We start from the raw sequence: 71652 nt of genomic DNA, 5'->3' as shown, positions 1-71652 counted from the left end.
AGTCAGGCTATGAGGCGATCATGGTGAGACTTGATGAAGCAGACAAGGCTCGCAAGATACTTGAGGATGAAGTTGCAGACCTTAAGCGACAATCTTCAGGGCTTGGAAATGCATCTCAGGTAATAATGTGTTAATTTAATTATGTCTAGACTAAGAATATGAACATCGCATATGTCCCTTATTAAGTTAGGAGGAAGTGGATGGGTTTCACCAAGTTCTCTCGCATTGATTATGTTAGATGGAAGGCAGAGAACAGGATTGTGCCTGGTGTCAATGCCAAGCTTCTTGGATGCCAAGAGCCATGATATTTTTACTTAGGCACTTTATCTGTTTTGGAGTTAACAAACCCAATATCAGGACATGAGCTTGAACATAGTTTATTTAGTCATGATTCTAATTCTCTTGTTTTGGTCTATTTAGTCGAAGGAATACTTATAACATAGGTCTATATGGCCTGAGCTTGAACATAGTTTATTATGATTTAGGACTAACTTAAGAAAATAAACTTAGCTTTAACGCAGCAAAACTTGGCTGTTTGAACTCAATCAATACCATCTCTTAATGCATAGAGATTTCTTTCTGCTCTAACATGAAGAACTGGTTGTCTGCATGCACCAAACTTTACTTTCTTTGTACCGTGTTCCCTTTCTTTGCTTTAGCCGTTCATTCTTTGCTCGAGAGCGTACTGTCCCCAACTCTTTGCTCACAAAAGAAGCAACATACATCTTATTTGACTAAAGTGATTTTGACTAAAGAGAAATGGCCATAGAAAGGGTATCTTAAAAGAGCTACTGTAGTACTATTAAGAGATCACTCTTAGGAATAGAAATGCTTCCACACCCTTTCGATTGGCTTAGAAGTGGATTTCCCTTGGGCAACTAGTTGCTAGTCATGTTCCTATTTTGAGTGTCGGGCATTGAGTCTATTCGAAAGCCCAAATTCGAAAGCTGACATTGAATTCAGAAAAAAGCAAGCTAAGCTACTCTGATTTGAAATATGCATTTGCTTAACACATCGATATTAACTCTCTAAGTATACCATTACGTACTCCTACTATTTTATGCCTAAGAGTGAATAACCTAAGTCAAGTACAATAGAATTAGGAAAGCCGAAGGTCAAGAACTCATGTATATTTCCGAAAGTTAAAACACATTGGTTCCTTTCGGTCCACGACCTCTCAATGTATTCCTTCCTTCGCCTTTTTGGGGATATGGAAGGAATACTTGGAGTCAGTTCCCTCATTCGCTAGAATCGATGTGTCAATGCTCCCCGTTCTGTACCCTTTTTGAAGGGTACCTCACTAGATTAAGCAAGGTCAAGTAATTTCGTATAAGATGAAAACAGTTTATCATTGAGGAGAAAAAGCAGCATGTCATTGCCCCACAAGGGCGAGTCTAGACGCTTGCTAGATAGCAACAGATGCTTCTTTCTCTAAAATAGGCTAGTGTTGGAGGTTTTCCTAACTAGATGTGCTTCTGGTGCTTTTGTTCCCTTCTTCTTTTCCTCCTTTTGCCAAGTTCTTGGTTCGTGCGCGCCTTGGCAGTGACTAATTTTGAAAATAGCATTCCTCTTGAGAATGATCTCAAGTAGTTGTTTTTATATTTTGTCCCTTCATTCCAAATATAATCTATTCCGTATCTGACCTACTATTCGGACTTTGCTCAGAAAGAAAGAATCTTTTGGATCACTATTCTTGCAGCTTTTCTTGCTTTGGTGGGAGCAGCATGGTCTTTGGATTTGCCTGACATTCTTTGTTTTAACCTTTTTGGTGCTCTTTATTGGTTATTCATTTATCTATCTATCTATTTAGAGATTAGGTGGGGGGTATATGATAGAACGAAAGAATGGATTAAGAAAACATGGCTTTATTGGTTATTCATTTTTAGGCCATTTACCCTTTGAATGATGATTGTAGCTCAAGGAGGAAAAGTAGGGAACAAATATGACATCAGCCTCACTTGAGTTGAGGACTCTTACGACACTAGAACCACTATTGCGGTCACTTAAAACTTCAAGAGAGAAAATCCAATGTGAGCCAATATTCAATACTGTGCTGCAAATTTAGTCCCCCGGGGTAATCAGGGATCTTTTTTTTTTATATTAGGCCACACACTGTCTCCTTGAGCTTTCCAGTCTAGGAGCGCAAAATGGAACTCGAGAGGCATATCATACATAAACACTTTCAAAGACACCATACTCGATTTACATATCACCCCCTGTTTTGAAAACTTTCCGGATAACTTTTTTAGATAACCATGAATGGTTGTTTGAATCACAAAGACATCTTAAGCATTTGCAGTCTTTTATTAAGTAGATTGGTCTCTATGAAATGATATCAATTACAAAGAGAAGCGATTCGATCAATTGCTTGTTCACCAAAGTAGTTTTATGATGCGGATCTTTCATATGTTTGGAAGAGGCTCATGGGCAACTGGTTAGAAACTTAGAATGGAGTTTTTCGTTTATCGAAGTAGCTTTCACATAGGCAGTTCTTGGGCTTGTCTTTCTTCTTTTTGTCTCTTTGCTTGTGTTGCTAGGTGATCCTCTAGTGTGGAGTTATTGTGCACCTAATACTTTGTGTCCTCTCCGGTTTCAATGGTTGGTTGTAAATTGTAGTTGCCTATCCAATTTCCATAAAGTTGGGTTTGAGTTTAAATTTGTTGCGATCTTTGATGCGAGTGTATATACTACTATCGTATTATTTTCAAGAAGTATAATTTCAGAGAAGCAACTCTTGGAGCTATCAATTTTTTTCTCTTTGCATTTGTGAAAATTTTTTTTTGCCACCTAAGACCTCTCAATTTCCCACACTGCTGCGAGTGAATGTTTCTCAATGCAATAATAATGCAGAACTATGTGAAAATGCACGTCTTCTGGTTGAATAGAAGTTTTAGGCTGTGTTTAGCATGAGAAGTAACTCGGTGGAATCGATCTAGCAGTTATCTTCTACAGTTGTACTTTAATATTCAAGATCTCTTCTATCTAGATGAGAGGAGGAATCGATCTAGCAGTTCAAACTGGATGAGAGTTCCCATGGTTTGATGTTTTTGTTGTGACAGTGAAGTTGTTAACTAGTTTCTGTCTCAATTCCTTGTGCCAGAAGGTAATACAAAGAAGTTATCTGATAAATCCTTTTCCTAAACAAAGACTGAAAATAATCTGTCCGTCAAAATTGATGAGATGAAGTTAGTTTTGGTTAGGGAAGGATGGAAAATATCCTAACGATACATGCGCATGTACTAGTATATTTTAAAGGTAGATGTTACCAATATGATACTATCTTTGCTGAGGCTTATACTAGCCTTTACTCATTGGAAATCGCATTTATGGATTTAATGGATGGATTGGTCAAAATCCTAAATGACTTCTATGATTGTATTAGTTTCTGTTCCTTTTTACTTTTAACAATATTTCTTTGTTGAACTAGCTATACTGTAGTTCTTTTGCATCTAAATTGTCAGATGTGTTCGTTACAGGTTCCTAATGTTTAGCCATTTAATCACTTCACCGATACAGCTATATTTGTTGAGTTTTCTCACATGCTTCGTAAGTCTAATTACTCAATTGAGACGTCCTAGTGTCCTACCAAATTACCAAGTATGTAATTTGTAATGTCGGTGAGAGATTTCCACTAGGAAAGTAGAGACATTGGCAATTTTTTTGAATTTCCATAGTTATTAACTGCCAACAGCTCAATCCTAACTGTTATATTCCTGATAACATTTCTTGCCATGTATTATAGTGAACATTAAGTGACAAACTTTTGGAAATGCATACTGAAGATCATTTCATCAATGATTGAACTCTTGGGTGCTTTTGGTTCTTGTGTTCAATAAGCTATTTAAAGTTTCTAACGCTACATTAATTTCCTTGTTTTTTTTTTAGGAAATACAACAATCACCAGTTCAGGATGATTCCCACAATATCCGACCTCAATCTACAACTTGTCACTTGAAGAGTTTCATAACAAAGACTGTGGTTGCACTTGGAGAAGTTTGCACCTATTTAACGACACTTCCAAGTTCGTATAATGTCCGAATCGATGAGATACTTGATGATTTTGCACCGTTCTATGAAGGAGATGGAAGACTTGGAGATATCGTGCTTGGTGACGTGATTACTTGGACAAAAAATTACGTGGTTTTTCATTGATCGATGAAGCTTTTAGATCGACAAAAACTTATCTTCTTTTGCCGTGCTTTGTAAATCCAACTACATAGTTGTTTTTTGGTCTTTGGATAGTGTTTCTAGCTAGTTATTGAATACTTGAGCAACAAGATTGAGTTCAAATATTTTGGTATTTTGTCAAACTTCAAGTTTTATAGTATATGGTATTACAATGTAAACATTTTGGATGGAATGATAAATATAAAGATGTTTTGGTACTTAAGTTTGATTATGGTTTCTTAATTATAGTGTAGTTTGAATTTAAATTATTTGGGTAGCCAATCATATTGAAGCAGCAGGTGCATCCAATAAATTAGATTTTCAAATACTCTACTATCATTAGCCGTTTGCAATAAGGGATTGAAACTATTCGATCGATCGCGGCAGACCTTGACTCTAGACAAAGCGGTCTTGAAGGCTGTTGTTTTAAACCCAAAACCACGGCCATTAGCCATCCACAAAACTCATTTCTCGACGGCCACTAGCTGTCTTTGTAGTTCAAATAATGGACAGCCACTAACCGTCAAGAATAAATACCACAGCATTTTTAACAACGGCTTATGAGACAGTCAGTAGCCGTCGAGATTGACCAATCTCGACAGATCTAAGCCGTCCTAAATCAGCTGTTTTGACATAGTTATATACGAGTAATCCTGGCAGAGATCATTGGACTGCCATACTGAGAGTTTTGGGATACTTAAAGTATACTCAGAATTTTGGTCTGCACTATACAAGATATCCAGCCGTTCTAGAAGGGTACTGCGATGCTAATTAGAATGGTACTCAAAGTCCACAAGTGGATATGTCTTTACACTTTGAGGTGCAGCTGTTTCTTGGAAATCCTCAAAACAAACGTATATAGCGAGGTCCACTATGAAATCATAATTCATTGCATTAGACAAGGCTGGAGAAGAAGTAGGGTGGCTTCAAAATTTCTTAGAGGATATTCCAAACTGGGCTAAACTTGTGCCAGCAGTGTGTATACACTGTGACAGCCAATTTGCTATTGGTAGAGCACATAGTAGCATGTATAACGGGAAATCTCGACACATACGTCGTAGACATAACACCGTTAGACAATTTGTCACACCCCGAATTTCGACAGAATTCGGAAAAAACATTATTTGTTCCCGACTCTTCGATCTCCGAGGTGTGACGTACTCTCCACTTCCAAAAACCCATAAATAGTTTAAATATGCGGATAATTAAAAACCAATAAAAATTTTAACTTAAACAAAAGTCATCTTCATTACAAAAATTAACAAATGAAAATGCAAATAACCTTATCTCAACTGAAAATCTATATCACCTCAAAGGAAAACAAAGCCTATCTTGAAATGCGATGCTAACGCAAACCACAAGCCAGCAACCAATCTTCTTCAACACTAAACCTGTCAAGACTTATCAACTATGTTCATTTAATGAACACACCCGATAAGCAAACATGCAAATCGGGTCAGCATTATAAAAATGCTGTTGTGAGTAGCTCTAAAATATAACATATAATTATACATATATATACACAATCCATACGGCAGTTAGTTCCTCTACCGAGGCGCCTTAACTTTCAACGACTAATACAACATCCTTAAGTACAATAATTAAGGCAGGTAGTTCCTCCACTAAAGCGCCTGAACTTCCCACTAACCACACAACAAACTATACGCATAATAAATAAGGCATGTAGTTCTTCCATCGATGCGCCTTAGGTTCTAACTAAACAAATAACCAACCAAGCAAATTATATACATACCGCATTTCATGCTCAATCACAGAGTGGGTCGTCTCTGCCCAAGTAATTAGTTTGACCCACCCTTCAGCAAAGCCATATACAATCATATATCTAAAGATATATCATTAACCAACATATTACCATAATTATATTAATTAAGGCTTTCTTTGTGTGTCCCTAAAATTCACGTCGTATCTATGTCTTACCTAGTTTCCCTGGCTACCACAATCGCTTCCCAACGCCGAACATGTACATCCACATGCCTCCCCTTACATAATGAACCACTCCGTGCGTAACTACCCTGAGCGAGATGCCGCACACCAGGTAACCCTCACACGAAAACCATTATGTAAGTACTGCCACTATTCGGCATAAAATATCGCGCGTCTCGTTCTATTTTGCGAACGGAATAATCAAGCCACTATTCGGCTACGCCAGAAGGGCCAATCACATTACTTACGCCCAAAGTCCATTCAGATTCACTGAAACGCCAGAAGGGCCAATCAAATTGCACACGCCCACACAGGGCAAATCACATGAGTTGTGGTAGCTAGGTTCTAGGATTTTCGTTACGTAATTTATTCAAATGTCATACATTTATGACTCATAATAATTCCACCATATCACGTGCAGGTCAAATACATTATTGCACTAAGCCATATATATGTAGAATTATTTTAATATATCTCATAACAGCTTTCATTCTTTCACGTGCCAATATATTATTGCACTAAGCCACAATCCCGTGGGAAAATATCCACACATACTATACTACCTCATAGTAGCATCTCACATATATAATAATGGAGCGTTTATATCCATTTATTTCTCCAAAAATTGCATTTAATATATGTATATATCCCAACATATTATATAGTGTCACAATATCAACGTCAAATCTTAATTAGATAATGACAACCAAATTTATACAAGCTTCCACAACATTTTAGCCTTTGATTTGTCCATACAATTTACAATATAAAACATAGCACAATTAAATAGTCCACAGTCCACAATCAAATCCCAAGAAAATCTAAAGTCTATGAATCTAAGTCCGTATATAACTTAATACTCATAAAAACATATATATCAAATTCTTATTATCATAATTCCCCTCTAGTTATGTGCCAATACTATATTGCACTACTCACGTCAAAACTTAATTAGATAATGACAAACAAGGTTATACAATATCGACAATATTTTATTACTACATTTGTCCATATTCTTAAATATGTGAAAAACTGGAAAAGTCAACATTCCACAGTCAACGGTCAAAGGTCAAAGGTCAAAGTCAACACATCATGGTCAAAGTCAAACTGTCATTGTCAAAGTCAAACTGTCGTTTCCATGTTCGACATGTTCAGGGTCATAACCATGGTTCATGGCTAAGGTCAATGTACATGGCTCATGGGCTCATGACTAAGGTAATGGTTCGGACCCAACTGGCCAAACCCAAACCTTAGAACCCAAAAGTCTAAATGTTGAAAGACCCATTTGGATCTCTATTAAGTCCTATGGACTGGCCCCAAGCAATATTAGAAACTGGCCCAAAAACTAATTGGAAAAGGCCCAAACAAAACAAACTAAAATTGGGCCCAAAAACCAACTAAGGCCCAAGACCAAAACTAAAACATTTCGGCCCAACAACTAAACAAGCTAAGGCCCAAGCCTCAAGCCCAAGCCCCAGGCCCAGCCGGTCAACAGTTCTTCTTCCTCCAAGCTTCTTCCTCCACCACCAGCCCAAAATCGACCACCACAAAATTCCAATCGCCACCCAAAAACAACCAACCGAAATGGGTTAGGGTGAAAAACCCCAAAACATTAATTAACCAAGAACTCCCAATTTCCAGTTTCGAAATCACTCCCCAAATAATGGATCCGACCGCCATTGATGGTTTCTTGGAGCTTTCAATAGCATTCTCACACCCTACACTAGCTACCCATCATCCACAATCCATTCCAACCCAAACGACAACATTTCACCTAATCAAATCTAAAGGGCGATTTCTCTGGCCGCCATTAACGATTTTTATAGAGCTTCAGCCTAACTAGAACAGCCCCACTCCTCAATCCCGACGTCCATTCTCTAAACTCCCGACCTCAACCAAAACAAAACAACAATAACACAACAAAACAAAACAACATAATATAAGTGGCGATTAAGATTCATGGTCGGCGCCTCCATCCATGCCTTTGTTCATAGCTTCCAACAAATCCACCCAAATTCCATCCCGACGTCCAACCAACACACCACATACAAAACATAAGAACAGTTATACTAGAATACAGAGATGACTTCTCTGTCTCGCGCCGCCATTGGCGACTTCTTCCGAGTTCCAGTAATACGGACAGTTCCAATAATAACTAAAACAATATACTAATAACTATCCAGTTTAATAAATAACACGACATGACGAATAATGATGAACAGTAAAACTGTTACTGTATACCGGTGAAGTAGAAAACTAACTACTCACCTGTATTAAAACCCGACGAATCCTTCTAGTCCGAATCGTCGCACTCCACCCTCTAGCAAACGAGTTTCTAGCTTTGCCTCCATTTTTATTATTTTTTTATTCTCTTAAAACCCTATTCTCTAGAACAATGTGATTATATACTTGGGTTTGAAACCCAAGCCCAACACAGACTCGGGCCCAGAAACCAGGCCCACATATCCCAAATCCAATCCAACAGATTTTTAAATAAATAAATTAATTAATAAATTAATAACTAAATACATATTTTAAATACAGGCGTTACACAATTTCTCTCAAATGAAGTTATCTCAATCGACTATGTAAGGTCAAAAGATAACATTGCGGATCTGCTTACAAAAAGTTTAACAAGAGAGCAAGTGGAAAGATTATCAAGGGGAATGGGCTTAAAGCCTTTGAGATAATCAACCAAGAGTCTTCATAATGGAAAAACCAACCTAGTTGACTGGAGATCCCAAGATCTAGGTTCAATGGGCCAACTGAATTATGTTTGCTACTCAGTTAGCACTGGAGAGTAATATTATACTTTAACTCATTCCTATATAAGACAGTGCATATCTGCCGCGAGAACCAGGATAAGTCAAGTTTTTAATGATTTACTATATCTTGAAAAGTTATGTTATCCAAGTGGAGTATTGCAAGATACTCTTTATAGAAATCACCTATGTGAGTATGAAGTGGGGCCGCTTTTATGAGAATTTTAAGGCAAATATCTCAAAAGCACTCTCTGAAACCAAGAAGTGTTCAAGGCCAAAATGAGCACAAACGTAAGAACCAACAGTATTCGAGAAGGTACTGCGTGAAGATGATTGTCTAGGTTTATACAAACGGCTGACAGTTCAAGGACATTAATTGAAGTCTACTGATTGTCCAATTAAATCCGATCGTCTTTCATTAAGGCAAGTTCAAGGCCTCCCATGCTACTTGACCTGATGCGGTATCTTTTCATTTGTAAAAGAACAGAAATCCGATGTTTATGATAGAAGAAACCAAATTTTCATTCATGTGGGGGATTGTTAGAAAAATAGATTTGTGATATGAATGAGTAATTTGTCTCCCAAGTTACCCCACTTGAGATGAAATGAGTTTTTCTTGAAATAGTACGTAAAGTGAGGAAAACCTTTTTCAAAAGGATGCACTTGTTCGAAATAATGCATTATGCCAAAAAGGTACGACCTTTCGAAATGTGCACTGGTTCGAAACAATGCATCATGTCGAAAAGGTGTGACCTTTCGAAATAGGCACTGGTTCGAAACAATGATTTATGCCGAAATGGTGTGTCTTTTCGAAACATGTGACTTTTCAAAGAGTTGCTTACTTTTTCCTAATAGTCACTGTGTTGTTTCGAAAAGGCACCACTCACCTATAAAATAGTGGATGAATTTGGAGAGAAAGACAAACCAGATCACACAAAGTTCTGATCTTTCTCTTCTCCCTCTGTTCTTAGTCAAATAGTATGTTGTGTTCGTTGATTCTATAGAATTGAAGTGCTAGCTTTCTATAGAAGGAAATTCGTTCTATCTTGGGAGACAGTTTCCCATCAACCTTCAAGCACCGTGAGGGGGAAAATCTATCTTAAGGATATAGTGTATCTACACTAGGCTCGGATTTAATTAAGAAGTACAAGACACTTACAAGACAAAAGGTTTGTACAGTTTGGTAATTGGTAAAGAGTAAGTACAATTAAGTTGTATATTTCTAAAATCTAGTTCGAAGGAGTGGTGAACAAAAATATGTCAAAATTAGTTTTACAATGAAGAAAGAAGAAAATTGGGAATATAACATGTGTGTTAATCTATTGCTCATCTCTAATCTCGTTTATAAGATGAAACTGGAAACTCTAAGAAATACTTGAAAGAATGACCAACAATAGTAAATTGGACGTCTTCGGCACTATAACTTGATTGGTCGACTTTTACTGCATAGAAGCAAGTTTGATACTGTTGAGGAGGCAGCAAAGAATTGAGTAATAGAAGGTACATGTACATGTAACAAAGGAAAAATGCTTCAATAATATAAGATAATTGGAAATGAACAAACAACCTCATGAGAGCCACCTATTCTTCCCATATCAACAACCTTGTAACCTGATGAATGTTATCTATCCGAACCTGAACCATATTTACAATAACAATATTCATGTGGAGCTTAGAAAACACATCATACAAAAGTAATAAATCATCATCATACCATCTACCAACTACTTACATACAGTAAAGTCCAATGAAAGAAGACACATAAACGTTGTTTACATGCTAACCATCCCTAGGAAAGTGTTCAACCATAGAAGTAGAAATCCAGTACATAATACCATGACCTTACATATTTGGTTTTACAACGGATGTGAAAAAAAGAAGAAGAATATAATTTCTTAATGCAAATACAATGTTGGACCAATATACTATAGAATTAGCACTAAAGGAATTGAATACAATATTGATTTGGTTTTGTAGCAACGAACAAAACCAATACACTTTCCTCTAATTCAACCAGACATGCAAGTTTCTCTTCATTTTTTTTCTAGTGTTATCCCAATATCTTCGGATTGAAAAATTATGCTAAAAATCAAATTTGATAATTCTACATATGCAATTAATTAGTACAATCAAATTGAATTGAATTCAGCCGTGTAATGATCCATGCCCAAAACTAATTCAATATATGGGAGTATGTCAAGAAAGCAGTTCCCCCGACAAGCATATGGATGAAAGAAAATGTAGCGGCTCCTGCAATTAAAAAAGTACCATATTCACCTGAATAAGTCCAGATGACTATCCACTTGTCATATACACTGGCACATGTATATGAAGTTTGATTATTTTCTTATTTTCCACCAATAGCATCTGTGGCCTTGCTGAGAAGTTGAGAAGTGAGAACATATAAAAAAGCCTTCATATCGAGGATCTAATTTTGGGTCCACTATGTTTGATGTTGTTTCACTCAGTTTTAATAAAGACACCATTCTTAAACTTTGAAATAATTAAATTTTGTATGAGATGATAATTTCTACTGCCTAATGGATGAAAATAAGTTTAAATACAACTATAAATTTCTATTCCCTGCAATATAACACATATAAGCATTACAATTGTATGAGAAGGTAAATAATTGTCGAATATAGAGATAGGTCATTCCAAACTAACTAATAAGAAAGAGAGATACCTTTAGCTCCTCAGCCATAATCTTGTTGTTTGTATTTTGAATTCCATGCTCGACAACAATCTTTGCAACTATGGTGGGTATTCTGACTAGTCCTTTCACATTCAGAGTTCCAGTCTTTGCACCAGTCATAAGATTATCACACATTTTCTCGAGATTCTTGACATTCTTACAAGAAAGAGTAATCCTCATACGATGTTCATCAGGTACCTTCTCCAATCAACACCCCAAAAAGCAATGTAGAAAAAAAATCTGAGAATTTACATAAAATAAGCATCAAATGAAACAACAAATCAGAAGAACTGGTACTACATGAGGAAAAAGTCAGGATTTTTTTTTGAAAAAACCACTTTTAGATTCTACAGGAGGAAGTATCTTATCTTCTGAAATCGAGATTTTTTTTTTTTTTTTTTTTTTGCTTTAATCGGTAGTAGAGATACAATTAGGGATATATGTTTTTGTTTTTTCACTTTTAGCTTTGTAACACCCCGAGACCCATCACGCCTCCCGAGGACGTGGAGATGAATCTCGAGGCGGTCGCTATCCCAATTCTATTGAAATTTCGGCGGAGTTTCCTTTGTTTAATCGACGTTTCGTATACGAAAACCTGTCATAAAACCTGGACATCGCATAATACCCTTCCAACAACCATATATATGTAAAATCTTAACTTTATACACAACAGTGATATCCATATACATATCCAAAAATGTTTAAGATTAACTACACTCCAATACATCGGTTATTACATCCAAAATGAGCTAGCTCTCATTATATACAACCAAAGAATGAACTAGACTTTATACAACCCAAAATGAACTTGACCCTGCCCCTCGTCAAGTATAGGGGAAACCATCCAAATCCCTATAACCATCCTCACTAGTGGTAGGGAAAGCCTCCTCCGCATTTGGCTCGGCTGAAATGTTAATGTAGGATGAGCAAACAACTATGCCTAGTAGAAACGCACATAACCAATAAATAGACTACTTATAGCAAAACATTTAAAACATGCATGTTTCCATAATAATATCCAAATATCGTGACTATATAATACATCACTAACTAGCAGAAATCATTTCGACATGCCTCGTTAATATTCAAAATATAGTTTTCACAAACATCATACAACTATTGTAGCTGCTGCATCCTATTAGAATGGTGAGGGTACGACTGGTACTCAGCCTCAGTCACAGGCATATCTTAGTTCAGTACTTCCCAGTGTGAACCATGCACCGTTGTTTTCCTGATTTTACCGGCAGGGAGCTGAAATGTCGTTGTTGTGTTCATACACACAAAATCCCCAAAGCTTTTAGGGCTCAGGTGGGCCCTGTGACCATGACCCCCATACGGGCTGTCACCTAACTTACGGTGGTCAACCGTTCAACGACTGCATACTGCTTAGGATCCTGACACACATCCAGGAGTGGACTAAACTCTCACTCCTCGCATTTAAACCTTATCGAGGTAACATGTAACCTCACACAAGCTAAGCACCATACAACGTGACACGTACAAACATGGTTATCTAGAAAAGTAGAAAAGGAATTCCCGGACTACATCTAGTGATGCATCCCATTAAAGGTGGCCCACCACCTCGAAAGGTGTACACCACAGTTGGAATCCTAGAGCAAACTGCCGTCTCTGGAAATACGACAACAGTTCCTTCTTTATAGGAATTCACAATTTCTTTTCTAAATCCCCTCGTGATAAGCATAATAATATGTATATATATATATATACTCTTATTACTGGTTATTTCCAAATACTATAGATACATATTTAGTTTTTCTTTTAAAACTGTTGGTTCTGTATGTGTGAGTTCCTGGATTCCCAACCGTCGATTCAATACAACCTATGACTCCCAAACGGGCCAGTCATAGTAAATGACAACCGATGATTCCCAAACGGCGAATCATCGTAAATAACAACGAACTATCCATGGAACAATCAAGAACCTCACACATAGTTACAAACAACCGGGTAATCCTTACCCACATTACAAAATCCATCTCTCTGTCTCCTTGCTGAGATAAGAGACGAGAACCCTTTCCAAAACCAGTTTTTTTTTTTCTCTTTTAACGAAAGAAAACAATCCCAGCTACCCAGATTTCACAAAAATTCATTTCACATGAAAGCTATCCATATATCTAGTTTATATCGGGGAAAATACAATGCAAAACATGAATATCACATATACATGCATGGTTGATATGCAAACTATCTCTTATCAATTTAAACAAATCAAATCATGCATGAAAATAAGCAGGCTATATATTGGTATGTAGGTTCCTACCTTAGCAAGCTCCGTTCTTCTCAAGCCCACTTAACCGAATCAAGCCCACTTCACCGAATCCACTCTTATTTAACTCCTATAACATCATATACTTATACGGCGGTTATTAGAATTTATCGAACGAACGAGAACTTCTTATCTAACGTAAGTCGAAAAGAATCTCGACGCTAAGAATTTGGTTTCAGGAAATTTTTCCTCTAACTACAGTTAGCAGAGCTACAGGCCATTTCTAGCACTGTACCTAACGTCAACACCAATCCTATCCATTCCAAATTCCAACTATAACAAATTCCACCCCCTTCAATTTACATTAATTCTAGCAATATTTATTGTTGTATTCCTTATCAATCGTTCATTACTCAATCTACTCTTAAACTATTATAAACCGACATGAACTGCTCAAAAATGGAGTGGATAATCAAAATTCTTACCAAATCAGTAAGAATCGCTCCTTTAGCTTTTTTCTCCACAAATTCGCTAAGCCATATCCCTCCAATTAGCTACCGCCGACATTAAAAACCACCCCATTTCAATTATCTTTCATCAATACAACCAACTCCATCGAAATCGAGTTTAAACTATTTACTGGAGGCGAAATTAAACTCACCTTTCACTTGATTTCACTTTGGTACGCTGGAAATTTGAACTCCCACACTTGAGTTTAAGGTTTCTAAGGATTGGGTGTGAGAAATTTGGGTTTGAATCGATGAAATTGGGAAAATTGATTCTCTCTCTCTTAGGGTTTAAGTGTTGGGCGAAATTGGGGAAATTGGGTGCGATAGATTTTTGGGCGATTTTTGGTTTGTGCGATTTTGTTCTATTTTTGTCTTTACCTATTTAGTTAGTTAAGACCCAAGCCCAAAATGTCTAAATTAGGCCTGAAGTTATAATTAAACTCCCAACCGCTAACTAATTTGACTTAGTGTCGTAAATATTTTTTTCGGTCCATCCAGTTTAATTTAATTTCCTACATTCTATCCCACCGCATAACGATAACCCACTCATGCATATAAACTGTTAACTCGTGCTAGCATCTAACGCAGAAAAGCCGCTAACCGACATTTTGTCTAATTTTCGCATATGAGTTGCTTACCTCACGTGGCTTATGAGTCGGAGTTAGGTTTCATTAAGTTATGTAAGTTTGAAATGTAAACCCGACCGACCAAATACCTAATTGTCCCTAGGTTTGATATGTAATTTATGAAAATACCCTTAATGAGAGTTTGAGTCTTTACAAGTTTTTTTTAAAAGAGAGAGAGCGAATGATGAGAGATTTGAGAGAGAGAAATGGGCGCATAAGAAAAAGAGAAAGACGTCTGGTTTCAAAGCATTTAAATTCGATATAAATGGTAATAAATTCGACATTAATTTAAAGGCGTTAGTCGCGAACATTTGAATAGTGGCGTGTAGTTGATTTCCGACTTGAATTTACACATACATCCTTAAGGGTAATATATCATATTAAGGGTATAAATGGTAGTAAATTTTGAAATAACAAAGTAGTCCTTCTTAAAGGTATTGAATAATTTGTTTTAATATTTTATCAAAGGTATTTAGTGGTAAAAAAAAGGCTGGTCCAATTTAAATGTTCATGTCAATTATGGTGTACTCTACTAATTGAGATTATTGTTATTATTACTTTTTTGGGCTTAAAAAAAAAAAAAAAAAAAAAAAAAAAAAAAAAAAAAACAAAAAACATAAATTACCTTTTCACCTTTTTCACCTGACGAAGTGTCGAATCCGATACATCCAATATGTTGTAAAACTTAATATCTTTTGTAGCCTAAATAAAAACAAATTCATATACTTTGCATTTTATTTTCCTCACCAACAAACATTTTGCTACGAAGTGTTTGCATTTAGGTGTTAATGTAATGCTAAGTTAATTATACTGCATGTGGGAAAATATTATAATGCACACGTGTACTAAAACTGAAACCTAATTAATGGTTTTTAAGATCACATAAGCATATAAAAAAACGCAACAAAAATGAAACCGGAACTACCAAAAACCGTTCGCACCCCAAATTCTAAACACAAAATAACAATCTAAAAGGTATAAAGTAATAATACTATTTCCGCTAATAGTTTTAAGTCTTGTGAGCAGAATTCAGAGAGGTCTAATTTTTCAGAAACATCAATGTTCTAAAAGATAACAAACACAATATGTCAAGAGAAAACAAACAAAATATGTCAAGAGATATACAGGACATTTAAAATTGAAATATAACCATAAAGATCTTCTCGTCTATCTTTCGTGGATGATCAGAATTACGAATGAGGTGAACAAGCAAACATATTGGAAGAGATGTGATGCACAATTCTTTAATGTTTTTATCACTAAAGAATTGTTCATCACGTCTTTTCCAATATGTTGCTTGTTCACCTCGTCCAAGCTATGCAAGTGGATTAATTCCTAATCATGGGACCATACAACAGCAGTAAGACAATCCCAAAATCATCACTTTGACAAAGTTGGGTGAACATTCCAATGTCTTCACGTAATATTTGCTCTCTGAACACCTCCACTTTCATGCATTTCCCTATAAAAAAAAATGTTTGTTACAAATGAAAAATAACCCAATCCACAACTCCTACTTAGAAGCTTACAACTTACTGACATTAATATCAACAAAAACAAATCTATCTATAACAGTGGGTATGTATACTAACTAAAATACCATTAAATCAGATTTGTAAGTGATTATGAATTTCAGTGTGTTAATAATCTATATGCCAAAACCTTTTATCAAAGAGTGTAGGACCTACCAAAGTATAGTTTCAAATACATAAAATAAGTACTAGCATCCACTAGATCCTCGTGAGTCAAGGCACCAACCAATTCGTGTACCTTCAAAAAAGAAAAAAAAATATGATCAACCACTAAAACCCACATACTAGTATCTCACTAATCCTCTATCAGATGGGTATCAAAAATCGAAAACCTGGCTTGAAACTGAAATTGCGATAAGTTTTAGAAAATGTAAACAAATTGGGTCTATTAGACCGATAATGGTTTCAAAGGCTTCAAACAAATTGGGAATAAGACCAAATACATCCAAGATATTGTAAAACTTAAAATCTTTTGTAGAATAAACAAAAACAAATTTATATACTTTGCATTTTATTTTTCTCACCAACAAACATTTTGCTACGTAGTGTTTGCATTTGGGTATTAATGTAACGCTAAGTTAATTATACTGCACGTGGGAAAATATTATAATGTACACGTGTACTAAAATTGCAAACGTATACTAAAATTGGAACCTAATAGTTTTTACAATCACATTAGCATATAAAAAAAAACGCAACAAAAATGAAACCGGAACTGCTAAAAACCGTTCACACTCTAATTCTGACCACAAAATAACAATCCAAAAGGTATAAAGCAATAATACCATTTTTGCTGATAGTTTTAGGTCTTGTGAGTAGAATTCAGAGAGGTCCAATTTTTCAGAAACATCAATGTTCTGGAAGGTAACAAATAAAATATGTTAAGAGTACTTGTTAGTATAGAGTAGTTGGTTAATTTAGAGCTTCAAGTCTAGGTTTTTCTCTATTTAGAAATAAGGAGAGTTAACCTAGACTAGAAAATAATGAGTTTGCCATGAGAATGAGAACAAATTTTCTCTCATGCTAATTAGTTTTGACTAGAGATATCATAAGTGATTAGGGACCATTTAAGGTCTAGTATTTATATATGTTTGCACCTTGTATGAAAATATAAAGACTAGGGTTTTCTCAACAACTCTATAATGACATGTTAGGAGAACATCAAGATGGATTTCGAACTCTCTCTTTCTTCTCCATATTCAAATAGTTTATATATATATATATATATATATATATATATATATATATATATATATATATATATATATATATATATATATATATATATATTTTTTTTTTTTTTTTTTTTTGTTTTTTGTTTTTTGTTTTTTGTTTTTTTTTTCAAATAGTTTATATTTACTTGTTTTAGTTTAATTTAGTATAAGTTAAAACCAAATATCATCATATTAGTTAAATTTACCATCATTACTCTCACCGTGTTTCCTTGTTTTTCATTCGTTGAATTCGCTGATGTTCTTGAACAAGTAAGAGTGGAACGAATCTGTACTCTCTTTACTCTTGTTTATATTGCAATATCATATAGATAGTCTTGCATATTATTAGCGTTCATAGCATTAATAGTAGTAAACTACTGTTTTTATAATTATCACTTGCCTCCAAACCAAAATCAAAACATTTGTTGGTCAGAGCGTCGATCTTTCTTCTCTTGGGTCAGTGAGAAAGTTGACAAGTATAGGGGCTTTTTTCTTCACCGGTACTCTGCTCGCCAAATAACATACCGGTACTCCTGCTCGCCAAATAACATGATCACATAGAATGTCTCGTACATGTTGGTACTTAAATCCCGGAAATTACTTACATTATTGTGGCAACATGGTCTCCAAAGGCATCCAAGCTTTTCTTCTTGCACACTGGGCATATGGTCCCATTAGCAAATAACGGAATCATAAGGAAGTAGCAGAGAACAACTCCATACTGAATTGGAGACATAATACTGTACAAGTCCCGATAGCAATGAGGAAATCTTTTTTATTTTTCATTTATTTTCGGACGAGATGTTTCTTTCCCGATACAAGAGTAGGCTTAACTGATATATTTATTATTATTAGATAATCAAGTGAGCGGAGCGAACGATCTTGGGCCGGGTGGGGATAGGTGGCCCAAAACGTTGCTTGGTTGGTTTCTGTCTGTCCTCAACTTCTCTCTCATTTCGCATTTCTACGCCATAACACTCCTCTCTATTCTTCCTCCCCCACTCAATCAATCGCGATAATTCTCCCTAATGACGTCTCTCCATAATTCCGACCAAATAAACTGAACACCACATGGGTGTGTGGAAAGAAGAAGTTGGAGAAGAACAAAATCATGACTGATTCTTGAATCCCATCTCAAATTTATCTAATACCCATTGAGCTCAAAGACAGCTTACCATTTTCCACTCTTTGTAGACGAAAACGTGTTTGGTCGAACTAAAGGTACAAATTAAAGTCTATTTGACCAAGCTTTTAGCAAGTGTTTACCATTCATTTTTTGCATTGAATTCATTTTGAAAATATGTTGTTAGTGTACTTCTTTGAAACTGAATGTGAGTTTTATGATGCATTCAGTTTTATGTTCCAATGTCGGTTGAGTTGGACAAATGAAGCTTCATTTGAAATGGTGTCGTCCGAATATATAATTTTGTTGTTTTTTAATCAGTAACAATGGAATGGTGGACACATTTATGGCTCAATGAGGGGTTTGCAACTTGGGTATTCTTCAGGCAATCTATCTTTATGTAATTTTAGTAGCCCATTTAGTTTACGCTGAACTTGAAGCTTTAGATAGAATAGTGACTGTTGAAAGCTTCCTATGAGCTTTAACGAGGGAACTGAGATATTTATTTATTTTTGAGTTTTACAAAGTTTTGAGTCATGTCGCAGTTGCAGTACTTCAACATATGATTGTCATTAGTCTCCAAGTGGGAGATTTTGTAATGCCCTGGACTTGTTATTCATCGCTTTAAGATTATATGTTTTGTTTTAGCTTTTATTTTATCTGGTTTTGTACTGTCCATCTTAGGAGGCTAGTGCAAAAGTGTTATGAAGTGATCAAGAATTGGGATTGTATGATAAGTGGTCTGCCATTTTTACTCGTATTATACATTACTGAATTTGAAAATGAAATAATTGGTTGTTTCCCAAAGATGTACTATACTGGTGAAACAATGACTAGAATGTACAAATTAAAGTCTATTTGACCAAGCTTTTAGCAAGTGTTTACCATTCATTTTTTGCATTGAATTCATTTTGAAAATATGTTGTTAGTGTATGTACTTCTTTGAAACTGAATGTGAGTTTTATGATGCATTCAGAGGTCGTTGGCTTCATATATAAAACAATATGCTTGCTCAAATGCAAATACAGAATATTTATGGGCTGTTCTGGAAAAGGAATCTGGTGAACCTGTAAATAAGCTGATGAATTCATGGACAAAACAAAAAGGATATCCAGTAGTCAGTGTCAGTGTCAAAGGCAATAAGCTGGAGTCTGGTCAGAGTACATCAAACTGTTCTTGATCAATCTTTTTCAGAATTATGGAGAGTAAGTCTAATATTCTTGTCCCATTAGTAGCTAAATGATATTATATGTTTTTTTTCCTGAAAAACTGATATAAGTCTAAACCAAACCTTTCCCCAAAAAGAATGTACATCTATTGAATATTCTTTACTATTCGTGTTCTATACATGAACCTCTCTCTGCCTCAAACTTTCCAAGATGCCGAAACAATGGCCTGCTTGCTCATCCTACTTAAGTGTCTCCACAACTGGGACAAGATGGGCTCCAAAGATGGGGATATCTCTTCCTCAACTAACTTTATACATTCCCTTCGTTTTGGCTAAGTGAATTGTTTTCTGTTTTCTAATAATGGGCCAAAGTAAAGTAAAGAAAGACTAGAACAAATATTGAAGGATAAATGTCATTCCAACTAGCTTGTTATAATAAGTTGTAAACTTCATATCTAGTAACTTGATTGTTTTAGAACTTGCTTGAAACAGAAATGGTTGTGTTACAATTTCCTTCACTAAATTATCTTATGTTGGAGACTCTCTTCATAAAATTAGGCTGGGAGCCAAAGGAAAGTGAGAGCCACTTGGATGCAATGTTGAGAGGCGAAATTTTAACTGCCCTTGCTGTTTTTGGGCATGATATAACACAAAAAGAAGCAATATAACGGTTTCGTGCTTTCCTGAATGATAGAAATACTCCACTTCTACCTCCTGACACGAGAAGGGTCAGTGCATTCAGTTATCTGATAGGTCTATATTGTTGATTTTTTTGTTCAATTCAATCTAGCGGTCCATTGATCTCTTCGAAATCAAAATATTTGCAGGTTGCATATGTTCTTTGTGATGCAACCGTCAACAAATCCAACAGATGGGGTTATGAATCTCTACTAAAAATCTATAGGAGACTGATCTAAGCCGGAGAAAACCCGTATTCTAGGTACTGCTAGTTCATAGACGAAAGTTTCATTTTTGTTTGCTTGGTAATTGTATGCATTAAAAGTATCTCTTTTATTGTAATACTATAGAAAACTTTTCCTTTAAATTTTGTTTTTACATGTTTTGTCCCACTGACTTCTTGTCCAGATTCTGACATTGTTCGTAAAGCTTTGAACTTTTTGTTGTCTTCTGAGGTACATTTTCTTTTTTGGTACATCTCTAAGCATTTTATTTTTTATTTTTTATTTTTTTTATATTAGTCCTAACTTATTTTTTATTCTTACATAGGTGCGAAGTCAAGATGCCATTTATGAACTTGGAGTAAGCAGGGAAGACCGTGAAACTGCCTGGAGATGGCTGAAGGTACCTTTCTCTCAGTATTGTATATTTGTATGTAATGTGGAAACATATGCATGCGTGCACTCAAGTTCGCACTCAGGCACACTTATATGCGTTATAGTAACGATGCGTAGAAGTTATTGTACGGTTTGATTGGACCTTTTACAACTTATAAATTTGTCAACATTATATTGATGGGTATAGGATTTTCAAGCACTGGCTTTTTGTGCGTTATGGGATCTTCTTCACAAGAAATCAACCAAATTTGAAATTTTAATGTGTCGGACGCCCATGAGTAAATTTTTCACAGCGAACATAATTTTAAAAGAAAACCATTTTACGGATCAAAGTATAGTACGATTGCATTTCAGAAGTTAACGGATCTTGAATGTATAAACTCATCACCTATGATAATAACCTGCCTTAGGTATGGGAACAATAATATATTAATACCAATGCTGCTTCTTGATTCTGATGCAGGACAATTGGGATCACCTTCTGAAGACATATGGTTCTGGGTTTCTAATAACTTGTTTTATCAGCGCTGTTGTCCCAAAGGTCTATCACCCCCACTTGAAGTTCTTTATTTTTGTGCTTGTTAATGCTGGCCGTTTTTAATTTGAAAACACTTGGATAACATTCACATAGATGACCCTCGTTTCCTTTGTTTCAGTTCTCTACATCTGAGAAGGCACTTGAGGTTGAGGAGTTCTTTGCTAGCCGCAACCACCCTGCGATAACAAGGACTTTAAAGCAGAGCCTTGAACGCGTCCACATAAATGCAAAGTGTATTAAAAGCGTTCAAGAGGAGAAGTCTCTTGCAGATGTGGTCAAAGAGTTAGCATACAGAAACTACTAGAGAGCTAGGTCCTTGATCTTCTAACATGGAAGTTAGTAGGCATGAAACTCTTTGCCCGACCTCTCAAGTTCTTAAGAAAAATTGTGCAAAATAAGATTTGATAGAACCATGCAGGACATGGGATTCCATAGCAAACATTTTGTTCGTTGAAATGAGATGGTACAATAACCAATATGCTTTTACGTATTCTTTCTGATGACCACATTTTTTTTTCTCTTTTTTTTATTAACTGTAATGAGCAATGCAACGAATGATTATGGTAACCCTCGTATATAATTCAGATCAGACTGGGTTGAAGTGTTTTCCAGGAGGGTCCTGTAAATCGAACAAGTGATTTATCTCCTAATTATCCTTCTTATTTGTTCATAATAACTAGTAAGTATCCTTGAACTATTGACCAAATTGAGTTGAGTTGGCTTAAAGTGATTAGCGAAAATAAAAAAAATAGTTAGAGCTGAACTGAACTTCAAAGCGATTGTTTCAAAACCGTTATAAAGTCAGGTTCTAATAACTCAGGATGGTTATAAATTTTTTTTAGAAGAAAATTTATAATTAAATAATAATTAATTTAACGGGTGAGATTTTTATAATTAATTAAATTAAAAAATATAATTTATAATCCGTGAGCGTAGCGAACTCTTGAGGTCGCTTTTCTCAAATCACCCAAAAAACCACTTGCTACGTGTCACTCTCCCGTGGTAATCCGTCCGTGCCCAAATAACCCTTCGTTTGTGTCTGACCATATCCCCCCCCCTATTTTCTCATTTTCCTTTGTCTTCGCCTCCAATCTCCCAATCTCTCCTCCATCAAGCCTGTTCTCACAATCTATCTTGAAAAAACGCTCCAGAATTCAAGTGGGTTTTCCTTCAAACCGAACCAATTGAAATCTTTTAAACGACACATACTATATTTTCTTAAGATATTTCTCGCTCTCGGATTATTATATTTCTCTCTCTCGGATTCGCCACTTCAAAGTACAAATACAATAGATTCATTTCATCAGGAAATGAAGCATTGGAAGATTTCAAAACATTGGTTACAGTTGATTATGATAGAAGAGTGATTATTTCATGTCGTAGGTCATCACTTGCGTTTTTAGGTGAAACTTTGCTTTGGGGTTTTGTAATTGTTATTGTTTTTAGAGCTTTAGTGAAATTAGGGTATTGGGTTTTTGGTCTTGGTGGTGGTGGTTATGGAAGTGGGGTTTTTGTTTCGAGGAGGGATGGGAGTCTTGCTGGAAGAGAAGTGGTGGTTGAGAAAAGGAGGTTTAAGGAGAGGGAAGGGAAGAAGAAGGGGTTTAATTTTAAGGTTCCAATTAATCCCCTTTCGCCTTCTAGAGATGTGGTGAAGTTGGGAAGTGAGGCGGCTTTGCGGAGACCGCAAAAGCATGCGTTGGAAGGGGAGAAACTTCCTAAATGGTGGCCTGATTTTGTTCCGGCTTCTTTAGTTGTTTCTGGCAATGACAACCAGGAGTTACAGAAAGAAGCCAATAGAGTAATTCGAGGTTTGCTGATTTTTCTTTGTAATTTTTGTTGTTGAGGCAGTAATACACATTCGTTACATGATATATTATTTTCTGATATAGGTTATGAAATAAAATTGTATTTAGCAATTAGCAAATGTTTAAAGCAGCATTTGGTATTGTGAAATCATCATGACCTGTTTTTGTCATAAAATTCATAGCTCAAGCCAAGTTGAACAATGCCCATTACGTATCTCGACATGTAATTTGAAGCCCACAAAAGTGATTATTGGAAGCTTGGATTGTTGTTTCTTCTAATCACTTCTTAGACATTGGTTCCTTCTATCGTTCATCAATTGACTTTGTTCTCAATTACTGCAGCAGGTGTGCATTGTCATTCAACACAAATATATTCTTGTTTCAGTCACTACTTCATAAATAAAAAATCTATTATAACTTTATTGTGCTCCTCATATGTGATGCATTTCAAGCAAGCGACTCTACCTTTGCACAAATTGATGGGGAGGATGCACGCCAATTTGTTCTTTGGTCTTGCTTGATAGCATAGGACTTCAAAACGTTAAGCCAAAGAACCATTGTGTTGCAGCGATTTGCAAAGACGGACACATTCATGTTTTCTGCAGTGGAGGTTTTTTTTTTTTTTTTTTTTTTTCCCTCAGGCTATATCTGACTATATGTATATATGTTGAACATATCCACGTAACATGCAAAACTATCAGAAATTGAATCTATCTCTAGATTTGTTCTAGCGTCCTAGTAATCCTCATTAGGTGGATAGTAAAATATCAGAAAAAGATCAAAAAGAAATTCGGAGATATTTTTAGTTTGTTTCTTTTTTCTGGGTTTTATGTCAGGAAACTTAAAATAGTCAGCAATACATTATATCCCAACTCCCGTGGTGTTTCGCAGGATGTTTTTGTTAAGATTAAACTTCATAAATCAATAACTAGCAAGTTTATAAGTCACCAATTATTTTATTTTGGTTTAATCTGTGTTTTTTGCAGATATTAAACTGCATCTAACATTCTAGTCTCTCTCTCTCTTTTTGGTATCTAAACATACAACACTTTCCCCTTGCGGATTTATTTATTTATTTTTTATTAATTAAAATGGTGTATTCTGATTGCAGGCATTTGAAATGCAAGGAAAGCGCACTGAGGCTCGGATGGAACTTTTAAAGATATGTATCATTCTTCAGATATTTCCTCCCCAAGAATCATCGGTAAGTACTTCATTACATGCATAGAAAGAGGAGCTTACATGCTTTTTTCATGCTCCCATAGTTTTCTCTGTAAAATTTGTGTCTTTTAATTTATGATTTCACCCTCCTGGAGTTTGGAATGTCTCTTTTATTGTAAAATTATTGTAACTTCAAGTTTTATACATAATATGAAATACTCAGACTTATATAGTTCTTTATTCTTGATCTAAAAGTTCAGATTTGTATACTAATTGATCTCATTGATTATTATCACAGCCTGAAATGGAGATGGTGGCGCGAGGGCTCAAGACACATCTAAGAGTAGAGCAAAGAGAATTGATGTTGAATCTTCTAACAGGTATATGCGGTCCTGCAAGTAAAAGTGGTGTAGAAGCTCTTGGTTTGATAAACAGACCTTTAGTTGAGGATGATATGTGGCATCTAACTTCGTAAAGTCATACAAATGAAGAAAATAAAGCTATAGAAGACAGAAAATACATGTTATTCTTTTATGGTCAGAAAATGTAGATTCTTCACGAACGAATATGAACTGTACATTACAAACATTTTATCAAGACTCGTTTTTTCTTTCAAAGACATCTTAATCCATTATAGCGAACGAATACTTTAGTTTTCTGATGGTGTTGTATATATGTATTTTTGGTTCTTCAAATAACGAAAGATAAAACATGTTTCTTGGGAATGACAGATTTTGTGATTTAATGTTGAAGATTAGAGAAGATTTTGCCGAAAATTACGTTCTTATCCATTTGGAGAATGTAATATTGTTTTAAAGTTAAATATATGTTGATAGGATATTATGTGACTTAGCTCCAAACATAAAAGGGCTCCATTGCCCATAGAGTTGGGGTGCCCATCGTAATGCATGACTACTTAGTGGGGGAGTAATGCATGACTACTTAACGGGGAAAATTTCCGCAAATACTAGCTTCTTTCATTATTGTTGGGATAATGGTCTATTTTTTCACATTTACTGCATACGTAGTTATTGATAGATAGAAAATCATAAGAATCATAGTATATATTTCTGTGTACGTGCAAAAGTGTTACACATGTTAATACACGACTGATGGTTCAAGTACGCAATAAAATAACCGTAGCAAAAAGATTCAATCAATATTGTTATAGTTGATAAACTAGACAATGATATAGTCTATTTTCCTTAGTTTATCTGTCTAATTATCAAAAAAATAATAATAAAATAGTCAAATAAATAATATGCTACTATGCTCACGCCCCACTGCAATGCAGTATACTAGTTAACGAAAGGCTATGCTCTGCTGACCCCCCACTGCAATGCAGTATACTAATATATATCGTATCCGTAGACTGACATTTTCCGATATTTCAACAAGTCCGGTATATATTGGCAGAGTCTTTATTCGAGTCTACTACTGATATGAGATCCAAGCAAGAAATGGAAGTAAGCCTGCGATGCACAATCCTATTTCTCACAATCCTAACAATTTTCTCCCAATCATCATTTTCCACTCCTTCAAATGACCTTCACATCCTCAATGCTGAACGTCGTGTAAGTCTCCCCCCTTATCAATTAAAATTCAGTCTTTTTAGTCTCACTAATTATGTTACATTTTTGCAGGTTGACTTAAGTTCTCACATTGTAAAAGTCTTCTTAACATTAAAGGTACCCATCTTGTTAATCATCGTAATTTTACACAAGCATTTATCATTTATTGATGGATTTCTTTTATAGGTAGAAAATACTGGGACATCTCCTATATGGGAGGTTTATCTTTCATTCCCACCTACGCAAGTTGAGAATTTAGCGCTGGTTAAAGCGGCATTGGTTGTGGGTAAACGGAAAAAGAAAACTTATGTGCCACTTGATGTTAATCTATCCGAGTTACGTGATGGACTGAATGGAGCTCAGTTTTACTCTATATTTTTACATGATGAACTAAAGTCTGGGGAAATTGTAACATTAGAAGTGCTTTATATATTAACTCGTTCTTTAGAGCCATTCCCTGCAGAGATAAGTCAAGGAGATTCTCAGTTGGTTTATTATCGTGATAGTGCGATTATATTGTCACCGTATAATGTTAAAGAACAGATGACGTATGTTAAGACACCGAGTGCTAAGGTTGAATCTTATACTGTTTTGGAGCCTACTAAACGTGTGTCCACAGAATTGCAGTATGGGAAATATATTGACCAGGCACCTTATTCGTATTCTCCTATTATTGTTCATTTCGAGAATAATAGTCCTTTTGCTGTTGTTGAAGAGCTTCTACGAGAAGTTGAAATATCTCACTGGGGTAGCGTTCAGGTTACAGAGCATTATAAACTTGTTCACGCTGGTGCTCGACACAAAGGCATCTTTTCCAGGTAAGGCTTCATACATTACTAAAATTATCTCTTATATTAAGAAAAGGCAGTTCCCCTTAATTGTTGCTTCGTAAACTTATTAGGACGAGGTAAGCCAAGTTATGAGGATGCCAACATTATACATCGTGTTAATTTTCTTGTCTTTTGTGACAACAAAGTCTTTAGAGTCCCATTACCCGAGCAAAAACTCTACCACGGTAATACTTTCACCTTCCGTTCACTGTTGAAATACATACCCATGATCTATAGTTGATTTGCATGCATGGAGAGAAAATAGACCAGATATATCTATTACAAAACCTAACATATCTCAACTTATGTTTCTCATATCTGGAGAGCTACTGTGTGACAGACATAAGTTCCATTCATAAAGTGTGAGCTTAAGAGAGTTATTGCTGGAGCGATCATGCATTGAGTGAATCCGATATAGTGGACAAGAGTGAACAAACTTCTTATAACAACACTCCTTATACATATAAGAAAAGAGTAGTTAAATTTCTAAAAAATGCTTGCAAGATGCCGTTCGTTTGCCAAGAAAAAGGATTTAGAGGTGTGACGGATTATCTCTTCATCTCCCTCACTCTTTGTTTGCTATACATTCCAAACCAAAATTTTATCTAATATATAAGCTCCATTTGTAAGAATATTCCATGTCACACTGTTTAAGACCCATATCAACATGTTATAATGGAATTAATATTTGGTTTATAGAAGTTGGTCTGTGACACTAAGTGCACTACTAACCACCCTGCTAATTTATTCTTTCTTATTGTATTTAACCTGTCATATTTTCTTATCTTCTGAAACTACCGTCTGGCAGGGTTGAATATCAATCAAGACCATCTATTAGTGGCATATCTTCATTTAAACATCTTCTTGTCCAACTGCCCCCACGGGTTCACTCTGTGTACTATCGGGATGGAATAGGAAACATCTCGACATCTCGTCTACGTGTTGGTGCAAAAAAGGTACTTACAATTTAATAAATGTTTTTTTTTCGAGGGGTCTATAATAGTTATCAAAGGGCATTCTATAGTATACTATTTGTTGTATTGTGTGCAAGATATAAAAAGGGCTCAAGGTGTTGTAGGGGGATTCTGCCCCCAAGGAGTAAGGTTTAAAACTCACAGTATAGGAGAAATAAGCTTCATACTTGTATATATATATTAAAGTGTTAAGAAATAGTAAATAGATATCTTATTAAAGCCTTTTAATAAGAGAATAAAATAAAAGGCACCGCTTAATAACTCCTTTTGCTTAGCAATTTACCTCAGCAAGGTACTTATAAAGATGAGGAGCTAAGGTTGATTTTATTAGTTACTTAGTTGAATAGAGTAAGAATTATAATTGCAAGCAGTCTTAACCTAGTGCTCTATTCTGTTGTGCGGTATCTGAGAGTCAGTGTGTCAGAACCTAGACAGCAATATGCATGTCGGTGAAGGCCGTTTCATAGTTAGATCATGTTGCTTGGGTGTACTCCATTCATCTCACAACCAACCACATAATTCATCCCACCTCAATTATCCCTTGAGATAGGGGAGTCAAGGTTCTGTCTAGGGTGTCATTTGTTTTTTTAATGAATATAAGGGGTTAACTTTCATCTTCCAGAAGTGTTTCTCCTTAATCTGTTGGGACCAAATCCATTTAGACCATAGAGAGTTTTCCTTGGCTACAATTTTGAATATCAGCCCCATGTGAGCTGCTTTGTTCCAAAGCTTCATGTTTGTAATACCTAATCCACCCTCCTCTTTTGTGAGCATGATTGTTTTTCTGCTAGCATGATGCATCTTTTTGACTAGATCAGGGCCACTCCATAAAAAGTTAGCACAAATCTTCTCAATTTTCTCTAGCACAGTGTTGGGGATAATGAAAGTTCTTGCCCAATAAATATGCAGAGAATTCAAGACTGATTGAATCAGTTGTATTCTTCCAGCGAGTGAGAGAAATCTAGTCTTCCAATTAAAGATCTTGGCAGTAAAGGACTCTATTAGATAATAACAATCTCTTATACTGATCCTTGTGGAAACAAGAGGCAACCCAATGTATTTCACAGGGGGTTGGATCACCGCCCGACCCATAAGGCCATAACAGCTTCCAAAGCTAAAGCATCATCATCGCTAACTCCACCAGTCATAAGAGTGCTTTTTGAGGCATTAAAGTGTAGTCCTGTGGCATTCGAGAACATAGAGACAATATCTGCTATTGCTAACATAGATGAATAGTCACCTCTGAAGAACAGTAAGATGTCATCAGCAAAACACATGTGAGAAATGTGTATTTCCTTGCACTTTGGATGCACATTGAATTTCTTGTGCCTTAGACCTTGCTCAAGAAGTCTGCTCAAGTGCTCATGATGTCTGTAATCAAAACAAAGAGAAATGGAGATAAGGGGTCTCCTTGTCTGAGGCCCCTCTTCCCCGGAATAATACCTTGTGAAGCACCATTAATAAGCACAGAATAATATGATGACATGAAACACATTTTATCCAGCTAAGGAATTTTGGGGGAAAGTTATAGACAAAGAGCTGATTTTCTATAGAGAACCAACTAACAGTGTCAAAAGCTTTTTTAATGTCAAGTTTTAGTGAACATCTAGGGGAGATGTGTTTTGTGTATAACCTCTAAGGAGTTCATGGGATAAAAGGGTATTATCCTGGATAGATCTTCTGGGGATAAAGGCGAATTGGGATAAAGAGGTGATTTTAGGCATTATATGTTGGAGTCTGGTTGTAAGGATTTTGGAGACACATTTATAAATAGTATTGCAACAGGCTATTGGTCTACAATCTTCAGGCTTAGATGGGTTAGGAATTTTGGGAACAAGATAAATAAAAGTAGCATTAATACCCTTATTTAAAATACCTGAGGAGAAGATGAAATGAATTGCTCTAGAAAAATCAGCTCCCACCACAGTCCAGCATGATTTGAAGAAAAATGAGTTATAGCCGTCAGGCCAGGGGACTTGTTGTCATTCATGGAGAATAGGCTAGCCTTAATCTCCTCGTCACTGATATCTGATTCTAGAAGGGTAGCATCAACAGTTGTTATTGTGTTATACAAGAAAAGATCATTTCTGTGTTGTTCTTCACTGGTTGGAGCAGCTTCATGTCCCATTAATGACTTGAATTAATCAACAAAAACCCCTGAGAGTGCTTAATAGTTATCATGTTCTTGTCCATTTTGGTCAGTCATGGACCCAATTTTCCTTGCTGTTTTCTTCTCTCTAATCATATCATGGAAATAGGTATTGTTTCTATCCCCATATTTTAACAATAGACAGTCAGTTCTGTGCTTCAGATCTTCTTCCTCCATTCTTGCTAGCAGATTGTAATTGGTTCTAGCCTCCTTCTCCTTATGATATATTGCTAAATCATTGGGAGAGTTGTGGAGAGTAGTTTGTAGATCAGCTCACTCTTAGCTTGTTCCACTTGAGCATGTAGATTTGAAAAATGCCTTCTTGAGCACTGCTTAAGTGAACTCTTAAGCAACTTCAGTTTAGAGACCAGAATAGAGAGAGGATTGCCATAGACATGTAAGGACCCTGCTTGTATAAGACGCATTAAAATCTGGATGCAGCTTCCAGGCATTAGAAAATCTGAATGGGAAAGTGTTTTTTGTTTTCTCCTTCCAACTAAGAATAATGAGAGAGTGGTCGGATACCAGTGGTGGTGCAAAACAGACAACAGTGTCTGGGTGGTCTAAAGACTAATTGTTGTTGATAAGAAGTTTGTCGAGCTTTGAGCATTTCCTAAATAAGCCATAAGCATTGTTGCTCCATGTAAAGTAGAAACAGAATAGGAATGATCAAACAAGCCTCCTTGATTCAGACACTGAGAAAGTTCAGTCAACTCCCTAGGGTGAGGGCGGTCATAGCTGACCATTTCTCCCAAGAACAAAATATTATTAAAGTCCGCAACTACACAACAAGGGGAGTTAGAAGGGTAGAAGTGCAGTAAATCCATCCATAACTTTTGTCTTAAACTGAATTCATTTGAGGCATATACCACAGTACACAAAAATTGCTTCTTCGAGCTTAGCATTTCCACATTACAATGTAGAAACTGATCTGATTCAAAGAGCTTAGTGACATTGAGTAAGCAGGGGTCCCAGAGAATCCATATTCTTCCACTATTGTCACTTGGATAATTATTCAAAAAGTTCCAGCCAGGAGCACAAAGGTTTTTAATGTAATCAACCTTGTCTGCCTTCACCTTAGTTTCTAGCAGACTAAAAAGCTTGAGCTTTTTTTTCTTATCTTGTTTTGTTTATTTCCCGAGCTTTACGGGAGTCATTAAGGCCCCTCACATTTCCAAATCCCATCCTCATGATTACTTGTTAGGGAATTATTACCTGACACTCTGACACCTTAGGCCTACCAACCCCCTTAGGAGGACCTGAGTTTTTCTTATTAGGGCCATTGTTCTGAGAACCCTTGGGAGGAGCCTTGTTTTGAGGACCCTTATACGGATCTGTTTTGACACTTGTTAGGGCCCTTTTTTTTAGTGCCAGGAGTACCACCAGTAGGTTTAGCACGTGGAGTTGCTGCTTGTTCCTTGCGTTTGGCTCTTGTAGTAATGGGAGAGGTAATAAGACCTCCTGCGTTAACATCTTGGTCATCTATCTCATGGTCAGAGAAAACTTCTATCTCCTCTTCATTATCATCATCAGGACCCAGCAGTGCTAGGTACGGATTCCCTTCTTGAATAAAGTCCTCTAATCTAATTTGTTTATTTATTAAGAGTTCAATTCTCTTGACAATAGAATCAGCTTCTTGCACAAAAGGCACTATATCATTTACTTCATCACTCACTGTATCGCAAGCAATTATAGGAGCTGCAATGGGATCAGGTACAATGACAATTTTAGTATTAACAGGACATATAGACATATAGTAGGTAGAGGCTGGGCATCTTGAGGCACTTCATCAGCATTTCTAACACAACTAGACTGTCCGATTTCAGCTCCAGGAGAAGTTATGAGCATTTCGAGTGGTCAACTTCCCTTTAGTGGTACTTTTTTGCGGGCATGTAGTCTCCTTATGGCCAAATTGTTTGCATTCAGAACAAGCAAGAAGTCTCCATGGATAGTTCAAGTCAAGAACAGCCACTCTAGTCCCAATATTTAGGTATCTGGAAAAGTAAAAGATACAGGTATATCTACACATACCTTAGCAAATTCCAGTCTTTTCTTCTTTGCAGTAGCATCATCAGTGCATTTAGGTTCACCAATCAAGCTAGCAATACATCCTATCCCGTTAACTGTCCACAGCTCTTTTGGGATTTTTGAGACTTTAACCACCCAAATGGGTAAAGTTTGCATCTTGTTTTTCTGGTCTTCAACTTCCCTCAACCTTCTTTTAACCGCAAATAATCTGCCTGCGATGTAGATCGGACCATGCTCAGGAGCAATTTGACGATCTTCAGAGTTGTGGAATTTCATAAAGAAGATGTCGTTATCCGTAGTTAGAGAAACACTTCCTTGAATCTTCCAAGTCTTTTGTAACACATCTCTCACAAAAGGAAAGAGAAGTTTTTTGTCGATAAAGTAACCAACATGATAGGCAGCCCATTCATCAATACCCTCTTTGACCAGTTCGTGGGGTGCTTCAGCAACTCCATCCACTAAAATGGGTGTGAATTTTGGCAGGGATGTAACCGGGGAATTTTCGCTTCTGTGGAAAAGGGAGTTCCAAGTTGTTGTTTTGTTTTGGGGCGGTTGTCATTCGGTTGAGTGGCAAGAGGAGGGGTGGGGGTGCAAGCAGCCATGGCAGTTTTTCCGGGACTCTCTGTACTTGGTTAATTCTTCTTGCTGTTAAAACGGACAGTGTCATTTGTTGCTTGGTATTCAGTTTTAGGCATGATCTTGACCATAGACAATCTTCGCCAACAAGAAAAAGTTTGACATAAACTTTTGTTACTTGTTTTATGCATTTATGGAGTAGGTTAGCACATTTGATTCACTGCATGTACTCACATTCGACATGATGCGACTTCAATACTTAATCCTCTCGGTGTCCATTCTTGGGTGTCTTTGGGTTTTTAATGGGATCTCCTGTTGATATGTTCCAAACTATCTCTCCCCCCCCCCCCCTCGGGACTACGAAGAAGCTATGTGGCATAAGTCATCTCGATGATACGATGTGACTTATGGCCGGATGGGAACCAGACACTTTGAGGCGCGCGATCATGTTTTTTTTTCCTGAGGATTCTTGGTACCTGCCCTTTGGTGTATAAGGTGGAAAGAGTTCAAGGGCAACCTCTTTGAGTCTTTAATTTTGTCTTGGGCATCGATTGTTTGTGAGTCTTTGTCGTTAGTAGGATACCACATCCTACATTTTGCTCATCTTTTACCTTTATATGTATACATATGAAATCGACCGTTTAACTCATTCAAAATTAGTAAAAATAAAAGAAAAAACATTGCGCACCAAGACCTATGCAAGCGCTTTTGTTCCATAAAGAAGTCATAGACCCCCCCTAGCTGCCAGGATATTTCATTATACACTTCACTTATACTGGTAAAATATTAGATTCAAGTACGTTGCAGTTTTTGGTGTCTGTTTCATTGGCGTGAAAAAGATAACATGTGGTGCAATCCAGGCAATTTATTATATCCAGTAATTGCATGACTGTAGTCACTGTTGTGGAAAGCATATGGAATTATCTTCTTAAATTGTGTGAAAAAGATCTTTATAGACTTATACTGCTGTGGAAAATATGTGATCTTTACAGTTATCATGTAAAGGTATGCAGAGTTCTGTTTGAATTGTTTGAAAGACATTAACCCTTATAAAACTTGTTCTGATTGATTCTTGCAGTCAGAACTTCAAATTGAGCCACGGTATCCGTTGTTTGGAGGTTGGAAAGCTACCTTTGTCATCGGTTATGGCCTACCATTGCAAGATTTCCTCTTTGAGTCATCTGATGGCAGGCGTTATCTAAATTTCAGTTTTGGATGCCCTCTTGTTGACACAGTGGTCGAGAAGTTGATTCTTAAAGTATTTCTTGATCTCCTCACATAATTCATTATTCTATTATTGTATCATTTCAGAGATTCTGAGCAAGATGGATTCAAACTACTTTTGCTTAAATGTTAATATGTTTCAGGTGGTGCTTCCTGAGGGATCAAAAAACGCCTCTGCTGTAGTTCCTTTTGCAGTTGAGCAACATCTGGAGGTAATACTTTCTTCTATACTCCCTTATGGGGTATGCTCATGGTGACTGCAATTAGGTTTTGAAATTGTAAACTTACTCAGGGATTTATGATCATCAAAAGTATTGTGGAACTTTTTACTTCCATTGGTTAAAGACATTGATAAAATCAATACCCTTGAAGTTCTACTATGTGATATTATAGTTGCTTTGAGGAGTATTCCGTTAGTTAATTCCCTATTAGAACTGGCTGCATTAAGTTTGTCCAAAAATTTGCATTTGATCCAAAATCATCCTAAGTAATCATTTTCACATTGAACATCTGCAGACGAGTTACTCATACCTTGATGTCGTTGGAAGGAATGTGGTGGTTCTTGAGAAAAAAAATGTAGTTCCTGAGCACAACACTCCTTTCCAGGTATGTTTTGAACCCATCAATGGTGAACACATGTACTGCAAAAGTTTGGTCCTCTCGATCTGTTTGTTTATTTTTGACGACGCAAGTTTCTTTTGGTATGAGATCATTGTTGCAACCTGACTGGTGGCTCAGCTATGCTAAGCACCCTTCTGCATTTATTACTTTTATGTTTACGCTTTAAATTTAAAGGGTATTCACCTGCACTGTTTTTGAATACTTGAACATGCGTCTCAAGTTTTAGTAGGGCCAAAAAGGTTTGAACAACTTAGATACAAACTCTACCCATGTGTTTTGATATGTCGGGCATCTCCAATTTGTTGGTACTCAGTGTTTTTATTATATACTTATATAGTATCAGACATCCCTGATGGATGATGCTGTTGATAGATTTAGGGCTGTCCTATGCAGGCACCCTACTGAATTGTGATTTTGCATGTCCATCAGTAGTCTAAAATCATGAGTACAATATTCCACACATATCATAGTCTCTATATTAGTCCTACATGGTTTGCATATGTTTTTTTAGCTGTAGAATTTTCATCTCTGGGTTGTGTAGTGGTTATAAATGTTATATATACTTCACTATGAGAAGAATAAAGTTACAACTTCAAACATTTACATTGTATCAGAGTCTTAGAACTTAAAGGGTACCCTAGTAATTGTCCCTCCACAAGCCGTCCCGCTGTCTTATTTCCTTCCCTCAGAAGCATTGTTGCCTATTCACATAATTTTGTCAATTCTTCCTCTATAAAAAAACAGCCACCTGCTGCACACCCATTGCAACAGTTCAGCCATCATTCATCTGCCATTCCAACCATCTACAACCACCACCATCATATCCTATCACCGGTGCTGTTTCTTTTTCTTGTATCTCTGGGTCTTTTTCTTGATCCCTTCCCTTCACAATCCCCCTTTCTGGATTGTAATCTTCAAACAATCTCTCAACTCAACGAAATCTCTTTTTGGGCATTACATTTTGAACCAGTACAGCACTTCACTGTTTCAGACCTCCAGTAGAGCCCCAAAAGGAAAAAGTTCTACCATTTTTAATTAAGCGCCAACATCAATGGTGGTTTTTTTTTTGCTTGGTAAAGTTGAAATCTCATTAAAAGTGAGAAGAAAGTAGGCCGAGAAAGCCTACTATTATAAAGAAACAAAATAAAACCTAGGTTACATTGACACAGGCACGTGTGTCGGTGTCCGACACGGATACGGGGTGTCAGACACAGTGAGCAATAAGAGATCGACACAGGGACACGGATAGGAATAATTAATTATTTTTTTTAATAATTATAAATTAGAAATTTTTTCAGAAAAACAATAATAAATAAGGGAGAAAAGTCTTATCTTACATACGAAACAAATATTAAAAATATTAAACTGATGATATAGAAATACAAAATGAGCTTACAAAGTTCAGGAAATTACATAGTTACAAAGTGGACTGTTTTATTGGCCCAATTTGTTTTTGAAATGTCTGTCCATAATATAAGGCACACTAAAGTCTTTTTAAACATTAAGTTACATGCCCAATTTAAGGCCCACTAGGGCTTACAAAGAAACCAATCTCTCTCTCTCCCATCTCCTTCTGCTGGCGGCTGCTCTCTCTCCCATCTCTACTTGGCAACAATCAGGTACGACTCTCTCTCTCTCTCTCTCTCCCATCTACAGCCGTATCTGAACGTTTTTAGCCGTGTCGACACGCGTATCCGTGTCAACACACATTTTTTCCAGAAATTGCCGTGCCCATGTTACCTAGAATAAAACTAAAAACATAGCCACAAGAGGCTAACCTGAGAACTACAAATTATTCTACTTCTAAATACAAAAGCCTATCCCATCTCACCACAAAATACTCAAAAGAGATATTTCTAAACTCTTTAAAAATCTTAGACCATTGAAATAATAAAGCCTTAATAGATATGATAAACTCTTGTTTAGATACGGAAACGCCTTCAAAGTGTCGACGATTTCACTCAATCCAAATACCCCACAGAATAGCAAATGGTAACAAACTCCAAAGACGATTGCTTGAGAGGTAAAGGGACCATGACCCCAACCCTTCAACAAATACACCACTCGCCTAGGACTCATCCAATAAAAATAAGACTCTAAATGGAAAGAAGACCAAATGTTTCAAGAAAAAGGACACCCCAACAAAACATGATTTACAAATTCACCATCTTTCCTACACAATTGACAATGGTTAACAATAATTTTTTTACGCTTCCGAAGATTATCAATGGTAAGAATACGCTCTAAATTGACTGTCCAAGCAAAAAAAGAAATCTTGGTGGGGACTTTAGTTCCCCATATGACTACTAGACTGAGAAAAGAGGAATAGGAGCACAATGATTATGAGAGTTTGATCAAGTAGGAATGCTAAAATAAAAAGACTTAACAGAGAAAGTACCTTTCTTGCAGGGGTACCACACTCTATTATCACAGTTTTGAGTCACAGAAGGTAGCGTATCAAGCCTAGCCATAAGGGAGGCTAACACATCAATCTCCCAGTCATTCAGAGCTCTATGAAGACCTAGATTCCACGATATACCAACCTCAGTTCTAACCATGCAATCAGTAACCAGTTTACCTTTGAAGCTAGGCAAGCCAAACAACAAGGGATCACTTTTGGCAAGTGAACCTCCCTCTAACCAACTATCCTCCCAAAAAAGAATCTTGTCACCAAGCCCCTAGCTTATACCGGACACCAACTATCCTCCCAATATCAATAGTTGCATGCTCTTTTTATCATAAATTCTAATAATGTAATTTCCTATAAGACAAGTATTCTTATCTTCAAGCATTATTAGCTCGTCCTCTTCGGCCAATTCTCGTGATGCCTTTTCCATGTGATAGCGATTCTCGGTTCCCCATGTCTCCCACTGTTGACGTTGGAGCTCGCAGATTTGAACTACCTTCTTTGATAAAAACAGATTCGTCCCTTTCTTTATGCTTCATTGATGGATCTTGTCCTGCGCCAGATTAGCAAGGCCGGCCCTGGGGACAGTCCATACAGGCGGCTGGCTGGGGCCCCGAAATTTGGCCCAAAATAAGGGCCCCCAAAGTCGACAATCAGTTGGGATCTACTGTTCTTTTCGGTCCAAAATTCGGCTCTAAATTTGGCCCAATATGAAGTTTTTAACAAATAATAAGCCCGCTTGTTCTTTTTTCGGCCTAACTTTGGACTCAAAATTTGGCAAACCTTCAACAAATAAAAGGCAAATAAAGCCCAAAAACCACAACAGTAAATCATCGCACTCAATCCTATTCTAAGTAGCAGACTTGATTAAAGTATTAAACTACTAAACGTCTAAACTGTACGGTTGTTCTTCTCTTCTTCTCTCCAATTCTCCACCAGGCTCTCCACTCCTCTCTTATATTGTTTTTGAACCGTGTACCAGCGACTCTCAAGTAGCAATCAAAGACTATTATTTTGTTTACTTAATAAATATTAATTATTTAATACTTTAAGCCTATTTGTTTGCAAAAAATATGGCTTATACATTTTGTTATCCTTCATCAGTAAGGGCCACACTTTACGAACTCACCTAAGGTCCCCCAAAACTCAGGGCCACCCCTGCAGATCAGTACTTTCCTCCTTCTCCAGCCCTTAGTCCCGAGTATATGTTGTGGTTTTGTACCGATCAGAACTTGGTCAGCATTGTTAATTCCATTCTTTCTTGAATGATCCTTGCTTGATTGTCGGTAAAGACACTAGGCAACAAACATGGAAGTGCCCGAGGATCACTTCTCAGGCCTCTCAGTTGTAAAGCCACTCTTACTCGTTTTTTAGCTTTTGGACATTAAGATGCATTTGTTTAATTCCAGAGTATCCCCAACAAAGGAAAGAGATAAGAAACTTAAATTTGAATCAGTGTATTCATGTCAATTTCTCTACCATTGTTGCTGTTCTTATAGTTATTATGGTGATACCGGGACTCTTTTTGCTATTATGACTGTAGTCAAACCATGCTCATTCCAGTTAATTGTTGTAGTCTTTGTTTCCCCATTTATGATTCTATGCTAATTGTTCTGCAGGTTTATTACAACTTCAACCCGATTTTCATGCTTGCTGAGCCGTTGATGTTGGTGTCGGTCTTTTTCCTATTTTTCATCGCTTGTTTGGCTTATTTACATATTGATCTCTCCATCCGCAAGTCATAATTCTGCGCAGATGCCCTAAAAATTAGCGTTGTCAATTCAAGGGGTAATTCTGTTCATTATGAAGATTTTGCATATGTTACTAGAGGCGAGACATCCCTCTTTTTACCACCCCTTCTCGTTATAGCTTGCAAACAGGTTCATAATGCCCACTTCTTAGCAGAAGCTGCTTTGTATGGTAGTATCAAATAGTTTCTCTTTGACCTGAACCGTTAACTTTTATTTACCAGTAATAGGTTACTGCCGAATTTTTGCAGTTGCTGTTGTTTCTTCACTTAGATGTAAGGATCTTAAATTCATATGAGAAATGGAAATGGAAGAGGTGAGGGATGCGAAGATGCTTAAAGTGAAATTTATTTATTATACAAATTTCACAACTGATCTTGACTTTGGAAAATCTATTTCGAAAAGTTATTGATTCAGTTAGAATTATTTATCGCTTTTCTGCCGATGTACTTCACCTGAAATTCTATGTGAGTTACCTTCTGTGAGCATCATAAATGGAACTGGACAGCATTTCTCATTGGTCAGTCTACCAATTAATATATTGACTCGTTGCTGTAGAAAATGATTTGTTTGATGGTTTTTGCAAGTTACACTTTCAATTATATGACCGTTTTATGGTAAAATTAAGGGATTTTATCACATGAAACCCTTTTTGTGTGTGGATGCCTGTTTCTCATGTGCTTCACGAGTGTTTAGTCATTAAAAGATAGGTATATTACCCCCACTAGATGAGTCAATTAAGATTTTCCCTCATTAGATGGGAAATTAGGTTCACCTTCCCAAATACACACAAAACAAATATGGTCAACTCCAAGTTGATTTCTTTTTTTTTGTGTATTTAAGGGGAAGACTCTAATTTCCCATCCAGTAAGAAGGAAATCCTAATTGGCTCATCTACTAGGGAATAATACTAGTTAACCCGTATATATATATTGTTTAAAAACAGGGTGATGAATGATAACAGCCACGAGAATCGTTGTAGAACGTTCATGATATATATGAGTAAACATGGTATGTGTTGCTGCCGCCACAATTAGGACCTATACAGGTTGCTTGGTTCTAAATTGGTACATCAACGCAACGTTACAAGTCATTAAAACACGCTCATCGAAAAAAAAAAAAGCTGTTACCAAACAAGCAAACACATATGGGTTTTATGTCGTAATCATAATGAACGTCACTGGTAATGGTTGTCAATATCATTCACTACTGGCCTTGCTTGTACTCTGTCCGGATTGTTTTAAATCTGTGTTTTAGTGGAAGAGAAGAAACACTTAAATTACTATTATTTTATTTTATTTTTCTTGCAAGCGAAAAAACTCAATTATTATGGTTTCGAGCCAATCTTCTTAGTTTTCATAATTTAATAAAAAAAACGCACAATTCAATCGAAAATCTTGTCTATTTTATGTTCTCTCATAAAATCTTGTAATTTGCAGAAATGGTTCCTTACTCATTGCACTTGGCAGTCTGCAAGTATGTCTGGCAGCCTGATCAGCTGAAATATGAACTTGTCGCCATGCATTTGACTAACTCTTTCATGCATTTCATCCACCCTGGCTTCATAGAACAAGGCAACTAATAAAGTAATAAAGTCTACTTTTCAGAAAAAGAAAAAGACCATGGCGGCTAGTAGAAACTAAAAGGAGTGCAACCCACTGCACACTGCAACATTTCTGTAGAAGTGTAGAGCACCTGAAGGAAGTCACATCCATTATTCCTGGGTTCCCAACCAAATATCAGATCCACATTGATTTTTGCTATCCCTGGACCACGAGGTTCAATTCCCATCCCTGGACCACGAGGTTCAATTCCCATGTGAATTCCTGATGTATCATTCCTTTCCCTGGTCTTTCCAATAGTGTCCATTGTGTTGTATATGTCCTTAATTATGTATTTGCCTCTTCATATTCTTCTTTTGAAAGTTGCTTTCAGGTTGTATTTGCCTCCATAACAAGCTTGTTTCTGAATTTCAAAATTCTTACCAGTTCAGCCACTCACAGATGCTTAAGGGCATCTCCAATGGGGGGTGTAAAATTACACCTCCACCTAGGCTCTATGTAGGTGTCATGGATTTTACACTTCTAATTGTATACTATTGTATAGCTTATAAATATCCACACTCTAACTCCCCAATGGAGAAGTGTAAAAAAAATAGATTTTAAACTCGGAAAGTGACGTCCTCTTAAATTTAAACTGGGAAGTGACGTCCGAGTTAAAAAATTATTTTAGAATTAGAAAGGGATGTTACTCTAAGTGACGTCCTGAAAATTATTTCACTCAGACGTCAGTTCGAGTGTCGCCCGGACTTTTTATTAACTAATAGTGAGAGGGGGAATTCCCCACCCTCTCTATTAGCTAATACACTATTACCTACGGTATAACACCCCCATTGGAGAGAGTTTTTTGATATTTGGAGTGTAAAATTTCCACTCTATACAGTTTACACTCCCCATTGGAAATGCCCTAATGATGGAACTATGACCCCTCACACATCTTCACAGGTTCTTGAACTTTTTAAGTTATTGCTCGAGCCAAAGTTGTTAGCTACAAGTCCCAATTTCTCTGGCAGAACTGCATTCTCAGAAAAGATGCTCTAGTGTTTCTTCAGTACAGATTTCAGGACAGCACTTAGATTAGATGCAAGCGTAAATCCTCTCTTTTGCATGCCATTATCTGTTGCAGCACAGTTATGACATAGTTTCCATGCAATGACAGCAACCTTTGGATGCATATAGTTATCCCATAGAATTAAGCTTGTACCACCATACTTAGCAGTACACCTGACACGTACTTGACAATAGTCAGGAAATGTGTGTCCGGTTTCTCTCAATTCAATGGCAGTTGAAAACCTTAGGGCGTTGGAAACTTGGAATGAAACGTAATTAACGTGAGACTAACTCAAATTTCACCCCTTCGGGGCTTTGAGCTGGCTGTTATGTGATTGTATGTCTACATGTGAATACCACACAATTGCACAAATGCCTTCATTTGAATACTGCACAAATGTCTACATGTGAAATACCTACCTGGACGAGGGGATGTACTATCAATAATTTGAGATGGTTCGGCCGGCCTAGGTTAGTGACCTCCAATGCACTTGGACCCTTAGAGGGTAGGTGCTTGCCTAAGATATCTCCAAGTGGGATAGTCTACGTCATAATTTGTGGTAGAGGGCACTCATTCGCGCAGACTCTACCATTAAAAAAAAAATGTGAATATGTGAATCTCTATTGCCAAAGTGTACTACCTAAGCCATTAATACAGCATTCCTTGTCAGGTTGGACGATGAATCGAACAAAACAAATATATAAATTGGGAATGACACATAATCTACTCTGCCTCATGACTCATGGAAACAAATTCAGTAGTATAACTGTCCTGTTTCAAGAAACCAAAAGAACTCAGGACCTACTGAAACAAACTTATCAACATTTGATACATCTTACATCTTCTACAGATACTTTACATTATGGGATTTCTTCTAGTGCATGGGAAGAAACAGATTGTGGTACAACTTATTGAAAGAATCATGTAATTTACACTCAAGGTATTGCTTGAAGCAAAGGTATATTTTCCACTTTGTTGCCAAATCTCTGTACTATTTAGACAAGAGAGTCCTTGTTAATAGTTCCATTGATTTTCTTCCCTTCATGGTTTTCTTTATCTTGGTGACTCAAAATCTTACTTGCCAAAAGTGGTGTAGCTTCCCTCTCTTTGATCTATAACAAAATTAGTCCAATATTAAAAAAAGTTGAAGTCAAGCAAATATTTTGGTTAAAAAAAGATGTAGAAGCGCAACGGTAAGATACTTATACCTGAGATGCAGTCAATGAATCACTGCTCTGTTTCTTTTTATTCTCATGGGTGCAGAAATATGAGTACAAGCCCATTCCGAAAATGGCGATTAGGATGCCAACAATGTTTCTCTCTGTGAAAGGGTCATGTAGTAATGTGTACCCAAAGCCAAGGACTAGGCATGTCTTAAGATGACCAAGCACTTGATATGTCACCGGAGAGGTTTTTCCAATCACCAAGAAGGTGCTAAAATTGACCGAAACAGCAATCAAGCACGAAAGGATAATAAATGCCTGCATATTGGCAGCAAAGAGGTTTATTGGCAGTGCGCGTATCCTTTTATGTATCTTATGATCGTACTAATTTACCGTCATTAAGTATATATAGAATCATGTACAACATGAAATCCGCTAGAAATAGTATCATTACAAACTTCCAAACGCATTTTAGTATTGCCAAAGTTAGCTCATGGTCTGCTAGTATTTTTTATGTAAATGTAGATATGGTTGCACAATTATATGCATAAACATCAATTGTCATGAGTGTGATATAAAGCTATGTATGTTATGCGAATGGAACCAAGTAGCTCAAAAGTGAAGGAAATACCGAAACCACAGCAGAATATTTGTAGGCAAACACATTTTGCTTGGTGAGAAACTGATCAACCAGAGGACCAGAAACAAAAAGTATAGCTGCTTGATATGGGGCAGAGTGGTAGAGCAGCTGAGTAGAGGACACATTTAGTCTCTTCTGTATGGTGTTGGTCAGCTGAATACCAATGACGGTTAAGAATGAACATCTTTTTGTATCATTATAGTATTACACCAAACTCATTATGTTGTTCTCAATCCACACCTAGAAAGGTGACTTGCCAATTTGAACCATTAAGAATAAATAGAAGAAAAGAAGGAAGGATACAATTTGACCAACACATGTAGTTGCAATGGCAAGAAGAGAGAGAACTGATCCAACAAGATTGAGTTGGAGATCAGTTATGGAAGCAATGCCAACTCCAAGTAGTAAGACAAAAAGTGATAACTTGATCTTCTGACTGCAACAATTGGAGGAACTTAGTAAACATAGAAAATTAACTTTAGTTCAATTCACATAAGTAAATAAATGCTATCCAAGCATATTACCTGAATTGCTTCTTTAGGAAAGCTGTCTCTAACAGAACTGTAAATGGTATTATTGCAAGCTTTGTCATCTGGCAGGAGCACCACACGAACGAAAACACAAAGCATTGCTTCTATTAGTGATATTTTTGGAATTATGATTAGACAATAATAGGCGTGCCATTGTGATGGTTGGTGAACTCAACCTGATAGAAGCCAATAGAGTTGAACCCAAGACTTAAATTCAGAAGTCCAATTGATACACCATTTAGGATGCCAAATAGGACGATGGTCTTCATCTCGATTGACTTGGTCTCGAACACGTTGAATTTTTGTGCCACGTGAAGTGTGCAAAATGTAACCATTAGATGCCAACTAGTCAATGTGGTAGCTGCAGGTGTGACAATTATTAGTTAACTCATAGTTGCATCAATACCTACATAGTGTATCAGTTGAATTTTAAATACATGTCTATGTCCTAACCTTTTCAACAACACAATGTAATGAAAAAGTATGTTCTAACTTATTGACACTGACTTTCTAACAAGGCAAAATGTGACAGTCTCTTTCCCCAGGGCCCAAACTATATAGTATATATACAACAGAGAGGAGGTGAGCGAAAATGATTTCTTACCGAAGGGGAAGCCAAGATTGCTCATTAGAGCTTTATTGCAAATTACAATGGCTACTGATGATGCAACTGAAAGAGCCAGAGCACCAATAACACCCATTTGGAATCTACTTGTTTCCACCATCTTTCTTGTATAAAAAGAAACCTGTTGTTTACATTAAACAGGACTATTAATAAAATGACAGTAAATATAGGAGCAGGTACACACTTTCCATGCCATGTATTTATCTAAGGTTATCAGCATAGTAAGATGACCACCCCAGCATCCAATTCAATCCGTCATAGGCAGACAAATCAAGGATATATAATGCTCCAGACGATAAGACGTAAAACTCAGGATATGATAAATCCAATCAGAACAGTAGGGGAATGGATTATCAAATCCATTCACTGATATTCTTATGTTAATCTTAGAATTCATATTCATTTGGTGGGCTGGTGGCCACTAGAAAACTTCGTATGGATTTTCCCGTCACAGTGTTTTCACTCAGCTGCCCTCAATTGCGCGCTGATTGTAGATATATTGAGTCATGAGTGAACGCAATGTAAGTTTCAATATGTCAACATTCGTGCTTGCATTCAACAATGAACAATCACTCACAATCAGTCCTGTAAGCACCGGAGGCCAAAGTGTTCTGGCCAAAACGCCTTCGGCCTCTGCAGCCACTGACAATAATATGAACCATGATCGTTTGTTGTGTTGATACCAGGAAGGGAAAAAACTAGCGCTAACAATGTATAAAGTCTTTTGCTCTCTGTTGTGGCAGAACAAATATATACCTTTCTCGGAAAAAGTTTCTTTTACTACTTTGTATGGTGAACAAAATCAGATTAATTAATCTCAACCTAAGCACTAACACAAGAAAATGAAGAAAGTACATGTATATATTACCTTCACAAACTAGCAGTCTTGGAGGGTTTCAATCCCTGAAAATAAACAGAAAAAATAGCAAGTCAAATCTTATTTGAAAGATTAAGTAAAATGAAGAATGGAAGTGGAAAGAAGAAGACGAGAACTATCAAGAGAGGGTGAAATACCTAGGAAAGATAATGAAAGTCGGTCAAGAGCAAGGTCTTACAAGTCCATGGACGAAACTGAAAGCAATTGCCAAGCAAGCTAGTTCTATATTTGTGGGAGAATTGTCTACCAAGATTCTTTGAAATGTGGAGGAGAGGGGTGGCCTGAAGAAACTGTTGCCTTGTATGAGAAAGTAGCATGGAGGTTGGAGTCCTTTTATTTTTGATTTGTAATAAGGTTTGGTTGGTTACTTGGTTGGTACTAAAGCCATGCCTCGATCAGCATCTGCATATACACCATCTTGTATTTTACTATGCCATCTCTTCCAGAATGAATTTGACTTTCAGAACAAGTAAACAAGTTACGTTTCACTTGGCCATTAACGGTGTACAATTTTGAGCCCAACTGCATGCTAACAAATATCATTGTCATTTTGCAACTTATAACTTAACAATCATATTTTCAATGAATAAATAATAGATATAATCGATTATTTTAAATTATTTATTTATTTATAGTGTGCATTTCCTTGTTGGTTGAGTCCACAACAATAGTTAAGATTCTATTTCCCTGTCTCTTCAAGGTGGAAATCTGCATTTATATTTCTACCAGAATAAAATACAATAGGCATGGTAGTCCTTACATCCTCCAAGTTTTTACCGATTTTAGCTTACTTGTTTAAGTTGTATGGAGATATGCATGATCGAGTAGAATCTTAATACAGAAGTTAGGAAGGTAAGATAAACATTTCTTTAAGTAAGATATCTGACTATGCAAGCAAACTAACAACCCTCAAGACCAATAATGCATGTGTTTGGTGATGAATCTTAAAATTCACTCAAAACCCTTTTCATGATCCCCTTTAACATCACCAGCCGCATCTCCATAAGTCGGTTAATGAACCACAATGAAAGTATAATAAACTAGTCATAATAAATTTGACAAATTCTAGTAAGTTGATTATGTATAATGTAAATTTAAGGGTTTTTAAGACATTGGTCGTATGAAATTAGACTTTGGTCCAGAAATGCTGAAATATTAGTTTTTGGTCCTATTTCTATTACTTGACCATCAGTCAACTTAGTTGACTGTGGTCATGTTGTTTGCTCTTTTGAAATGGCCAGAATGCCCTTGAGCGTGCGTCACACGTGCTTACAAGTAGGATTAAACTATAATATAGCTTACAAGTATGACTAAACTCTAATATCTAACTTACAGTAAGACTACTATTTACTTGAGAGTTATAATATACCACTAGCTTATAGGCCTGTGCATACGCACCGGCTCTTTTAACTACCGTTTTAGTCGCTAACCCATTTTAATTTTCTAACAAATTATTTTAAATGAAGTTTTAATTAAATTTTAAAAACCCGTTTTTTAAATTGGGAGAGAGATCTTGTTTTAATAGGAAAATAATTCTCGTTTTAATTAGATATGCTAGATTTTCCTTTTTCAATAGAGGAGGAATTCACATTTTAATAGGAGAATGATTTCCACTTTAATTAGAAGTGCTAGAATTTGTTTTGATAGGAGAGAAATTCCCGTTATAATAGGATTCCCGTTTTTCAAATAGGAGAGAAATTCCCGTTTTAATAGGAGATGACGTGGAATTTTAATAGAGCTCGAAAAATACCCCTTGTGAGAGCTTTAATATCACTAGCATCAGTGCACGTGCCTTGCACGTGGTAAGGACCCATCCATTACCCAAAAAGTTCATACTACATTAGCACAGAAAGACCTGCCAGATTATACAAACACAAAAAGTGAAAATAATTTTGGTGGCTAAAACTTTTTTATAAAATTATGTTAGCATACTTCTAGTTCACATTAGCCTTTGATGCCAAAACAATATGGAACTGATAGGACATGTTTGTTTGCCAAGTGACGAAGGTGAAAAAATAATGCAGTGCTCATTATAGCTCATTATAAATTTAAGATGAGAACTCTACTTAACATGGCAAACATGGAATTGAAGAACAATACTTCGTCTAGATTTGAATAAGGAAGATTCTTTTATTAGTCTCATCATAATCATGAACAGGAGGAGAAAAATAACAACTTGAAGCCCATCCAAATAACTACTACTTGTGATTCTCTTTGCGACTGCACATTTTTAAAACAGGTCAAATATACTTGTTATAAATACAGGTCCCATTGTTCATATACTCTAAAAATAATTCCAACAAACTGAATGAGAATGGCCAAGAAAAACATTTGTAATGATACTTCCATTACAACAATGACATTCAAATTTGTCAAAGGGAGCAATGTCGGTGCTAGTAGACTTGGTGTCAATGATCCCGACTTCATTATATTCCCAAGTTTACTTTGAAATCCCAAAGCTTTTTCATGGTTATTTGATTTTTATCCCAAATAAAAAACTTGAACTCCTCAAAAGAGGACCCTGTCAACAGAAAGAACACCCATATTTCGTTGAAGTTGACACTATAAACATGAAGGAGAAAAAAAGGTTATACATATTGTGATAAATATACTTAAATTGCCATAGGCCACACTGTAAAATACTGAAAATAGTAGTTGCAAAACTACATAACTTAGTTTACACTGAATGATAAGAGATGAGAGCAAGTTGCATCACCTTAAAAACTTTGAGGGAGACAATGAAGAAATCATGCTGAGTGATTTCACAAATGTAGATGTGACCCTTAAAACGAATATAAAGAAGACATAGTGTAACGGAAATTGAAATTGGAGTAGCTATCACTACCGCTGCACCATGAAACGACGCCATAAGGAAATTAGGAAGGCAAATAGCAATCTCAAACTTACACTATACAACATTGTGAAAAACATGACTAACAAATACATTTTGATTTCCATTACTTAGCCTCATATGGTTGGAAGTGATATTTATTAAACAACAACAAAATGATATAAAATAAGCCATGTTAGTGAAAAATATATATATAAAATAAGCCATAAGAATCGGGCTAAAGCAATGGAAAAGTTGAATGCCTAGAAATGGAGCTTAACAAACTAGTAGTCATTAGCTGCAAACTGAAGTGGTTCTAAAAGCCGAAATAAGAAATTTAACACCTCAAACACTATATGCTATATAGTTCTAAATTGAGGGCACCTTATGACTTTTCATTCAAATATGAGCAAATTGTAAAGACTCAAATTCTTGTTAAGGGTATTTTTGTAAATTTCATATTAAACCTAGGGTCATTTATGTAATTGGTCAGTCGGGTTTATATTTCAAACGTACATAACTTAATGAAACTTAACTCCGAATCATAAGTCACGTTAGGTAAGCGAACCATATGCGAAAATTTGACAAAATGCCGGTTAGCGGCTTTCTGCGTTCGAAGTGGGTACGAGTTAACAGCTTACACGCATGAGTGGGTCATCGTTATAGCATGCGGTGAGATAGAATATAGGAGATTAAATTTAGCGGGATGGGCCGGAAAAATAATTTTACGATTGACACGCCAAATGAGTTAGTGGTTAGGAGTGAATTAGGACTTAAGCCTAATTGGGACATATTGGGTTGGGCCTTAACCAAACAAATCGCCCAAACCAAAAAAATCGCTGAAACCAAATTATCGCGCACTCAACTTCTCCTTCTTCCCCAATTTCGCCAATAACCGAAAACCTAGGAGAGAAAAAACTCCCTTCTCCCAAATTCAACCGATTCAACCCAAAATTCAAACACCCAATCCTTAGTAGCACTCAAATCAAGTGTGAAGCTTCAAAAATTCTTGAGTTGCGGCCGGTTTTTTCGCTAAAGGTTAGTGAATTTCGGCTTCAAGAAATAGTTTGAACTTCGATTTCGTTCTATTTGGTTGTATTGATGAAGGATAATTGAAATGGGGTGGTTGTAATGTCGACAGTAGCTGTTGGTGGAGATAGAGTGGAGCGAATTTGGTGGAGGAGAAAGCTAGGAGCGATTTTGTTGCTGACTTGGTAAGAATTTGGTTATTCACTCCAATTTCGAGCAATTCATGTCGATTTATAATCGTTAATGTGAATTTCGAAAGCAATTCATGTCGATTTATAACTGTTAATGTGAATTTTGAGAGATTCATGTCGATTTATAACTGTTAATGTGAAGTTCGAGAGATTCATGTCGATTTATAACTGTTAATGTGAATTTCGAGAGATTCATGTTGATTTATAACTGTTAATGTGAATTTCGAGATTCATGTCGATTTATAATCGTTAATGTCGGGAGAGATTTAATATGAATCGAAGGGCTGGGATTGGTTGTAGTTGAAATTTGGACTTGGAATTGGGATGTGATAGGATTGGCGTCGATATGAGGGCCCGCCATGGCCCGAAATAAATAGAGACCGTCGAGAGAGTAATGTTTTAAATGGCCCAGTAGCTCTATTAACGGTAGTTAGATGAAAATTTATCCGAAACCCAATTCTTAACGTCGAGATTTCTTCTCGGCTTACGCTAGATAATAATTCCTCGTTGTTCGATCAATTCTAATAACCGACGTATATGTATATGCTGTTATAGGAGTGAATTCAAGTTGATTCGGTTAAGTGGGCTGGATTTAGTTAAGTGGGCTTGAGGAGAACGGAGCTTGCTAAGGTAGGAACCTACATACCAATATATAGCATGCTTATTTTCATGCATGATTTGAATTGTTTAAATTGGAAATAGATAGTTGCGTATCAACCATGCATGTATATATGATATTCATGTTTTGCACTGTATTTCCTCGCTATAAACTATATATATAGATAGCTTTCGTGTGAAATGGGTTTTGTAAAATCGGGGTAGCGGGGATTTGTTTTCTTGGTTAAAAGAGTAAAACTGGTTTTGAATTGGGAAGGGTTCTCGTCTCTTGTCTCTGTAATGAGACAGAGAGATGGATTTTGTAATGCGGGTAAGGATTACCCGGTTGTTTGTAAATATGTGTGAGGTTTCGATTGTCCCGGGATAGAGTTTCGTTGTTATTTACGATGATTCGCCCGTTTGGGGAATCGTTGGTTGTCATTTACTATGACCGCCCGTTGGGGAGTCATAGATTGTATGTGATCGATGGGGAAATCCAGAACTCACACATACAAGCATCAACAGATTTAAAAGAAAAACTAAATATGTATCTATAGTATTTGGAAAACAATCGGTAATACGAGTATATATATAGATATTACTATGCTTATCACGAAGCGGATTTAGAAAAGGAATTGTGAATTCCTATAAAGAAGGAACTGTTATCGCAATTCGAGGACGGTTAAGCTTTAGATTCCAACAAATCATGCACACACTTTCGAGGTGGTGGGCCACCTTTAAAGGGATGCATCACCGGATGTAGTCCGGGGAATTCCTTTTCTACTTTTCTAGATAACCATGTTTGTACGCGTCACTATTTGTATGGTGATTAGCTTGTGTGTGGTTACATACTACCTCGATGAGGTTTAGACGCCGAGGAGTGAGAGTTTAGTCCCACTCCCGGATGTGTGTCGATCCCGAAAGCTGCGAGTCATCGAACGGTTGACCACCGTAAGTTAGGTGACGTTCAGTATGGGGATCGTGGGTCACAGGCCCACCCGAGCCCTAAAAGCTTTGGGGATTTTGTGTGTATGAACACAACAACGGCATTTCAGCTCCCCCCGCTGGTAAAATCAGAAAACAACGTGTATGGTTCACAATGGAAAGTCTTGAACCGAGATTGTTCGTGGATGGGTGAAAGTACCGTCGTACCCTCACCATTCTAATAGGATGCAGCGGCCACAATAGTTGTATGATGATTGTGAAAAACTATATTTTGTATATCAATGAAGCATGTCGAGATGATTTCTGCTAGTTAGTGATGTATATATATAGTCACGATATTTGAATACTTTTATGGAAACCCTGCATGTTTTAAATGTTTTCTATAAGTAACTATTTATTGGCTATGTGCGTTTCTACTGGGCATAGTTGTTTGCTCATCCTACTTAACATTTCAGATGAGCTAGTTGCGGAGGAGGTTTTACCTAACCCTAGTGATGACGGTTATGGTGATTTGGGAGGATTTCCTTATGCTTGACGAGGACAGAGTCAAGTTCATACTTTTGGTTGTATAGAGATAGTCTAGTCATTTTGGTTGTATATATATAGAGCTCCGCTCATTTTGATGTATTTATTTGATGTATTGGAGTGTAGTTCATCATAAGCATTTTGGGATATGTATATGGGCATCACAGTGGTGTATAGGGTGAAGATTTTGTATGTATATGGTTGTTGGAAGGGTATTATGAAATGTCCAGGTTTATGACAGGTTTTAGGGTTTACGAATGTCGATTAAACAAAGGAAACTCTGCCGAAATTTCGGTAGAATTGTGATGGTGTCGGCCTCGAGATTCACTCATCGTCCTCGGGATGTGTGTTGGGTCTCGGGGCGTGACACAAATGAACAAATGTTATGCTGAGAAATCAACCTTTTTGGCTCAATAAAGCAATGCATAACATCACATGCACACAACTGTTACTCTTCATGCCATGCAAAGGTTAACAAAATCAAATAAATACTAACTAAATTTTCAACAATTTTTTTGAATATGCTTACAATGTTTAATTACAGACTCATTGCTAAAAATATCTACAATGACCAGAAAAAGACCTACATCAAAAAAAACCCCCCAAAAAATGAGAGTGACTAACATTGGTTACTTGAAGTCCATGAACTATTTGCATTACTACCTATAAGAAATGAACTTTCGCATATTAGCTTACGAAGGTGTTCCAAGAAACGGCATTTAGTGATAATAAGGATGGGTTGCTTCTTTGTAAGCAAACATGAGAACATATAAGCGTATGCTCGCTCAGTTTCATTCACAATTCAAGCTCACATAAACTCTCGCAAACTAAACTAACAACCCCAAGAAGATAGTACTTCATCTTGGACAATAATCCATTGCAATGAAGTATAAAAGATTTGGTCCAGAATGGAAACAAAATTACATAAACCAAGATCCTTAAGGGAAAATAATACAAAAGTTTAGGACTATATAGTTGTTGCAAATCTTGTCATTTTCCTTTAAAAACAAAATAAATATAATGGTCTAGCATGATATTTTATGCTGGATTCTCCACTCTACAGAATTGAAAGCTTAGCAAGAATATAAAGCAAACTATAAATACAAATATGTAGAAAATAGATTCTCTATTTAACATTTGAAAATTTTCATTAGAGATTGCAAGACTATTTAAAATGATGACTTCAAGCAACAACATAAGCATCTCCGCTTTATTCTCAAAGACCATTTAGGCAATAAATTAAATCTAACACACTTTCTTATAGGTGCATGTTTAACTATCCCTAACTACAAACTCCATTCAAAGGTAAAAGATAAGGTGTAATGTAACCAATATGAAAGATCGTAACACTACACAATTTCAACTCCTGAAAAAAAAAATAATGTCGAACAAAATTAGCATATAACTTGATGCCTTGACCATAACGTAATTCAAATCTTACAAAGCAACATATTCAAAAGGAGGGAAAATTACGATAAAGGGAATCAAAGCCACGATTAAATAGCAAACTTTGTGAAAAATGTGTTTTTAGAATTAAGTTATGCAAGCATGCCATAATAGGGAATATCAGTGATTGAAGCAGTAACCTGTTGTAAAACTAAGATGATATGCATGCAGTGGCGGAGCCAGGGGGGGCCCAGCATACACCCTGGCGTACCCTCACTTTGACCCAAGCCAAAATTTTTTTTATCAGCTATGGCAACTGCCGCAAGTGCTAAGTGGTATAAGTAAAAGACAAAAAAAATAAAGAAAAGTATGCATGTAGAAATTAGAAAGGAAACAAAAGGATATGCTTTGGTCATGATGTCATGTGTACAATGTACAAATAGATTCGGGTTAAAAGGATGTGCTGAAATTTGGTTACAATTTGATTCGGTTAAATTTGGTTAAAGCAAATAGTACTAAAAAAGCAAATAGAAAACCAATAGTACTTGTATTCCGTGTGTTCCTCTTTATCTCGTATTTATCCACCCATATATAAACCCAAATAGAAACCATCTTGTATCTATTAAAAAAAAATAGAAAGAAAAAAAAAAACTCCCTCACCTATTCTAATTCTCTTCTCCTCCATTCTCTATTACCATATATTAAAATTTAAGTCTTCTACTTTTCTACCCAAACAAACAACTTTACACCCACCGGTTTTGTGGAGATAACTAGGTAACTCTTATATTATTTAATTTTTTGTCGTGTTTTTGTACTGATTCCTAAACCATATTATTTAGATTTTTATATGTTTGTGATTATTATTTTATTTTGTGAACATTATTGGTGGTTTATTTTAATTTGTGCAATTTCAATTAAATTGATTGGTGGTTTATTTTAATTGTTTAAATAGCTATGCTAAAGTATTTGATCAAAGAAAAGTCGTTGCCCGCTCAACCAACTAGTAACACAGATCATGTTGTTAGTGTTGAAGTAGGATCCTCTTCAAAGCGAGGTCACCAAGAAACTGAGGATGGTGGTGTTGAACAACCTACGTCAAAGCGGGTTCAACATGGAAATCGTGAAGAACTTGACTTGTCTAGTCTTCCGGGAGACCCTGGATTGAGGAACAAGATTTCAGATTATCATCCTAATGATCGTGAATCAGTGAGAAGAACATATTTGCTTAGGGGTCCTTGCCAGCCTAATCATACTTTTCCTCCAAGGACAATAGGCAAGAGGAACCGTCGCTTTCGGAAAGAGTGGTATGGAGAGTTTAGTTGGTTGGAATATAGTATTCACAAAGATGCCGCGTTTTGTCACTATTGTTATCTCTTTAAATCTGATCAGGGGGCACAAGGAGGCGGAGATGTTTTCTCTTACAAGGGGTTTACTAATTGGGAAAGGAAAACCAAATTAAAAGAGCATGTTGGAGGACCAAATAGTGCTCATAATATTGCTTACAGGGCAGCACAGGCATTGCTAAATCAAGAGCAGCATATCGAAACATTTCTTGAGAGACAATCTGACCAAGTTCGAAGGGATTACCGAATACATCTAACTGCAATAACTGATTGTATTAGGTTTCTTTTGAGACAAGGTTTAGCTTTCCGTGGCCATGATGAATCAGAGGAGTCGATCAGTAAAGGTAATTTTCTTGAACTTATACGATTTTTGAAAGATCATAACGAAGTCATTAAGAATGTTCTTGATAATGCTTCTAAAAATCGAAAATTGACCTCGCCTGATATACAAAAAGAGATTGTGAATGCAGCTGCTGTGGAAACTACAAATGTTATTTTAAAGGATTATGGAAATTCATTGTTTGCTATTTTAGTCGATGAAGCACGTGATATATCAATTAAAGAGCAAATGGCAGTTGTTTTGCGTTATGTCGACAAGAAAGGTTGCGTGATTGAGAGATTTTTTGGAGTTGTGCATGTTAAGGAAACTAGTGCAGTAACACTTAAAAAGGCAATTGATGAGTTGTTCTCTAAGCATGGGTTAAGCATATCTAGACTGCGTGGACAAGGGTATGATGGGGCCAGCAATATGCAAGGTGATTTGAATGGCCTAAAAACACTTATAATGAAAGAGAATGAGTCTGCATTTTATGTTCATTGTTTCGCTCATCAGCTTGATTAGCCCTTTGTATCGTTGCAAAAGAACCATGAGTCAATTGCTAACCTTTTTAGTGTTTCTCTAATGTGGTAAATACTGTTGGAGCATCATGTAAGTTTAATTTTAGATATGTTACGTGAAGCAATGAAGACTAGAGTTGTTGCAGCCTTACAAAGCGGAGAAATTTCAAGTGGTAAAGGGTTGAATCAAGAGACTAGTCTTAAACGATCTGGTGACACTCGATGGGGCTCACACTATTATACACTTCTTGGCATGATAAACAGTTATGGTTCAGTACTTGATGTGCTTGATAATATAGCGGAAGATGGTTCAAGCTCGGAACAAAGAGGTGAGGCTTACGGATTATTGAGTTTAGTGCAGTGCAATCTTTTGAATTTATCTTAAATTTGCATTTGATGAAAGCGATACTAGGAATTAGCAATGATTTGTCAAAGGCTTTGCAGCGTGAAGACCAAGACATTGTCAATGCTATGGCTCTTGTTAAAATAACAAAGATACTTTTTACGCATCGATGAGAGATGATGGGTGGGATAGTCTCCTCGATTGAAGTTTCTTCACTATGTGCCAAACATGACGTGGTTGTTCCAAATATGGAAGAGAGGTATGTGGCTCGAGGGAGGTCTCGATTTAAGAGCCGGAAGGAAGCACCAATTTACATTACTATCGTGTTGGATTATTCTATCACTGTATTGATTTGCAACTTCAAGAGTTAAACGACCGGTTTAATGAAGCAAACACAGAATTACTTCTTTGCATGGCATGTCTTGATCCTTGTGAGTCATTTGCTGCTTTCGATAAGCAAAAATTGATCCATTTTGCTCGATTTTATCCCGATGATTTTTCAGAGATAGATCAGATGGAATTAGCGGATCAGCTTGAGAATTATATCATTGATGTGCGTTCCGATACTAAGTTTGGTAAAGTAAACGGAATTAGCAGCCTAGCCAAAATAATGGTTGAGACAAAGAAAGATATTGTGTACCCACTTGTGTATTTGTTGATTAAGTTGGCGCTGATTTTACCTGTTGCTACTGCTACTGTGGAGAGGGCATTTTCTGCTATGAATATCATAAAGAATCGTCTACGCAATCGGATGGCGGATGAATGGTTGAATGATTGTTTAATAACATACATTGAAAAAGAAGTTTTTGATAGCATTGATACCGAGTTGATCTTGCAACGCTTCCAAAAGATGAAGAAGGGTGACAAAAAAGAAGGGCGCCGAGGACAACTATGAATAAATATTTGTTTAGATTGAATTATTATTTTTATTTTTTTTAAAAATTTTTATATTACATTTATTGCAATTATTTTATATGATTTTTTTATGTTCGAAATATACTTGTTTTGTGATCGGGTTTGAATTTTTAGTTAAAAAAAAATTAGTGTGGTTATTTTTTTTTATGCTTGGTTTATGAGTGGCTCACTCTCACTTACATTCCTGGCTCCGCCACTGTATGCATGCATGACTTCAAACAACAAACTCAATCAAGAACTATCATACAGTTATATGAAAAAATGCAACACCAAACTTGAATAATTGTTTTACCACAATTTTCTCTGAATTAAGTCAACTAAACTCATAAGAGCACACTAACAATTAAAATGGGAACTGGTATAGTGTCATTTAAAGCTAAAACGTTAGCATCACTTAATAGAAAGAAAAAATAATAATCGAAGTCCACAAGTGAAATTAATGATGATCAGTGAGATTCAAATAATAACACGACACAAGTTAAGGAAGACATATGGCAAGAGAAGATACCTGGGTGGAACCAAGAGATGGAGGTTTATGACTTTCTCCATAGTTCACCATACCCTACAAAAAGTTCAAGGGTACACAGTCGATCAATATGAAACACTGAAACTGGTCAAACTCAATTGACCATTGGGCATAGAAAACTAAAATAACCATGCTAAACCTACTTCTACAACGTGCTTCTTCGTGGATCCAGTGGTTCTCACCCAATCTAGCTCCACAATTCTATTCCCTCCACTATCTACCTAAGCATATGAACACGGTCAACTCGGCAGGTTGAGTCATCAGACGCTTGCATCACTCACCATGTCCAACCCCACACATTCCAAAACACACATCATCAATTTATGACACCACCAGTATAAAACTGCTAGCATTTTTTCGGTGAATGAAGAACCACATAGCCTAAATATCCAAAATGCATGTGATAACAATGCTATATTCCAACACATGAAATGACATAGTGTATATGAGGTGTTTTCTGTTGGTTTACATGTTTCATTATGGTATATAATAGATCAGGAACAAAAGAATGCTTGACCAAGACCACCGTAAAAAGAGAAAAACATCCCCAAAAAACAACATAAAAAACAGCAATAAGTGAGGGGAAAAAAGAAATAAAATACCCAATGTCTTCTAACTAATATTTTCATGTGTAAGTGGGAGACTATACAGAGAAAAGGTGTGCATAACCCAATGCCTTTTGACTAATATTTTCAAACAACTCTTGTTTAAGGAGATACATGGCCATGATTAATCACATGCTTTATCAAATAACTTGTGATTAAACATCTCATATAGCTTCCATTGTTGAAGTTGATTTCTTCATATCCATATCTCTAAACCCAACAAATTCGTTGTCCGCCTATCCCTTGAAAATTTTCATGAAGCGAGTCAACAATCCACATGTGCGTAATTCCAACCACATATTCACAAGCGTTTTTTTTTTTTTTTTGGACCAAATTTTTCTCAAGTTGCAACGTAATAGAAGTAATATGTCTACCTTGCATAATCAATCAGCCTACAACTAACCTTTATGACTTTTTTTCTTTAGATTTTTTTTTTGTACACAGAAGAAAAGGTAGCAAAGGATACGCACTCTACAACTGCGGCTTTGGTTGTCTCTATGAAACTCTATGTCCATTTCTTTCTCCGTCCCATCACAATGCTGCAATGAAAGGAAGAGAGCAAGCTCAATATTTATTAAACTTAATTAATAGTCAAGCTAAATAATAATTAAACTTAAGAGTACATATAATGACATTTTAAATTTTGTTTCAAATCCATACTTCAGATTTCGTGACCTTACTTCGCCCTTCAATATCATTCTTATAAGCAAGGCATACAGTTAGCAACTCCATAACCCCATACTTCCAAATTAATGAATCTACATCATTGGAATCAATTCTAAACATTTCACATGGTGTTATTTCTAGATGTATTGGGTTATGGAGTTGTTAAGGGGTTTTGGATGCATTGGCATAGACTAATTACCTCTTCTTCTTATGAAGTCTAGCAAGTATAATTATATAATCGGGTTAAAAAGTAACTCCTACTTGATCCGTAAGAGAAAGCAGCTTTAATTCCTTCCAGTTAACATTCACACCTTGTATCTCTATAAGCACATGAAGGAAACAACAAATAGACACCCTCATGCGACCAATGATGAATATAATCGCTCATATTTATGAATTTTCAAAGGTATGCAAATTGGACCCTTTAAACATCAAGAACCAATGACCTGGCAACTATGGCTTAGTGGCTAAAAAAATGTGTACTTTGTTTGGTGAATAAGGTCATTCTATACTCTGCCCGGGGGGGGGTTCCTATGCATGATCATCCACCAACTAGAGTCCAAAATCATGAAAACGCTTTTATTTTCTTGTCAAAATCAGTGATGTAATTATAATGGATGATAACATGCTGCCCCTTGGTTTCCTCGACCCATGTTTGATTCTTGAAGTACAACCCTCCCCAAGGAATGCCACTTGAGGCAACAAATACAGATCGACTCGCACCAGAAAAAGTAAACATAAAAAATCACACACTATTCAAGGAGAAAGAGATAAGGCAAAGCCACAAAGGTGACAGCCGTGGTTGTTTGCTAATTATGTGATCCAATGCAGATCATCCTAATTTGACTTACTTTCTTGACGATCAACCAAATGATGAACCTAAGTATCTCACTTTCACCTCATGAGTTTGGGAGAATTTTTGCTTCTCTATTTATTCATTCTAATGAATAGTGGCGCCATAAGGACCGAATTTGGTCTCTAGTTATTTATCTCAATTTTCCTTTTGTAATTCTAGCATCATGAACTCAGAAATAAAGTGGTTCAAATTGTAAATGAGCTACCGCCATAATGTGACCGAACAATCCCAAGGATCCATCTCAAGTATATCATTTTTCATCTTGAACTCCAATGAGAATGAGAAATAACATTTCTATTTTAGGAGTTGTTCTTTTCCTTTTCGCTATCCTAAAACAGTAAAAAGATTTATTTATAATAAATGGACAACTACCATATACTCACTCCATCAAACATTTCTCCCATTCCAATTCAAATCAAACACCATACACCATACAACAAAAATATAAAACGTAGGGAAATAGCAAGAGAAAAGAAATTGAGTAAATTGCCGGCAGCTTTATTCAAAGCCCAAACCGAAAGCGGGTTGGTGGTTAGACTTGACTTTTCTGGACCATGGCTGACCTTGGAGTTGTTCAATCCACTTCTTCATTACTTGCTTCGCTCCACTGGTGGGACGCAGGAAAATCATGCAGCTGCAAATATAAGTACGACCTTTGTTTCCTGGTGGTGGCAAATGGAAGAGAGTGTTTCGTGAGGTTTCACCTAACCGCATGAAGAAGGATATGAGTAAGTATTGTGACAACAAAAAAGAAGAGGTATGATGTATCCAAGTAATTATGTTGCAGAAAGAAACATTTAAAACAATACAAAAAAAAAATAGGACGGTGGTCGAAGAGGTTTATTTTATGCTATAGGTTATCGATCTAATAGCCCACAAGCACGCGCTCGTCCCTATGTGCCCTTCAATGTGTAAGGTGAAGTACTAAAAGCCTTGTATAGAAGGTAAGGGTCTTCCCATCTTCATCACTGAAGAATTTCTTAATTGTGCATATTTATATGATGCACAATTGATCAAATATGATGCACACAAACTTCCTCTATCTAGTACAAAGTGGTCTTGTTTCCTTGTTTATTACTCCGAGTCTATACATCCCATTACTGGGGAATAAGGAAAACTCCTTTGAACACAGGGATGGCATATACATGTAATTTTAATCATCTAAAGATAAATGTACAAAGCATGAGTGGTGAAAAATGCAAAGCAGTTATTTCCAAAACTTTTGGAAAGCCGCCTTTAAATTGGTTCTCACAAGGGTGTGTTGCAATCACAACTCTCTCGATATATTCACTTTCAAGTTTTGTTCTCTTATGCAGAGGCACTTATTTTTCTCCACACACACGAATGACGCCCAAAGAACTTCGAGGTCGATTGATCTGAATATCCACTTACTATCACACTATCTTATTCCTAGTTGAGTTAATGGTCTTTTATTAGGAATTACGGGGCTAAGGTAGTGGTTTAGAAATAAAAAGGAAGGGAAAATAAACTTAGATAAGTTGAAAATGGGTCTTCAAGATATTTGTAACTAGAGAAAGAGCCTTGTTTTGTTCTTTTAGCTTCTTGTTTATGCATCAAAATAGGAGTTCAACAATAGTTGGATTCAAGTTTAGACTAAATTTATATAGCATAACTCATTTGCACACTTTGTTGCCAGGCCACTGGAGCATATAATTTGGCGGGGATGCGTTTATGCACGATGCTTGTCTACTTCCTTAGTAAGTGGGCTCTAGGTTGGTCCATGTCGTGTTCTTGGAATTGGAAAGAGCTTTGCACTCAATAGAAACAAAATGACATAGTAGGCGGTTCAACTATATTTTAACTAAACCCTACCGTTGGATGGTTTAGGCCCAAACTTCATTTTAGTTGAAGGGGCCAAGAATAAAATTGAGTTAAAATAGAAGTGTAGCTAGTATTTGATGTGACATTAGTATTTTTAAGTGAGTGTCGTGTTTTGGTTGGTAAGTACTATTTTTGTAGGTGTTTATAATTGACAAATTGTAAAGTCCAAGTTAATGTGAAACCCACATTTTGTAAAGAAAAAGTTTGTGAAAAAAGGATATATTGAGAACCGAGAACCGTAATGTCCCTTGTTAAGTATACTTCATGGCCTTTCTTTTCGTTGTTTTTGGTTGAGTATATATATATGTTGTGCCAATATATCTTATCAAGTAGTTAGGAATGGCGTGTATGCTATTGTTTTCTTCTTAGCGGCACGGAGTGGAGGTTGGTTGAGTTGCTAATGAGAGTCCTCTTGTAATGTGGGGCTCGGGTTAAAAGGGACATGGCGTTTCATCTAGTAAATGACCTGGCCGATCTCAACTAATGTTGTTGCAAGGTTGTTCCCTAATGCTTGCTTCCTTTTGGAACAATTTTTTTTTACAAATACATGCTTCCACAAAGTTATGTACCCACAACTAGGGTGGTCAAGTTTAAGTTTGGTTTTCTGCTTTTGTTCATTGGATTTTAATGATTGGTACTAATTACCATCACATTAGACATTAAGATTTCAATTTGTCTCAAGTAGTGAACCAATGTTGAAAGAACTGATGATTTAGATTTTGAATCTTGCAGTGCTTCTTTGATACTCATGTTTCTTCTGGTTTGTTGCAACTAACTGCGTGGAGGGCGTGTACGTACCTTGATATGTTATGGGCCATGACCAACTAGATGCTAGGCCTGGTGAATAGCAGCTTAAGTATTTTGATCTCTATCCCTTTAGAAACAGATAATGATAAGTTGAGGACTTATCATGTTAGTTTTGAAAAAGAAAGTTAGTCTATGGAATCGGCCCCAATGGTTTCTTCTTTGTTAAGTTTGCCTATGATTTTTATAAGCCTCTACTCAAGGCTCCCAAGGTCAAAGCTCTAACTCCTTCCAATTAAAAAAATATATGGGGCATCGGAAGCTAAAGATTCGCCTCCGTGGTCTCTCTGGAAATTTGCAAATAACTTTGCACCAACAGGGAAATGCCTTGGTCGAATGACACATAAATATAGAAAATATCGTGTTTTCTATAATGAACTTCACAGAGGATCATTGGCATCTTTTCTTTGAGTGTCCACTAGAGCAAAAGCCTTTGGTTCTCTTCATGGCTGGGTCTAAGGGTTGAGAGTGGAACCTACATGACCCGAAAATGGTTTCTTTCTTTAAGAGTAGAGAGATGCATCAATTGATAAAGTCTCTCTACCTATGCTTTTGTGTTGATGTACCATTTATGGTGGCACGAAATGATTGCCGGTTTAGGTTTGTGAAACCTAACCATGATGTTGTTCTTGCCAAGGCTTTTAACTAACGGCAAGAATGGACTATTATGGATAGCCCTATAGCTATCTTATCACATGATTATGAACAAACCGAGAGTAAGGGGAATGGATTGCCCCTCCTTTTGGTTCGTTTAAAGAAAATTATTGTGGTCTCTTTATGAAATCTAAAAAAGAATCAAGTGTCTCTGCAGGTGATCATCAGAGATTGGAATGGGGTTTGTGTGGGCTGCTGCTCTGAGAACACCTCGAGTCTTATCTCGCATTGAGGCCTATCTTCTAGCATTTGAATTTGCGGTGGACCTAGTTAGAACAAAATAATGCGGACAATGCAGTTTTGAAGGAGCAGATCAACAAGCAACCTAGATGCTATCGGAGCTAAAGTGGGAGTTTAGATCGAGGCTGCAGGGTCGCATTAGAAGGGATACAACGGAAGTTAAGTGGGAGGAGGTGATTTTTCTTTTAGAACCACTTCTATAATAGGGAATCGTGGGTTATAAATCGGCAAAGTGCGCTAGAGCTTATGGTCCACGTAGAACTTTTGTATGTAATATGCCCTGGAGGCTTTTACATGCTTTAATAAAATGTTTGCAAGTTTAAAAAAAAAAAAAAAAAAAAAAAAAAGTTAGAACTAGAACTAAAGAAAAAATAAGAGAATTTCTCTTCTACCTCTAACTACCATTTTTTCAAACCTTTTTAGCTGGTATCATCTCTCTTACGAGGACTGAACCCGAAAAAAAAAAAAAAAACTTTGAATTAGGTGTTCATACTTCTAGTGTTGAGTTGTGAATCAACAATGGGAATTGAAGTTAGCGACTTCACCCAATTCGAAAGTGGTGTCCCGCTTTGAGTATATACTCAAACTTGGTTGGGATTGATTAAACTTGATTAGGTTGATTAAATTTGATTGGGTGGAAGATTGGGTTGATTAAACTTGAGTTCAAGTTTGCCCAAAGCTTGATGAAGTCATTTCGAAGTTTGGGTTAATTAAGTGAAAGTTGATTTTTAAAATGACCATCATGAAAAACAAACCAAATTTTTTAAGTCAAAACTAACCCCGGACATGTCGTCCAAGAGAGTCCCCAAATGACCCGCCATGTTGTCCTGAAAGGCGCCCCGAACAACCCGCCATATCGTCTAGCTAAAACCAAAATTTTTGTCTCAAACGACATCGCAAGAACCACTTGAGTGTACACTCTAAACTACATGGTGAGGTCGTTTGAGTGTGCACGCTTCAAATGACATGGATAAACCGTTTGAGTATATACTCAAACGACATGGCCGAACCGTTTGAGTGGACACTCAAACGACCGGGTTTCATCATGGTGATACCGTTTTGAGTGTACACTCAAACTTGACCGAGGGTTTCGTTATGATGAGACCGGTTGGATTGGTTGTTGGACCTAGGCTTTGATGGCAAACTTGTAATATGACAAACTTATAATATTTTTATTTTTTTGGGGGTTGCCCAATCCATTTTAATGAGTGCCTAATACAGGACCACCTCTTAAATTGCATATTGACAATCTCATATCTCTTAGTTAATACGAATTGAAAGATTGAGTACATGAAATTTTAATATGAAGGCGATGATATCAAACAGTTGGTTAATTTGGTGCGTGAGCATGGGCAATTAGGATATGCTAGTGCAGTAAAAGGAGGTGTAGTGCATGCATGTTTGTGAGGATGAGGTGGCGGTTTTCCAGCGATGCCAATGCATGCCTTTATTTCTTTGACTCATTTGGAAAGGGTGGGGGGGTGTAGTTTTAAAATTGGAGGAGAAAGTTTAATTAAGCCACAAAGAGAGAGAAGGGGAGGGACTACGAAACATTAGCCAAGGAGAAGTTAGCTTGGGAGAAAAGGACGATACCAATGATGTTATGTCATTCCAATTTCTATTGTACAAACATTTAAGTAATGGTGGCCGGGGGCGGCTGAAACACTACACCATAATAGGATATTTGCAACACAGCCCTTTTTTGCTTTGCAATGGTTATTTACCGTTAGCAAGTTGCCAACGCTATATAAGCATTGGTAATGTTGTTAAGTGTTTGCTTTAATTAAAGTGAATTTCATGAATTTATTTCAAACGGCTTAAAAATCATTTTAGAAGTGTTACAAATCAAAATTTCAAAAATTTTTGAAAAAGAGGGAAACCAAAAATCGCTCTATTATTTCATCGAAATATAAAAAGATAACTTTAGTCTCTCTCCTCTCTCTCACCGCACGCCGCTTACAATAGGTCTCCTCCCTCTCTCTCACTACCGTAGAAGCTGCCCACCTGGTCATAAATCATGTTGAAATCTTGTGTGAAAGTCTTTGCCGCTTTTAAGGTGACTACTTTCTCACCTTCCCTTCTATTTCCATTAGCAATGAAAATAGTGAGCTTTTATTAAAACTTGAAACTTGTTTTTTATTCCCTATATATTAAACAAAATAATAAAAACCTTCTTACCGTTTTCACACTTTTCGACTCCGTTCTCTTTTCGGTTTCTTTTTAGGTTTCTAATCTTTATATAGAATATCGGTTTACCTCTTGAAGCGGTTCCACTTCTTCAGGTGTTCATTTGTTTTGTTTCAACTACAAGTAAAGTAAAAGTAAAATAAACTTTTTAAGGTAACCAAACTAACCAACCACTCCTTTCTTTCTCGTACTTGTTGGATCTTCTTTGTTGAACTGTTTTTTTAGCATTGAAAGAGTTTAAATTAAACAAGTGTATGTAGTTGATGGATTGTTTGTCAATTTAGATTGTGGGAGTTTAATTGTTTGCGAGGGATGATGGCTATGTTTAAGGACATAGGAGTGGCGTGACAATTAATATACTTACAACATTTGGTTTCTTGGTGGCATTTGCATTTTAAGATTAAAGCCATATAATGATAGGGTATACATTCCAAAATGGTATCTTAAGGGTCTAAGACATAGTCCAAGACATTGGTCTGCAGTTGTCGCAAAGTTTGTCAATTTAGATTATAGATCATATCTCGGTTTTTTTAAACCGGATGCGGTTACTTAAAATGCCAAAGCCCGAGCTTATCGACCATGCAGGCCTTGACTCTGCTGCTTTTACTTGGGATCTACTTACTTGGGTACTTCCCTCCATTAAATAAGAAACTTGTTTTTATTGATCTACTGGTTAAATAAGATGGAACTCTACATCATGAACTTAGGGTTAAGGATGAAGAAGACTTCTCTTGGGTGAGAAGCCGATCAATTTGTTTTGTCCGTTGCAGTGCAATATCTATCTATCATACGTGATTTTATTGTTTAAATATGGTGAGAAACCGAAGTAGGAACATTTACATCAAATCTTTGTGTCCCCTTTCCAAAACCGTGGGATGGACTCAATTTTCAATATCCTCAACGATTTAAAAGTGAAAAGGCAATGGGGAAATATGTAAGGATGCTCCATTGTAATGGAGAGAATGAGTTCTTGAGCGTTACACCTTACCGCCTTAGAGATCCAAATTCGGCGACATGAGTGCATTAAGTTCCTCACATGTGAGGTTTGAACTTGACTATATCCGAAGCGTCAAGGAGAGGCCAAGACTCTTTCTACAAAGTCAATAAAGATCTTCTTTCTTCTCAATTTATTGTCTCTCAAAAGAGCCCGCAGGAATGCTACTAATAATAAGTTATCATTAATTAATATAATAATTTTACGACCAATGAATCCTTTTTGTTTCGGTGATAAAGCTGCCGCAATGTACATTAAATTAGCTAACTATCACTTGAAGGTATAAGACTTTCCATTAATGGATATGTAGATGTTTTTAATTAATGTTTTTACTTTACCTTTATTGATTTTTATTGGTTTACAGCTTGACAAAGAAACATGAAGCCGCCCGACTTATGTCGATCTTTGCAAATGCATACAAAAAGATCTCTCCTAAAGGTGTTTCGTTGTTAGCTCCGGTGTTTATATATTCTCAGTCATGTTATTGAGTCACTTCTGTGATGGTAAACAAAAGCATTGTTGGGTTTGGTCTAGTATTGTCAAATTTCTTAAGGAATTTCTGTTTTAATACTTAGAAAATCACGAATAAAGGGTGAATCCTTAGAAAACGCCACCATCCGCTATTAAACCTAAGTCTTTTCTTTGGACATAGCTATCTATCGTTTGTGTGTAGCATATTCTTTTCATACTTGGCTTTCCTCATCTGATTATAAATATCTTATTTTCCATAGTAAAGTAAAAACTTTATTCTTAGAGATAGAAAAAAGCATGTCGAGCTTTACGTCCTAAGTGTTTTCTTCTTGTTTTGAAGCTTGTTGTAAGTGATACGTAAAAAACTGCACCGAGTTTGGTCCGTGATATCCTTTTCTCTTTCTTTTCTTTTGAATGCTAATATTCTTTCCCCACACACTAATAATCTGAATAGAGATGGCTTTATCATAAAAGATGAGATTCCATGGGCTGATCTTGGAGCTAAATATGTTGTTGAATCGATTTGGTGTGTTTACCACCAAGGACAAAATTTCTTTGCTCATTTGAAGGTTTGCTTTTAGTGTGTTCTAGCCTCTAATGCTTGTTTATATTGGCCGATCTCAGGTTCTCGTGGTTTGTAAATGTTTATAAAAATGGGATTATTATATTATAGTCCACGAAACGGAGTTTTTCTTATTGATACTATTTTGAAATGAAATAGTTGTAGTGGGTTAATTCTAAAATGGGGTTGTTATGTAGTTTGTTTCTTAGTATGTGCGATTGATCCGAGTCTATGCAAACCGAAGTGGCAGTTCGAGTAGAATAATGATATTTAAAAGTAATTAAAATTTGTTTGGTTGGATATATATCTACTTAAATACTACTAATAAGATTGAAATGAATTTGATTTCATTTTATTCCTAGAAGAAATTCTAATGATAAGATTGAAATGAAGTGGATTTCTTTATTTCATTCCTGGTTGTGTAGTTTTTATGTATTGACTTTCTTGTGCCTCTACTATGGTTGCATACTAATTATATATATTGTTTTCTAAAATGTGGTGGGTTGTCAATGCACATGGTGGTGCTAAGAAGGTTGTCATTTCTGCCCCAAGTGCAGATGCTCCCATGTTTGTTGTCAGTGTCAATGAGAATGAATACAAGTCAGACATCAACATTGTCTCCAACGCAAGTTGCACTACCAACTGTCTTGCTCCCCTTGCCAAGGTTTGTTTATATTTCAATGGTGTTAAGATTTTCTGAAATTCAGGATCTCTACTGTTAATTCAGGATCTCTGAAATTCAGGCTTGCTACCAATGTGTGCACTTAAGAGGGAAAACGCTCAGTAGTAACTCCCTTTGCAGAATTCGCACCCTCTAAAGTTAAATACTCAGTGACTCCCTCTTAAGAGTGTTTCTCTGTAGTGTTATACTCCCCGCCCGTGACGCCAGCTGCTTTATATCACACTCTGGGTAAGATTTCTCTGTAGTGGAATTCACCGCTACCTTCTCCGTAGCTTTCTCCGGAGCTTTCTCTGCCGGGTTGCACTCTGCATCCTCATGGACAGCAGTGCCCTCATGTACCCGCAGAGCCTCATGGACAGCATTAGCACGCCCTCATGCTCGTGCTCAAGATCCTCGATCCTCGACCACAACGCTAAAATTCACAGCAGCCCCTCATGTTCTTCAACAGACCCTCTCATGTTGGCGCAGCACTAGAAATCTCAGCTGACCCCTGTTCGGCATCAGCTCCCTCTTGATCGGAGCACCCTCATGCTCATGGGATTATCGCCACAAAGGCATCTATTCTTCTGCGTAAGACACTCTAAAAACATTATATTAGTGGTATGGGATGTAAACATGTGTTGCTTAATTGCTTTGTTTGCCTTATTTCACCTTGAATCAGCGATGAGAAGAGAAGACACACTAGCGAAATATAAAAAAGAATATAATGATGCCTAATAGCGGATGGGATTTAACTGCTAAAACAAATGGGTAACTAACTATTCATGAATATCGTCTATTTAAGGTATTTTAACTATTTAAGGCGTTAAGTGCTTTTCTTGGATTCACAAGAACTTTCTTATGTCCGATTGTAATTTACTTGTATGTAGGTGTAACAATCAAAAAGGTATCCCAAGGGCATCGATTATCGAAATTCCATGCCAAGTGTCACTTGCGTAATTGCATTTTAACAAGGAGTTCACTAAACCTTATTTTTAACTTCAAATTTGTATCTTTGCCAAACATGTTATGATTGTTATCTATGGAATTATCACACATTGAGTGTAATGCGTGCTTAGTTTGCAAAAGTGATATCTTGGGCTTCACTTGGGTTGATTTGATATTGGGGTTTAACAAAGAAAGAATGGATCATTGTTTCAGTTATTGCCCGCTTTTGAGAGGTTAGAGGCTTCAACTTAAATATTTTTCTCCTCCGTATAATTAAAGACAATATGTATTGCAGTGGAGATAGTAATTAAATTTTAACTACTCTTCTGACATCTATTCTTATACGTGTTTAGGCTTTTGCTGATGAAATTGGAATTCCATTCATGGAAACCAGTGCCAAAAGTTCTACAAATGTAATAGTAGTAGTAGTAGTAGTAATAATAGTAATAATTATCTTTCTTTCTTTGGCGTTACTGGTTTCTTGAATAGATTTGTATTAATTTCGTTGACTTTGGCAGAGTTGTTTGACATTAAGATATGAGGCATTGATTTTTAGAGAGGAAATCCGTGGATGAGAATTGACTTAAAGTTTCATATCAAGAGTGGTTCAATTTTGCTAAAGATTTAGTGGGAAATGGATTTCACTACATTGCCGTCAAGGTAATTAATGAAATGTTATTGTTTGCTTATTGGTGTTGTTGTTAAGCTAAAACTTTACTTACTTGTTTGTAGGGGTGTGAAAGTGCATTTTCATGCATTCGGGCAAACAATGTCGTTCTTGTTGAGAGATAAGTTAGTGCTTGATAATGTGAATCTTTCATGAATCTCCATTTGGGTTTTGATGCGAGAGGGTGAGAATCCTTAGTCCTTCTTCTTTGTTAAGCTCAATCCACTATACCTTAGATTATCGGTATTTAGCGTTTGAATTGGTCTTGATCCCCTTATTGTGCTGCTTCATGATCTTTTCTTGGTCGACTATTTTATCTTAATGCTAGGATCTTTTTGGAGCATTTGTGGAAGTAAATGGGCGTAGGGTTTTCCACAACGTAAAATTTATTATCTCTTGTTTAGGATCATATAGTATGAACACTTTTTTTATGGTGATAGTTCAACAATAAGTTTGTGAGGTTTAGAAAATTGCTTAAAGTTGTGAATGTATATGGTTGGATTAGTTTTGTACTTTATCGGTTTTTTTTCCCATATATATTATGGTTTCTTTGTAAAATAGTATGAAAATGTATTGTGTAATGCAGGATAAATTTAGCTTAAATAAGAATTTATGATTTATGTATATGGTGCAAGAGGGGCATCTTTTTGTAGGTTTAGCTAGTTAAGCTACAAAATATGAGATTTTTTTAATCGGCAACCCATTAGCAACGGTTCATAACTGTTACAAATGATTTTTAAATTAATTTTTAAATTAACTAACAACTTTGCAACGGTTAAAAACCGTCACAAATTTCCAACGCTTAAAAAAGCGTTTGTGAAATAAAAAAAACCGTTGCAAATATTTTAAATTTGTGTACAAAATAGTTATAAAAAGTGTTGCAAATCATTATTGCAACGCTTAATAAGCGTTGGAAATTTATATTTGCAACACTTATTAACCGTTGCAAAAAATTTCAACACTTTACCCACACCATATTTGCAACGCTTAAAAAACATTGTGAAAACTATTCGCAACGCTTTTTTGACGTTGCAAATAGCCTGTTATGGTGTAGTGAAATGAACGAAACTCCCGAAATATGATGGGAAAAAGGACTAACAGAAAAAGACTTCTCTAATAATTGGTACTCATGCATGCACCTTTCTGGGTTCCCTCAATGCCAACATTCATTTTCCGAGCTATTTTCTACAAAGCAACCATCAGCAAGATAAGTATCTTTTAATGTATGGTTATGTTTTCATGTTTAAGCATGTACCTGTTTACATTTGTTGGCAATTGAGAATATAATACAATGTTGTATAAAGTATTTTTAATTATTGAGAATATAAAATTATTTTTTCATTTGTGAAATGGTAATGAGTTATGGATAAATGGAAAGAAATTTATAGTAGTGCCTAGTGATTGGAGCAATGCTTTGGTAGTTTGAGAATGTGGTCGGCATTTTTTTTTTTTTTTTTGAAATATTAATACAAATAAGTGACGCCAAAATAGCGTCACAAATCTAGAATGCCATCACAAATTTGTGACGCCAAAACGCAATCACAAAAAAAGTGACGCCAGAATGCCATCACAAATGTGAAAATGCCATCACAAATATGTGATGCCAAAATGCCGTCACAAAAAAGTGACGCCAGAATGCCGTCACAAATGTGAAAAGAAATTTGTCACAAATTTGGGACGCCAAAATGCCGTCACAAAAATTAGTGACACAAATTGAGATGCCTAAATGGCGTCACAAAATACTGTTATGGTGTAGTGCATGAAAAGTTGAAGTTGCACTTCACAACAAGAAAGTGCGTCTTAAAAAATTACGAAGTAGCACTACTATCCTTTTTTTGGCAGTAAAAAAAATAAAGATAGTGAGCAGAGAACATATAAAACATAAAGGAAAAGGAAAAAAGTTGGTCCACATTGATTTTGAAATATGTATCAGGCGGGATTAAATAAAACAAAGGGAAAAAAAAATCAGACGGTAGCAAATCAGACCGGGCAAATAAAACAAAGGGGAAATAAAAGTCAGATAGTAGCAGGCGGAAATAGTAACCGAAAGGACCACATATAGTGGGGTAGTACATACAAAAAAACATTGGTTCTTTCTTTTTGGTTCCATATATTGAAAAAAGGTTAACTTCACGGAACTTACTTTTAAGGGATGAACCTCAATGAACCTCTCTTTACAACTCACTTTTAATGAACTTATTTACTTTTAATGAACCAAAACTCTTAAAATGTGGGAGTGATGCGGCGACAAGAAATATGGCGGAAACGATGTTACAAATATAAATTGTCGATGTTACAAAGAAATAAGTCGGATCAGTGGCAAGAAAGAGGTTGAATCGACATTGACTTGAAATATGTATCGTGGGCAGATGAGAGACAAAAGCGATCAAAGAAAATAGAAAGTGTACTCACTAACTAATTTACTACAAAAAAGCTCAAAGTCACCTGTAAAAGAGCAAGATGAGACCGCATGAGAAAAGGGCATTGAGTATTTGTGGAAGTGGGGAGAGTGATGTGTGGCGATTAGGGCAGATGTTGGAAAAGAAGGTCTGATCTCATGGATCCAGACGTTATGGATGGAAGTAGCATACCAAGTGAGAGTCGTTCTTTTTGCCAAGTCACAACTTGCGAAATGATATATGAGCCACCAGATGGAGGCCATGCGGGTAGGGGAGGATCCAGGATTTTA

General features: G+C 36.4%; 5 protein-coding genes and 2 long non-coding RNA genes across 8 annotated transcripts; 6 read left to right on the top strand and 1 right to left on the bottom strand.

The window, feature by feature from the left end:
- Positions 1 to 18598: 18598 nt before the first annotated feature.
- On the top strand, positions 18599 to 20715 carry LOC147487726 (uncharacterized). 2 transcript variants are annotated; one of them, XR_015203054.1, is made up of 3 exons: positions 18599 to 18897; positions 19776 to 20004; positions 20526 to 20715. It is a non-coding gene; the product is annotated as an uncharacterized LOC147487726 (long non-coding RNA). The 2 variants fall into 2 exon arrangements; XR_015203055.1 differs by having other exon boundaries at positions 18611 to 18897; positions 20507 to 20715.
- Positions 20716 to 20813: 98 nt separating this feature from the next.
- On the top strand, positions 20814 to 22293 carry LOC147487725 (aminopeptidase M1-like). The gene is made up of 6 exons (XM_086574119.1): positions 20814 to 20843; positions 20886 to 20907; positions 21054 to 21100; positions 21195 to 21269; positions 21726 to 21803; positions 21919 to 22293. Exons 1-6 carry the CDS (start codon positions 20814 to 20816, stop codon positions 22102 to 22104), a joined length of 438 nt encoding a protein of 145 aa, XP_086430245.1. The 3' UTR covers positions 22105 to 22293.
- Positions 22294 to 26183: 3890 nt separating this feature from the next.
- On the top strand, positions 26184 to 39240 carry LOC147487723 (Ribophorin I). Its single transcript, XM_086570841.1, has 8 exons — positions 26184 to 26340; positions 26410 to 26454; positions 26524 to 27155; positions 27976 to 28123; positions 33973 to 34152; positions 34262 to 34330; positions 34635 to 34724; positions 38766 to 39240. The coding sequence occupies exons 1-8, from the start codon at positions 26209 to 26211 to the stop codon at positions 38889 to 38891; spliced, it is 1422 nt and encodes a 473-aa protein (XP_086426967.1). The 5' UTR covers positions 26184 to 26208; the 3' UTR covers positions 38892 to 39240.
- On the top strand, positions 29194 to 33958 carry LOC147487724 (uncharacterized). Its single transcript, XR_015201124.1, has 3 exons — positions 29194 to 31839; positions 31917 to 32003; positions 32117 to 33958. It is a non-coding gene; the product is annotated as an uncharacterized LOC147487724 (long non-coding RNA).
- Positions 39241 to 42309: 3069 nt separating the features above from the next.
- On the bottom strand, positions 42310 to 45870 carry LOC147487722 (UDP-xylose transporter 1-like). The gene is made up of 9 exons (XM_086571024.1): positions 45477 to 45870; positions 45331 to 45365; positions 44442 to 44583; positions 44014 to 44198; positions 43832 to 43899; positions 43611 to 43743; positions 43299 to 43460; positions 42713 to 42985; positions 42310 to 42616 (listed from the first exon to the last, which is right to left on the bottom strand). The coding sequence occupies exons 3-9, from the start codon at positions 44560 to 44562 to the stop codon at positions 42500 to 42502; spliced, it is 1059 nt and encodes a 352-aa protein (XP_086427150.1). The 5' UTR covers positions 44563 to 44583; positions 45331 to 45365; positions 45477 to 45870; the 3' UTR covers positions 42310 to 42499.
- Positions 45871 to 53651: 7781 nt separating this feature from the next.
- On the top strand, positions 53652 to 55026 carry LOC147487721 (uncharacterized). Its single transcript, XM_086574118.1, has one exon. The coding sequence runs from the start codon at positions 53797 to 53799 to the stop codon at positions 55024 to 55026; it is 1230 nt and encodes a 409-aa protein (XP_086430244.1). The 5' UTR covers positions 53652 to 53796.
- A 105-nt stretch (positions 55027 to 55131) lies between these two features.
- LOC147487720 (uncharacterized) lies at positions 55132 to 57959 on the top strand. The gene is made up of 3 exons (XM_086574117.1): positions 55132 to 55351; positions 55869 to 56102; positions 57856 to 57959. Exons 1-3 carry the CDS (start codon positions 55132 to 55134, stop codon positions 57957 to 57959), a joined length of 558 nt encoding a protein of 185 aa, XP_086430243.1.
- Positions 57960 to 71652: the final 13693 nt, after the last annotated feature.

This window comes from Coptis chinensis, chromosome 7 (genome assembly GCF_015680905.1).
Source record: "Coptis chinensis isolate HL-2020 chromosome 7, ASM1568090v1, whole genome shotgun sequence".
Classification (NCBI taxonomy): domain Eukaryota; kingdom Viridiplantae; phylum Streptophyta; class Magnoliopsida; order Ranunculales; family Ranunculaceae; genus Coptis; species Coptis chinensis.
This window is presented reverse-complemented; position numbering and strand designations above follow the sequence as displayed.

What these genes read in the sequence shown, in the direction of transcription:
- LOC147487725 (XM_086574119.1), top strand. Translation starts at nt 20,814, where the DNA reads ATGCAACCGTCAACAAATCCAACAGATGGG. An exon ending in GGAGAAAACCCGTATTCTAG is followed by an intron (nt 20,908 to 21,053) that starts GTACTGCTAGTT and finishes CTTCTTGTCCAG; the next exon opens with ATTCTGACATTGTTCGTAAA. An exon ending in ACTTTTTGTTGTCTTCTGAG is followed by an intron (nt 21,101 to 21,194) that starts GTACATTTTCTT and finishes ATTCTTACATAG; the next exon opens with GTGCGAAGTCAAGATGCCAT.
- LOC147487723 (XM_086570841.1), top strand. Translation starts at nt 26,209, where the DNA reads ATGAGATCCAAGCAAGAAATGGAAGTAAGCCTGCGATGCACAATCCTA. An exon ending in TCCTCAATGCTGAACGTCGT is followed by an intron (nt 26,341 to 26,409) that starts GTAAGTCTCCCC and finishes ACATTTTTGCAG; the next exon opens with GTTGACTTAAGTTCTCACAT. An exon ending in TACGTGTTGGTGCAAAAAAG is followed by an intron (nt 28,124 to 33,972) that starts GTACTTACAATT and finishes TGATTCTTGCAG; the next exon opens with TCAGAACTTCAAATTGAGCC.
- LOC147487722 (XM_086571024.1), bottom strand. Translation starts at nt 44,562, where the DNA reads ATGGTGGAAACAAGTAGATTCCAAATGGGTGTTATTGGTGCTCTGGCT. An exon ending in ACTCTATTGGCTTCTATCAG is followed by an intron (nt 43,900 to 44,013) that starts GTTGAGTTCACC and finishes TGCTCCTGCCAG; the next exon opens with ATGACAAAGCTTGCAATAAT. An exon ending in AATATTCTGCTGTGGTTTCG is followed by an intron (nt 42,986 to 43,298) that starts GTATTTCCTTCA and finishes GCCAATATGCAG; the next exon opens with GCATTTATTATCCTTTCGTG.
- LOC147487721 (XM_086574118.1), top strand. Translation starts at nt 53,797, where the DNA reads ATGCTAAAGTATTTGATCAAAGAAAAGTCGTTGCCCGCTCAACCAACT.
- LOC147487720 (XM_086574117.1), top strand. Translation starts at nt 55,132, where the DNA reads ATGTTACGTGAAGCAATGAAGACTAGAGTTGTTGCAGCCTTACAAAGC. An exon ending in TTCAAGCTCGGAACAAAGAG is followed by an intron (nt 55,352 to 55,868) that starts GTGAGGCTTACG and finishes ATGATTTTTCAG; the next exon opens with AGATAGATCAGATGGAATTA. An exon ending in TATGAATATCATAAAGAATC is followed by an intron (nt 56,103 to 57,855) that starts GTCTACGCAATC and finishes TTTTGTACACAG; the next exon opens with AAGAAAAGGTAGCAAAGGAT.